General features: G+C 53.9%; 3 protein-coding genes, 1 long non-coding RNA gene and 1 pseudogene across 5 annotated transcripts; 4 read left to right on the top strand and 1 right to left on the bottom strand.

The window, feature by feature from the left end:
- Nucleotides 1-18,748: 18,748 nt before the first annotated feature.
- On the top strand, nucleotides 18,749-23,359 carry LOC135460400 (hydroperoxide isomerase ALOXE3-like). Its single transcript, XM_064737218.1, has 13 exons — nucleotides 18,749-18,905; nucleotides 19,275-19,473; nucleotides 19,546-19,627; nucleotides 19,722-19,844; nucleotides 19,943-20,046; nucleotides 20,144-20,466; nucleotides 20,542-20,745; nucleotides 20,877-20,963; nucleotides 21,509-21,678; nucleotides 21,755-21,876; nucleotides 21,968-22,068; nucleotides 22,493-22,663; nucleotides 22,879-23,359. The coding sequence occupies exons 1-13, from the start codon at nucleotides 18,768-18,770 to the stop codon at nucleotides 23,056-23,058; spliced, it is 2,004 nt and encodes a 667-aa protein (XP_064593288.1). The 5' UTR covers nucleotides 18,749-18,767; the 3' UTR covers nucleotides 23,059-23,359.
- A 16,756-nt stretch (nucleotides 23,360-40,115) lies between these two features.
- Nucleotides 40,116-43,737, top strand: LOC135460390 (zinc finger protein 239-like). Of its 2 annotated transcripts, none has more exons than XM_064737205.1 (3): nucleotides 40,116-40,216; nucleotides 41,375-41,453; nucleotides 41,993-43,737. In XM_064737205.1, the coding sequence occupies exons 2-3, from the start codon at nucleotides 41,402-41,404 to the stop codon at nucleotides 42,901-42,903; spliced, it is 963 nt and encodes a 320-aa protein (XP_064593275.1). In that variant the 5' UTR covers nucleotides 40,116-40,216; nucleotides 41,375-41,401; the 3' UTR covers nucleotides 42,904-43,737. The 2 variants fall into 2 exon arrangements, with proteins under 2 accessions (XP_064593275.1, XP_064593273.1); XM_064737203.1 differs by lacking the exon at nucleotides 40,116-40,216 and adding an exon at nucleotides 40,354-40,607.
- Nucleotides 43,738-48,097: 4,360 nt separating this feature from the next.
- On the bottom strand, nucleotides 48,098-50,524 carry LOC135460404 (zinc finger protein 239-like; annotated as a pseudogene).
- Nucleotides 50,525-50,599: 75 nt separating this feature from the next.
- On the top strand, nucleotides 50,600-53,162 carry LOC135460401 (uncharacterized). Its single transcript, XR_010443225.1, has 2 exons — nucleotides 50,600-50,750; nucleotides 51,985-53,162. It is a non-coding gene; the product is annotated as an uncharacterized LOC135460401 (long non-coding RNA).
- Nucleotides 53,163-55,775: 2,613 nt separating this feature from the next.
- On the top strand, nucleotides 55,776-58,971 carry LOC135460393 (zinc finger protein 239-like). Its single transcript, XM_064737210.1, has 3 exons — nucleotides 55,776-56,007; nucleotides 56,654-56,732; nucleotides 56,919-58,971. The coding sequence occupies exons 2-3, from the start codon at nucleotides 56,681-56,683 to the stop codon at nucleotides 57,749-57,751; spliced, it is 885 nt and encodes a 294-aa protein (XP_064593280.1). The 5' UTR covers nucleotides 55,776-56,007; nucleotides 56,654-56,680; the 3' UTR covers nucleotides 57,752-58,971.
- The last annotated feature ends 5,587 nt before the right edge of the window (nucleotides 58,972-64,558 follow it).

The following is a 64,558-nucleotide window of genomic DNA, read 5'->3' as shown; positions in this document are numbered from 1 at the left end:
CCCGGGTTTGGGTCTTTTCCCCTTATTTGGGATCATTTCCCGACTTTTTTGGGTCCTTTCCCCCTTGTTTGAGGCACATTTGGGTGCTTCTCCCTCCTCCAAGTCCCTCCCTACCCCCTTAACCCCCACGCCCCCCACGCTCTGTCCCCCCAGCTGTGTCCCCAGGGGTGTCCCCGGCGGTGTCCCCAGCAGTATCCCCGGCGGTGTCCCCGACTGTGTCCCCGGCTGTGTCCCCAGCTGTGTCCCCGGCTGTCCCCCCGCGCCACATGGACTCGGTGCTCGACATCCTGGACGCGCTCGAGTCCCCGGCCCGGGGCGGCTCCCCCGGCGCGGCCGCGGCCCTGGGGCGGGCCCTGGGGGTCTGCAGCGCCCCGGGGTGCCGGGCGGTGCTGGGCGAGCCCCCCGGGCCCCCCGAGCGCCCCCCGGCTCTGACCCCGGGCCAGTGGCAGCTCCTGACCGAGCTGCTCCGCCACGACCCGGCGGCACCGGCGCTGGGGGCGGTGCTGGCGCCCGACGGCTCCACGGTGGCGCTCGGGCCCCTCCTGGCCGGCATCGAGGCGGGGCTGAGATCCGCCGGGCTTGGGCGACCCCTCCCCACCCTCGACCCGCCCGCCGACCCCCTCCTGGCTGTCACCATCACCGAGGCTTTGGGGACATCCTTCCTGCTGGCGCACGGGGGTGGCCACAACGCCACCGCGTTAGGACCCGGCGGCTGCTGGGACGACGTGGAGAACCCCCAAAATTACACCTTGAGGGGTCCCCCGTCCCCCGTGCCCGACCCTGTGGCCATCGGGGCCATGGACGGGGCGGTCCTGGGGGCGCGGCTGGCCCGGGGACCCCTCCCCGTGGCCGAGCTGCTTCGGGGCTACTACGGCACCAGGAATGGCTCGGGAGCGGGGAGACCCCCCAGCAGTTACCGGCGCCGGAGTTTTGGGGCACTGGCGGGACAGGGACGTCTGGAGAAGGAGGTGGCAGCGGTTTTGGAGCTGCTGAGGACGCTGCCGCCCACCTCGGAGCTCCTGAGAGACGTGGGGACACCGGAGGTGGCGGCCGTGGCTCAGAGGGCGGCGCGGGAGTTCAGCGAGCGCTACGTGGGTACGAGTGGGGTGGCATCTCATAAATGGGGTTGTCACCTCCCAGACAGCGGTTGTCACCCCCTAAACAGGGATTGCCACCGCACAAACAGGCATTGTGATCTCCCAAATACGGATTGTCACTGCTCAAATGGGCATTGTGCTCCCCAAACAGAGTTGTCACCCCCTAAACAGTAGTTGTCATCTCCCAGACAGGGATTGTTACCCCCTAAACGGTGTCACCCCTCAAACAGGGACTGTCACCCCCTAAATGGGCGTTGTCACCTCCCAGACAAATATTATCACCCCCTGTGTCTCCACACAGCCTCTGCTGTGATCCCAAGCCCCTCATCCCAAAATGGCCTCTTGTCCCCAAATGACATCCCCATGTAGACACCACCATGTCCCAAAGGGCCCATCAAGCCCCTTGTCCTAATGCAGACTGTACTGTGTCCCCATCAAGCCCCATGTCCTCCCCGTGTCCCCTCTGCCATGTCCCCAGGATCTCAGGTGACACCGCGCCGTTGTCCCCGCAGAGTGCCCGGCCATCGTGCCACGCTGCCTGTGGGGTGCCCGTCCCTACCGGGGCACCCCGGCCCTGCTGCAGCCCCCGCTGGGCTCCGTGTTCCTGCACCACACCCTGGAGCCGTCGCAGCCCTGCCTGACCTTCGGCGCCTGCGCCCGCGCCATGAGGGACATGCAGCGCTTCCACCAGGACACCCGCGGCTGGGACGACATCGGCTACAGGTCACTGTCACCTCCCTGGGGCGATGGCACCTGCCAGGGGCCCTGGCACCCCCTGTGGGAGCGGTCATTGTACCCCTGTGGGGACTGTCACCTCCCCTGGTTCCCACCTTCCATGGCCGTGTCATCCCCTGTGGTCCCCATCATCTCCTTCAGTTCCTGTCACCCACCACAGTCCCTGTCACCCCCTCAGGTGTGTCATTGTACCCCTGTGGGCATTGTCACTCCCACAGTCCCTGTCACCTCCTGTGAGCCCTGTCATTGAACCCCTGTGGGCACTGTCACCTCCACTGGTTCCTGCCACCCTCCATGGGGCCAATCCTTGTCTCCCCATGGTCTCTGTCTATACCCCCATGGTCACTGTCCTCTCACAGTCCCCATCACTGTCCCTTCATGGTCCCCACAACTGTCCCCTCCCAGTCCCCATCCCTGTCCGCACACTGTCCTCACAACCCCCACAGTCCCCATCCCTTTCCAGTCCCCATCCCTGTTGACCCACAGTCCCTTGTTCCCATTTCCCTTCTACAAGGGAAGCCCCCACAGCCTGTATCATTGTCCCCGCATTGTCCCCATCACTGTCTCTCCACTATCCCAGTCCCTGTCCCTTTGCAGTCCCCACCACTGTCCCCTCACTGTCATCATGTCCTCACAGCTTTGTGGTGGGCTCGGATGGGTACCTGTACGAGGGCCGGGGCTGGCGCTGGGTGGGTGCCCACACCAAGGGCTACAACACCAAAGGCTTCGGCGTTGGCATCGTTGGGGACTTCACGGCCACCCTGCCGGACCCCGACACGCTGGCCCTCGTGCGGGATGAGCTCCTGCCCTGCGCCGTCCGCTTCGGCCACATCCGGCCGGACTTCACCCTGCGCGGCCACCGCCAGCTCGGCCACACTGACTGCCCTGGCAATGCCCTCTTCCAGGAGATCCAGAGCTGGCCTGGCTTCCAGGGGACGCCGCTGGCACGGGGACTCAGGGTGGGTGGCCCGGTGGGGTTGGTGGGAAGGGGTTTAGGGTCATCTTGTGACTGACCGTGTGTCTTGTCCACCCTGCAGTGAGGAGCGGCCCCGGCCAGGGAGCCTGGGCTGGATGGAGGCAGGAGAGGTTGGACAGCAGTCCAGATGGAGACCAGCCCAGGCTGGATGGGCACTAGTCCAGCAGATGTTGGTCTGATGGATCCCAGCTGGACATTGGTCCAGATGAACACCAGACCCATGGATCCCAGCTGGACTCTGGTCTGCAGCCCCCCAGCCTGGACAGCCCCCAGCCGAGATGACCACCAGCCCAGCCACAGCCTGGCCCATCCCACTGGCCCACCAGCCCATCCCAGTAGCCCCAACCTCAAAACCCCCCAAAATAAATCCAGTTCCAGGACATAAGCTCTGGGTGGTCCCTGCAGAGCAAGGGGGAAACTGAGGCACAGGCTGGGGGTGACTTTGGGGTGATGGGAGGAGACTTCGGGACCCACCCAGGAGACCCCAAACCCCCCCCCCCCCCAAACCAGCACCCAGTCCCCAAACTGGCACCTGCAGCATCCCGCCCCCCCCAGCTGCCATTTCGGGGGGACTCTAGGAGCCACCGTGACCCCGCAGTCTCCGAGAGGTGACCCGCGGTGTCCCCCGGGTGTCGCCGGGTCTTCCCCAGCGGGAACAGCAGCATCACCTCCCGAGGGAGCGGCGGAGGAGGAGGAGGAGGAGGAGGTGACGGGGTGACTGCAATTCCTGCCCTGCCCATGGGGAAGCCGCGACAGGAACGGGGACCGAGCGCGGGAGCAGCAGCGGGGACGGGGCGGGGGGACGTGGGGACAGTCCCCAAAGTCCCCAGGGAACCCTCGGGGGATGCTGCTGCCGGGACAGCGGGGGGGATACGGGGTGGCGCGGCATCCTCGGGGGGATGCGGGGGGCTGGAAGTAACTTGGGACGACCCCAAAAATGCTGTCACGGCCCTTGTAGGATGTGGGCCACTGCCCGCTTTGGGGCGCTGGTGACAAATCGGCGGGTGGTGATGATCAAAAGCGCAGGTGCCACCTCGGGGATGTCACAGAGGGGGTCCTGCGGTGCCACCTCGGCCCCCGCGCTGAGCGGGTGAAAAAGGAGGGATGAGGGGGTCCCAGGGTGCGGGGGAAGCGCGGCCGGGGCGGGACGGAAACGCCTCCGGTCCCGCCTGCCCCGAGCCATGGATGGCGGGGCACCCATCGTCCTGTCCCCGGCAGGGTGGGGGCTGCGAGGCGCTGGCGTGGGCACCCTCTGGGTGGGCAGAATAACCCAAAAATTGGGGCCCCTGGATGGGCAGGGGTATCCCAGGGAGGGGGGACCCCAAAAACTGGAGACCCCTCAAGGTGAGGATGCGAGGTTGGGGTTGCCCATCCCACGACCCCAAGTTCAGCCCCTGGACTCCCCTGGTGACTCTCCCCATCCCAACCCCACCCACCCCTGTCCAGGGACCCCCCAAAATGCCTCCTCCCCTTCCACTAACCCCAAATCCAGCCCATGAACCCCCAAAATGATTCCCCCCATCCCGCCACCCACAATTCCAGCTCACAAAATTACTTGCCCCATCCCACCATTCCAAATTTACCCCCTGGGGCCCCCCAAAGTGACTCCCCCATGCCAGCGCCCCCACATCTACCCCGTGGAACCCCCAAACTCTACTCTCTCCCCAACAGACGGAGGTGGAAGCGCTCCCGGACACCCCGAGCCCCCCGCCCTACTGAAGAACCACGAGTGTCGCGCCTGTCCCCGCCTGTCCCCGGCGGCGACCCCGAACGGGGCGGGCGGTGCCCGGAGCCGCCGCAGGGCTGGAAACGCTCCTGCAGCCACCGGCACCGACGGCAGCAGGGCTGGCGACAGCGGCGTCCCAAGGGCAGCGCGGGCGGGTCCCGGTTCCAAAAGGCGTTTTCGCCCCCTCCAAGGCGCCCAAGGGCACAGGGGGACCGAGGGGGACAGGAGGGGACAAGGCCACCCCGGCAGCAGTGCCTGCATTCCGAGGACAGGAGGAGGCGACAGCGGGGCCAAGGCGACTCTGAGGGCACAGGATGGGGCAGGGGAGGGGGTACAGGGGTGGGAGAGTGGTGGTGAGGGGTGGGGGGAATTTTGAGGCGATGGGTGGGCGTGAGGGCTTTTGGGGTGATTATGATGGGTGGAGGGTGATGGGGATGGTTTGGGTGTCATGGTTTGGGGGGGGGATGACTTTTGGGGTGATGATGATGATGGGTGGGGGTGATGAATTTTGGGGTGTGGGGTGCAAGGTGTTGGCCTGGCACAGCCCCCTGGGATGCTCAGTCTCCCCTATCCCAGGGTTTCTTCCCGCCCCATGTGTCCCTGTGCCAGCGTTGCGCGTGCCAGGGCTGGCACTGGCAGTGGCACCGGGCCAGGCCCTGCGGCACCAGCACTGGGATCCAGCCAAAGCAGCTCGGTGCCAGTGAGGCCACCCACAGGGCACAGAGCCACTCCAGCCTGGCCCCACGCATGGCCTGTCACTGTCACACCCCCTGGCATTGCCACCCCATGGCCACCTGTCCCCTGGTGGCATCTCCATGAGCATCTCGGGACCTGCAGTGGCACCTCCAAGGCCACACATCCCTTGGTGTCACCGTACCCACGGTGGCATCTCCATGGCCATGCGTGCCCTGGTGTCTCAGCACCCATCGTGGTGCTTTCATTGCCACCTATGCCCCATCCTGGCACTCCTGACCAGGTCACCTGTCCCCTGTCACTGTCACATCCCCCATGAGTGATGGGGGCACGGGGGGCACCCACAGCCTGTTCTGTCCCCTCCCATGGCCAGGGCAAGCCATGGCCCCTGTCGAGCTTCTCTGTAAATAGCCCTCCTTATAGAAGGGCATGGAATTGTTACAGTGACATTCAAATGCGATTTCTTTCTTTCTTTAATCCAAAGAAATTAAGGAATATTTTAGGTGCTGTACTTAGGAGGGGTGGAATGTCTGTGTTCACCATGCTGGAACTGCTTTATTCTAGAGTGAAAGCTGAATGCTGGATGCTGAAGTAATTTCAGAGCAACACAGACCATGCTGAGTTGAAAGGGACTCATCAGGATCATTGAGTACAACTCCTGCCCTGCACAGAACACCACAACAATTCCACCGTGGGCCTGAGTGCATTGTCCAAATGCTTCCTGTCCCAAAACAGACTTGGGGCTGGTACCACTTCCCTGGGGACCCTGTTCCAGTGCTCAACCCCCCTCTAGGTGAAAAACTTTCTCCTGATATCCAACCTGTCCTCCCCTGACTGAGCTCCAGCCATTTCCTTGAGTCCCGTCCCTGCTCATGAGAGTGAAGAGCTTGGTGCTGGCCCCTGCACTGCTCCTCAGTGAGGTCTCACCTGAGTCTCCTCTTCTCCAGATGAACAAACCAAGTGTCCTCAGCAGTTCCTCACACAGCCCCTCGAGACCCTTCCCCATCCTTGTGACCTCCTCTGGACACTCTGCAATGGCTTTATGTCTTTTTTATATTGTGTTGTCGTTCAAGGTGAGGCCACCCCAGTGCAGAGCAGAGTGTGACAGTCCCCTCCCCAGCCCAGAGGCTGCTGCCCCCGGGACAGAGTGGCACTTTGGACTGCCAGGGCACTGTTGACTCATGCTCAGCTTGCCCTTGGCCAGGACCCCCAGGTCCCTCCCTGCAGCCCCTCCTTCCCCTGTCCATACCCCAACCAGGGTGTCCATGCCAGGGGCAGAACCTGACCCCTCCCTGGTTAAACTCCACATCGTTGGTGATTGCCCATCTCTGCTTGGGAGGTCTCCTTGCAGAGCCCCTCTGCCCTCCAGACAGGTGACAGTTCCTCCCAGTTTGGTGTCATCAGTAAATTTACTGATTATCCCTTCAAGTCCTGTGTTCACATCTTTAATAAAGACATTGGAGAGCCAGGGCTGCCAATGGAGCCCTGCAGAACCCTCTGGTGACCACTGCCAGCGTGGTGTCACCCCAGTCACTGCCAGCCTCAGGCCCTGACCTGTGGGCCAGTTGCTCACCCATTCCACAATCGTTCATCCAGCTGTGTGATGGGCACTTTGTCTAGAAGCATTCTGGGAGACACAGCATCAAAGGCTTTGCTGAAATCCAGAAAGATTCCATCTACTGCCTTTCCTGGACCAACCAAGTCTGTTCCCCTGTCAGAGAAGGAAACCAGATTTCACAAGCAGGACTTTCCCGTCATGAAGCGGTGCTGACTCTGACTGATACCTGAATTGTCCTCCAGGTGTTTTTCAATACTTCCCAGAAGAAACTTTTCCATGATTCTATCAAGTATCACAGTGAGACTGACAGGCCTGTAGTGTCTGGATTTCTCCTTGCCCTTGGAAATCAGGACAACATTCTCCAGCTTCCAGTCAGCTGGGACTCCTCAAATCGCAGACCTGAACTCTGTGTTTGCTCTGATTTCTTCAGGGAAGCAGCCTGCTCACGTCTGCATGTATGAGCTTCTATTCTTCTCAGGCAAACCCACTTAGAGGGCAGTAATGGTTAAAAGAACAATTAAATATACTTTCTGATTACAGGCACAGAGTCATTGCAGATAAAACAATCTCTTTAAAAGCTTTTTAAAGTGGGACTCACAGTGCACAAGTGAACTGCCATGACTTTTTTTTAAAAAACAAAAGTCAATTATGAATTTGTCATGGTTTACAGAAAGGAAACTGTAAAAGCCTTGCTTAAATGAGGGCTCATCTATGGCACGGTTTGAAGCACTCTCCTTTTCCTCTAAAGGAAATGTCTTTGTGGGTATGGTAAGTGGTACATTTAATGAAATTACCTAATTGTGTAGAATTATCAATAAATGTTCATGTGACAATTGATTATATTTCCTTTCTATAATTCAGAAAATCAATAAATGTCAATTCCCTGCCCAAGTCCCCTGTCATTAACAGCAAGCAATGATAAACATTTAATAGGAAGGTGATGAGGTGATGTTTGACCTGGCAGTTGCAAGTGCGGTGATCTGTGATCCCAGTGCAACTGGGCTGGCCCATCTGTGTCAGATGAGGTTCTGCAGGGATCAGAGTTCCCTGGGACCCACCATGCTCCTTCAACTCTCATTTCACTTTAAAGTGAGTGGTGTAGCTCCTGTCCACACATCAAGACGTTTTCTAAAATCAGAGCCTGCTTGTCAGGGCTCCCTAACCTGTCTGCATTTAGCACAAATTCCCAGCTTCAAGGGAAGTTGAGGAATGTGTTCTTCCAAAAGGAATTGTCTCCAGTGGATGTCTTGGGTTGAAAGATGTACCTGGGGGTATGTATTCTATTGCCATCTGTTAGAGGTGGGGCAGTTATCTTTATCTCTTCCACAACCAATCCTCCCTCCAGGAGACATCTGTTAATGGGCCACTGAGTGTCACTGTATGACTGATGAAACTGCATCATCCCATTGTGAGATGCTCTGCACAGAGGGGAGAGCCAAGCATTCCTACCTGGATATAATCTGAGATTTGTAACACCAGAGACAGCCTTTTCCATTGGATTCCCAAAGGAGCCACTCTCTTTTCCACTGGATTCCCAGGGGAAGACCAGGCCCATCTACGCCACCACTGGACCTTCAGAGGAAAACTCCACCCTTCTACAGGATCACTGCTTCAACAGAACCACACCTGTCACTCCAGGAGCACTGCTGCAGCCACCATTTAATAGACTGGTACCACCACCCTGACCCACAGGGTGTCAGGTCATAATCTGACTCTGTCAGTGGGGTTGTTTGTTTGTCTATACTATTGCATTTGTATTTTTAATTTTCCTTTATTCTTGTTATTTCTTTTCCATATCTTTGCCTGAGAGCCTCTTAATTTCAAAATTATAATAATTCAGAGGGAGGGTGTTAAAGTTCTCAATTTCAAGGGAAGCTCCTGCCTTCCTTAGCACACATCTGTCTTTTCAAGCCAGGACAGTGGACATACTGTACTTGTTGTTCTTTGCAAAGCAAAGATAAGGAGCCTGTCACATTCTGCTGTTTAAATTAAATTGTCTGATTCCATTTAATGGATTCTGGTGGCTTGAAAACAGTTTAGTGACAATTTGTGAGCATTTTCTTTCTTGTGCATTTTAGTTTCATGTTTGAGGAACTATCTCATGTGCTTTTCTGCAGAAAGCAGGTGTTCTTTATTCAGCTGGACGTGTGGGGTGTAACTCCACCAAGTCCACACTGATAATAGAAACTGGTTCTATTTCTATACTCTGTTTTATATACATATTCATTGATTTTCCTGGAGTAAACATACATACAATAATAATTTTCCCTAAAATCATTAAGATATTTTTTCTTCCCTTTATGCACACATTCTTCTGTCCTGGGGGTCTCTTTGGTGGTCTCTGGTGGCTGACAACCCCAAAGTTATACCTGAACTTGTAAAAGTTGCCAGAACTGGGCTGGTTGCTTTCCAGTTCTTTTTCCTACAGAATAAGTATCATGCAATTCCATAGACAAATGGGTTTTTAAAAATTGGCATTGTATTACCCTGATGCCTTTTCCAGGGCTACCTAAAAACAGAGGCCAGACAAAATTAAGGGAATAAAGAGCAGTTGGATTTATTGAAGGGTCTTCTAGTACATTTCAGGCAGATGAAGCCCCCCGAGGGGCTACAGCCAAAAATGGACAGGGGGTCACGGGTTTTAACACTTTTATAAGTTTGGTCCATTTGCATATTGGGGGTTAATCTTCCAATTACAGCTTCAGGTAATTAAGTCATTTACCCCAAGTTTGCTCCCGCCCCAGCTCACTTTTGATTACATCTCTCGGGGCCTGAGACAGTGAGGCGTCCTTGATTCTCAGGCTTAGAGAGGAATTATTGTGTCGGACCAAAATGGGTAAGCAGCAGCTAACACTCTGTGTGGAATTCAGAGTTATACACTAAAGAATTGCAGGTTCACAAATACATGAAAAATATAAAAGCTAAAATCCTAAGGGATCAAATCCACCAGGTGCTAATGATTCTTCATCTGGTAACTAAACCATGACCTGCTGGGCGTTACTGAGAACACCAGTGTCAAGTCCAAGGATTCCAATAAGAACTTTCTCCTCAGCCTGAGCTTGCTGCTGCTCCAGCCCCAGAATGGCATGGGCTGTGATGTTGAACAGAGCAGGAGGTGCTGCCTGGGGGAGGCTGAGTGTCCCCTTGTCCCTGGCACAAATCCTGGGCAGGGAGACTTCAACCTTGCAGCAGGCGCTGGGACTTTGCTCTCTCTGACAGGGTGGGAAAATGAGATTTTGTTGTGAATCCTGGGACAACACAGACCTGTGGGCATGCAGCTGAGTCTATGACCATGACCCCCCACAAGCCACCACAGACAGCGCTGGGCTGCCAGAGTGGGAGCCGGGACCCACCACACACAGTCTGAGCTCACCTGCCATGAGCACAGGGGTGCTGCGTGCTGTCCTAAAGCTCTGCTGACAACAGTGAGGGAATTGCTGGGGACACATCGGAAAGCTCGTGTTGAGCTCCTCCTGCATTGACCTTTCATGTCCTGAAATCAGTGGGTTTGCTCCTTTTTGGAGGCTATCACTGAGGCACAGGAAAGAACTGTGCATGTGAATTGCTAAAGTTTTAAACATCCATCAGGCTGCTGCTCCTGCTCCTGAGGAAATGTGGCTCCTCAAGGATCTCAGGCTGCAGTCCCAAGGCTGCTCTTGGGACAGTGGAAGTCACCACTTCAGCACCACTGGCACAGGTTTGGCTGGGCAATTTGTCCTTCCTTGGGACATTTCTGGGGATTTAGCTGACTCTGGTGACTTGCTTTAGGGCTAAGCCAGCTGAAAATTAAAGCTGAGAACTGTCACAGACATCTTTGCATAAAAATCCTTTCTTTTAGGATTTGTCCGTTCTGGGAAGCTGAGGCCCCAGAAGAAGAATGTAAACAATAACTATCAGCTGGTGTGGAATGCAACAGGTGCAGCGGTGATTGGTCTTCTGTGAGTGTTTGGATTTGCTGACCACTCACAGGAGAGTTTGTCCTTGCTTTCTGCCTGGACACAGAACTTTGTTATTAGATTCCTATTCTATTCTTAGATTAGCAGCTTCTGCAACTTCTCTCTCTATTACTATTAATATAGTCATAATGTATTATATATCATATATCAATAAATCCAGCCTTCTGGTCATGAGACCAAGATTCTCGTCCATCTCTCTCACCCTGAGGAACCCTCACAAGTCGCTGCAATAGAGAACTTCCTGTTAGTTTTGAACCTCATGAAATGGACTGCAGGCACTTCAGTCTATCAGGGTGGGACTGGCAGAGCTGAATTAGAGCAGCCTAAACTGGGCTGGGACTGGGGGCTTCAGGCAGAGGGCAGGAATTGGTCCGGGATTCACTGAGTGGGATGAATGTGGCCTATGGGTGTGCTGTGGAGATCAAGATTTTTACATCTTCAGATGATAAATGTAATTCAGTGTCTAAAAGTGTATCTAAACATCCAGATACCAACAGCCTTTTAGACAAAGTATGGAACACACAGGCTGGAAATACCTGCTGTCTTCAGCACTCCGAACTTTTGCCATGTTGAACTTTCTGGAGGCACTTGGGTGAGACAGGGACGGTGCTGCAGGGAGCAACACTGAGTCCACCAGGAGTGAACTGAGAGTCAGCTGGGAGCACTGGCTGGAACTGGGGGCAGGAAGGGGAGCCAGGGAGTCCTACAGGGGGCTCTGAGGTGAGGCACTGGGAGCACCAGGAGGGTGCACTGGAAGCAGTGACACCCCATCATGCGTCCCAGTTGATCGAGTCCAGCTCCCGCAAGTAAAGACTTGCAAAAAGCTGGTGGCTGCTACTTTCTTGCCTGAATTCACATTACAGGCTTAAGCAAGAATCTTAAGGACAGCTCTTCTTGCTACTATCAATTTTTCTTTCAGCCCTCTGTGGAAACAACTGTGCTTTCATCTAGGCTCCGAGATCCAGACAGCACACTGGTAGTTGCAGCAGAGAAGGAAAGGACCCAGTGCAGGGTGAGTTTGATGTGACTTAGGTGTGGCAAGCAGAAGGTGCAGCCCTGCACTTGTTTTGACTTACTGAGCTTTTTTCTTTTGCAGTATCAGCTGACAGCTGGCAACAGAGCTGCAAGAGTGGAAAATGATAGCATCGCTATCTGAGAAAGAAAGCACAGAGATGCAGGGTGTTGTGCGCAGTTTCAGGGCTGCTTGGAGAAGGGGTGCGTAAAGAATGCCTTCTGTTTTGACATGTGCTTCTAGGTGATCTATGGACTTGGTTATCATAGACTCTGCAACACTGAGAGTGTAAAAAAGAGCTGATCTCCACATTTTGTGATAGTCTAATGGCTTCATGTTACTTTTCAAGCAACAAGAGCATTCTCGGTGGATTCAAATTGAGAATGAGCTGTTGCTGGATTTTTGCGATTCTGTTCACTGTGCAAACAAGCCCAGTGCTCTGCCACTTCATTCTTCACCTTATGTGACCTGGACAGGACTGAAGCCCAGTGGTGGCATTCAGCTTCGCCACTTCTCCCTATGTGTACTGCATGCACCCACAGTGTGCAGCGCACGGTTTCTCCTCAGCTTTAGGTACACTCATATCCTTTTTGTTTCACCAAGTCCAAACTGTCCATGGAGCTTTCGTTCAGTGAAATGTGCTAGGAGGGAAGGACCTGCTGGGTTAGTTGTTCTGTCCAAGACATTTGACACAGCACCATAATCTGAGCAACGAGAGGGGGACAGGAAGAATGGTTTTGTCCCAGCACATTTTTCTGTGTGAGATGTCTCTCTGGAGCTTTAGTCCTTGTGAGGCTGTAATGTATGCGGTAGTACTTCAAGCTAAGAAGGACTGTGCAGAGAGCATGGAGATCTGACAGCACTTTGCACATTGCAAAAGAAAGAGGATTGCCCCTTGAGTGTGGTGCAAATACAGGTTTCCACAAGTTTCAGGAGCAAGCTCCAGGCAAGCACATTGTCCTGGCACGATTCTCTGCACAAGATGAAACAGAGAGGCTTTCTGTTTAAATTCAGACAATCAGAGAGGCTGAATGTGGTGGTACAGAGTGCTTATAAGGAAAGTGCATGGGCCAGGTCAGTTTTGGCAGAGGCAATGCTTAGGAGTGCTTTCCTGCTGGCACAGTGTTCTGCGCAAGAACAGATGAGGACTCGCCTTGGCGAGAATGAAAGCAGGACAGGCTCCAAGAGGCGGAGAACGAGGCCACAGAGCACTGGGATGGTGTGTGCAGCGTACTGGATGCCAGAGGAGCGTGGCTGCCAAATTCTCAATAGCAGTTGTCAAGTGGGAAGTTCAACAAGAGCAGCTTTGTGCTGCTACCTCTTCCTCTTCCAGCCCTATCAGAAAACTGCCCTTATCTTTAGGTCCTGAGATCCAGAGATAACAACAGTAGACACAGCAGAGAATGGATATACAGAGTGCACCAGTGAGTTTGATGTGGCTTAGGTGAGGCTAGGGGAAGGGGCAGCCCAGCAATGGCTTTGTCTTCTACAGTCTATTTGATGGGAGCAGCTGCTGAAAGTTGGCAACAAAACTGCAAGAGTGAAAAACGTCCATATATGTTAAAAGGCAGTACATGGTCCCAAGTGTTTTGTGCACAATTTAAATGCTGCTAGGAAAAATGGCTTCTTTAGTCTGCCCTGACATTTCCTTCCTTCTCTGTGATCTCTAGCTGCTTGCACTCAAGAACACTGAAGGTGCATGAAGGTGACTGCGCTTGAATATCAGGTTTCCCAGGGAAGAGGGAAGTGCAGAAAATGCTTTCTGTCCTGGGACATCTCTCAGTAGTAACTGCAGCTGGAAACGCTTCACTGTAACAATGGGCTCTGCCACTTTGAGAGAATGTGCTGATGCTATACATATAGTTGAAAAGGAAAGTGCGAAATCACTAGTGCATTTTGTGTAGTTTACAGACTGCAAAGGGACTATGAAAGCCAGCACTGGCTTTTCGTTCTGGGACTTTTATTTTGCAAGCAGCTGCTGTACATTTTGAAGGGGTTTCAAATCTGTGACAATGAGAGGTACATAGATGGTACACAGAGCTTAAGGGAAAGTGCATATCTCCAGGGAGGCGGATGCAGTTCAGCGGGTGTGAGTTACATGTTGAGTGGCTGATTGCACAGAAAAGAAAGAGACTGTGCTGCAATTGCCTTTTCTTTTTCAGCCTATAAACTGCATAGCCAATGATACAACGATTCCTCTTCCTTCCCTGCTACATTCGATATCGCCTTCTGTCAGTCTCCAAGAGCCAGGATCCACAGTGGAGCTCTTCCCTGAACTGGTCCCAACACGAATGGAGCCAAGCCAGGAGAGTGCTTGTCTTTGAACAAGCTTTATCTTTGAACTTCCCCCTTACGACTGCCAACATGAATTTGGCAGGCAAGCAAGCGGCAGCCACGCTGCTCTGGCAGCCAGGACGCTGCACACACCAGCCCGGCGCTCTGTGGCCTCGTTGTTCACCTTTTGGAACTGTCGATTGTTCATTCTCACCAAGGCGAATCCTCATCTATTCTCTGACCTGGGCCATGCGCTTTCCCTCTAAGCACCACGCACCACCACGTTCAGCCTCTCTCCTCGTCTGAATCCAAACAGAAAGCTTCTCTGCTACATCTTGCACAGAGATTTGTGCCGGGACAATGTGCTTGCCTGGAGCTTGCCCCTGAAATTTTATTTGCACCTCATTCAAGGGGCAATCCTCTTTGCTTTGTACTGTGCAAAGATCCGCCAGATCCTGCCTTTCCTGGACCTCATTTCCTTCACGCCAGGGACCCCCTGCACTCCCCTTCCCAGTGATTACAGGTCTCTCCACCCTGTGAACCTCAGCCAGGCTTCTCTGCACAGTGCAGGGTGGGCAGTCACTGTGCCTCTGGCCAGAGGTTTTTCCAACACACACCCAAAGCCTTTTCCCCCACCCCCAGCCTATTGACATTCGGAATAAGAGCTCCACGACTAATAAATAGTTGTGAAGCAGGTAAGTATATTACAGCGCAGGACACATTGGGAATATTTTCATGGAATATTTTCACCAAGTGTGCCTATCCAAACAGAGCAGACTCTGTTTATATATACATAAGCTCATACATATTTGCAAAGATTACAACATCGCCTATACACATTCATAGCCTGTTCCCCTCCTCCCTGCCTCCCTGCCTCTTCATATGGTAATCAGCTCCTTATGGCTCCATGCTTGAGTACCATCTGCTGGGGGTCGCCAGATGAAGTCAATGGGGTAACAGCAGTCTTCCTTGGGGTGCTCTTTGGATGAACCTGGTCCTTGCACATGCTCTCTGGGTAGCTGGTTGTTTTCCATGGCTTCTGGCCATAGTCCAAACTACAGATCGAGTTTTTCTCTTGCTTATCAGTTTTAAACGAATATGTAAAGTCTTGTTTATGGTAGCAAAGAAGCAAAATCCTCTTGTGGTGAAGCAAGAACTATCAGTTTTTAACATACTTGACTATACAGCAAATTATAAATTTAATTATAAGTTCTTGTCTTGGTTTGAAAAGACAGGTGTCTGCTAAGGAAGGCAGAAGCCTTCCCTGAAATGGAAAATGTAAACCCCCTCTCTCTGAATTGCTATAAATTTGAAATTAAGGAGGGCTCTCAGGCAAAGATAAGGGGTGAAATGAGATTGGACTCCTTCTCAGGAAGAAGCATTGCAATTACTGATCTTTGAAGCAACAGCTTACCAAGCACTGGACCCTGTCCATCCCACAGATCCCTTTCAGGTGGAATGGGGATTTGCCTCCTCAGGACTGTCAGTACACATTTGGCAGTGGGGTTCTGAGGGTCCAATGAGGCCTGTTGGTTTCTATTCCTGTGGTTTCAAAGATGCTGAGAAAAGATACACCACCTGGGAAAAGGGGTTGTCTGTGGTTAGCTTAGCTCTCATAGAAGTGGAAAAAATTGCATGACAACAGCCAAGTCTTGAGAGGCCCTTTTCAAAGACAGTCACTACTGGGACCCCCCCACCTGACGGGGTGGCCCAGAGGGCCTCAGTTACAAACTGGTATGCACAGATTGAACATGACTCTAACATTTTCTCCATAACAGAAGGTGCTGTAAAAAATTTAGCGATACAAGAAACTGAGAACTTGGGCAGAAGCCATGACAAACCTGCCTCTGTAATTAAAGTAGCCCCTCCTTTGTCCCCCAAACAATCAGCAAATTCTTGTTTCCCTGATGCCTCTGCTAAACGAGAGGGGAAGGTGTGGAGATACAGCAGCAGAGCCCTCCACATTCCCTCTGGTGAACAAATTATTACTGAGGGAGAAGGCAGCGCTCAGGTTGGGGAGCTGATAGTTGTTTGGAGTGTTTTCCATCGTGAGGTACAGAATACCTCTCCTGTCTGCATCTACACTGACTCCTATGCTGTGTACCAAATGATCCTAATAATCCAGCACATCCCTTGACAACCTGTTCTGGTGGACCTCCCTTACTATAGGGCAAGTAACACTTGTGCTAAAAACCTCTCTGAATAAATATGCTTGGGTGGCCCCTGATGCTCTGGGGAAAGAGCACTGGATAAATACATGCTGGATAATTCCATCATTTTAATTTCGTGCCTCCTGGTGGCAGATTCTGTTGCATTTACTTTTTCACAGAAGAACTCTGAGGGACATGAAGACCTGATAAATCATGGTAACACTAGTGTGGGATGACAAAAATAATGTTTTCCCTCCCTTTATGGTAACACAAGGTGATGATGCTGCAATAACATGTAAATTAATTGCTGAACCCCTCATCAAACCTATACACAGTTATGAAATCCCCTCTGTGTTGTTTTTGCACTCTGAGATCAGTTAAGGAACCATCACAACCCCCACTTGTACTAGAGGATCGTGACAATCCCCGGGGTTAAGGAAAGGAGAAAGCCAGGAATGGGGGTGCAGGGGGTCCCAGGACAAAGGAAGAGGAGGGTCTGGAGGTTGGAGAGACGGGGTGGCTGGGAAAGGGGGTTCAGGGTTCTGTTCTGTGCATGGAACAGTGGATCAGGCCATTTTGGGGCTCTTGAATTGCAGTTCAAGGTTCCCAGTGCTAGGAATTGCACTTTGGGGGATTCCCAGGGTTAGGAAAGGCAGGGATAAGGGTGGGGAGAGGCAAGATCTCTGGAAAGAATGGTTCAGGGCATCACCAGTGTTGAGGAAAGCAGGGTTTGGGGACTGGGAAAGGCAGGAATGGGCACAGGGTGCCAGGTTCAAGGGAAAGGAAGAGGCTGGGGGCTGAGAGAGGTGGGATGGCTGGGAAAGAAGAAAGAGAGTGGTGCCAGAGCCAGGCAATGTAGTGCAGGGGGGTCTTGACGCACAGGAATGTGGGGCTCATGGGGGTCACAGTTTCGGGCAATAGCAGTTCCAATTCCCAGGAATGCCGGTTCAGGGATGTTCCGATGCCAGGGGTCCCACTCACCCCTCACCACCTCCCAGGAGTGCCCCCAGACCCAGTGCTGGAACCACTGACGGAGCTGCTCCACTGTGGCCTGGTCCCCAGAGCCACCTCCAGGCCTGCGATCGCCGCCGCTGTTTCCTGCCTGCCAAAGGCAGCTGGGGATGCTCTTGATGGAGGAGACCCTGGGTGGGGGCACACAAAGCTCCTGGCCCGCAGAGAATGCCCCTCCTTTGGCTCAAACCACCCCCTTGTGTCGGGATCTCTGCTGGTCAGAGTGACCCCGAGAAAAGTTCTAAAGTCTCTTTTCCCAGCCCAGTGCTTGAAGAAGGAGTCAGGGCTCTTCATTTCTCAATCTCAAGGTTGTTTATTTTATTTTATCTATAAAAAATTTTCTCCTGCCCTGCCGAGGTCAGCTCAGCAGGACAGTTCCAGGCACTCTGCCTGCCCCCGGGGTGGTGTTATGTCTTTATACTAAAAACTACGTATACAATATTTACAATTACTTTCCAATCCCTATCACCTATGTTAGACAGTGAGCTTCTACTCTAAACCAATCTGTAAGTACCAACATCACAGCAGAAGATGGAGGCCAAGAAGAAGAAGGAGAAAGGCTGGACACACTCAGTTCCCTCCATCTTGCCCCCCTGAATCCCCATTCTAAAACCCCCAAAATCTACTTTTTCACCTTGTGATAAATTCACTATAAATCTACTTAATTTGTCATGGCTTGCACATCTTCATCTAAGGTTGGTAACTTGCTCCACGGGTCATAATCAAAACCACTGGCATCTTGGGCTCTGTGCCAGGGTCTCTGAGACCCCTGGCAGGGGTCTTGGCTGCTCAGGACAGCCAGAGGGATGTCCTGGGTTCTGACACCCTTGGGCCATTGCCATAGCCAGGAACATGGGACAGTTTCTTGAGTAATGTGCCCATGGTCAACCCTGGGGCCATCGCTTGGGTAATGTCCCTGCAGCCATCCTCAGGGCCATCGCTTGGGTAATGTCCCTGCAGCCATCCTCAGGGCCATCGCTTGGGTAATGTCCCTGCAGCCATCCTCAGGGCCATCGCTTGGGTAATGTCCCCAGAGCACCCACAGGGCCATCGCTTGGGCAATGTCCCCACAGCCACCCACAGGGCCATCGCTTGGGTAATGTCCCTGCGGCCATCCTCAGGGCCATCGCTTGGGTAATGTCCCCAGAGCACCCACAGGGCCATCGTTTGGGCAATGTCCCCACAGCCACCCACAGGGCCATCGCTTGGGCAATGTCCCCACAGCCACCCACAGGGCCATCGCTTGGGTAATGTCCCTGCGGCCATCCTCAGGGCCATCGCTTGGGTAATGTCCCTATGGCCATCCTCAGGGCCACTTCTTGGGCAATGTCTCCACAACGACCCACAGGGCCATCACTTGGGCAATGTCCCCATGGCCACATCAGTTGAGATCAGATGTACTTGATGCTGGACAGTAGTAGTGGTCTGATAACCCCTCCCTGAGGAGGAAGGACCCGTCACGTGCTCACACAACGGCTGTGGGGGTTGCGACACCCAAATCATCCAAAACAGCAGGCTTGCACCCCACAGCCCCTCACTTTTCTCTGACGGCATCTCCAGGACATCACTGCAGCTTGTCATGGCCACCTACAAGGTGACAGTGGCAACAGGTGACATGGTGGAAGCTGGGACCAACAACTCCATCTCCATCACCCTGGTGGGCACCTATGGCGAGAGCCGCCAGACCACCGTCTCCTTCTTGTTCCTGCCAGGGAAGGTGGGCATGGGGATAAGGACAAAAGGCACAAGGGGTGATAGAGCTGTCCTGGGGACATGAGGGGCTGCATGGACTTTCCTGGGGATACAAGGGGATGGTGAGAAGGGATATGAGAGAGATGGAGGAAAGGGGTTCCAGGGTCTGGAGGAAAAAAATCTGGGAAGGATGGTGGGTAGTGGTCCTGGGGGGATTGGAGGAATGGTGTTCTGGGAGGGTGGAGGAAAGGGACTTTGAGGGGATGATGGAGGAAAAGGATCCTGAAGGCAATGGAAGCAAGTGGGGATGCTTAGAGCCCCTTCTCTGCTGGTGTCCCTGGTGCCACCACAGGGCATCTGCCCATTCCCCCAGAAGCCATTTCCTCCTCTCCAGGAGAGGAGCCTGTCTGTGCACTGTGGGCAGGACTTAGGCCCCATTGTCCTCATCCGCCTGCACAAGTGGCGGCTCTTCCTGGAGGATGCCTGGTTCTGCAAGGACGTACGGGTGGCAGCCCCCAATGGCACCCTGTATCGCTTCCCCTGCTACCAGTGGCTGGAGGGAGTCACCACGGTGGAGGTGCGAGAGGGCTCAGGTAGGACCCACCCTGTCCCCATCTTCCTCTGATGGCCAGAGGTCCGACTTTTGACACCCCCTTTCTTTCTAGGGAAGAAGCTGGTGGATGACAAGCTGCAGATCCTCAAGGAACATCGTCATCGGGAGCTGGCAGCACGGCAGGAGGCTTACCGGTGACAGCAGGGACAGGGGGGCAAGGCCTGCTTTGGCCAGGTGGGCTGGTCAGCAGTGATGCTGATGTCTGCTCCCATTTTTCCCCCCGCTCAGGTGGAAGAACTTCGCCCAGGGCTGGCCCCGTTGCCTCAATGTGGACTCCATCTTCGAGCTGGACTCCAACATCCAGTTCTCCCGCATCAGGGCCAACAACTTCACTGGTTTCCTCATCTTCCAGTAAGCTGTGCCCTGAGGCCATGGAGGACTTGGGTAATGGCAGGGAAAGGGGCCACAGAAGCCAAGAAGTGTGCTGAGGTCCCCCCTCTGCCCTGTAGAGGGGCCTCCCACTTTCTGTCAGGGTTCCTACTGAGACGCAGCTCCTGGAACAGCCTGGATGAGATGCGCACCATCTTCTCCCGGACACAGGGCAGGGACATTGGTGGGTGCCTTTGTGTTGTCCCTTGCCCTTCCTCCTGTATCACTCAGGGTGCTTGGAGGGTGGGTAAGTGGGTGCTGATGTCTGACCATCGCCTTAGTCCCTGAGTATGTGGCCAAGCACTGGCAAGAAGATGACTTCTTCGGTTCCCAGTTCCTCACTGGCAACAACCCCATCATCATCCATCGCTGCACCACACTGCCACTCAAATTCCCAGTGACACCAGAGATGGTTGCTGGCTCACTGGGAGGTGGCACTGACCTGGGCAAGGAGCTGCAAGAAGGTCGGATTTTCATTGTGGACTACAAGGTGCTGGAGGACATCCCAACCGACACCATTTACGGGCGCCAGCAGTACATAGCGGCCCCGCTCTGCCTGCTTCACCAAGGCACTGATGGGCTCCTGCGCCCCATCGCCATCCAGGTAGGGGTGTCCCACTCTAAATCCTACTGTCAGGAGGGTGGCAATGGTTCTATACCACCGTGTGGTCTCCCACAGCTCAGCCAAACACCAGGACCCCACAGCCCCATCTTCCTGCCGAGTGATGATGAGTGGGACTGGCTGTTGGCCAAGACCTGGGTGCGCAACGCCGACTTCTACAGCCACCAGCTCCTCACCCACCTGCTGAGGACCCACCTGTTTGGGGAGGTCTTTGCCATCGCCACGCTGCGCCACCTGCCCACCTGTCACCCCCTCTTCAAGGTAAGGTCCCCCCTTAGGGCCACCTGCTGCTCCCTGTCCCCAGATCTGAGGGCAGTTATGCCCCACCTGACAGGCCCCCAGCTCCATGAAGGGGTCCATGGTCACCTGCCAGGTGTTTATTCCTCCCTCAGCTCCTCATGCCCCACTTCCACTTCACACTGCACATCAACACCTTGGCCCGCAGTGTCCTCATAAACCAGGGTGGCCTCATTGACAAGGTGAGCCCTGGGAACTGAGCCACTGGGCTCTGCTGGGGCACTGAATGCTCTGGGGTATTGGGAGGCACAGGGGTGTACTGGGGACACTGGGGGTCTACTGAAGTTCACTGGGACACTGGAGGGCACTGGAGTTTTGGCGATGTTGGGGTCTCCTGGAGGTACTGGATTCTACTTGGAGGCACCGGGGTCTCCTGGGAACCCTGGGGTCTACTGGAAACACTGGGCAGTACTGGGGTGCTACTGGAACCAATGTAGAGTACTGGTGCGTACTGGGAACACTGGGTGTACTGAAATTGCTGGGGAACACTGTAGTGTATTGGGGGCACTAGAGGGCACTGGGAAGCATGAGAGACCTGGCAGACATTACAGAACATGGTGTGGAGGACACTGGAGAGCAGTGGGGTAAATGGGAGTACCAGGGGCACTGGGTGTGTACTTGGAGCAATTGTAACCTGGGACCAGTATGGGGTACTGGGGTGTATGGGGAGCACAGGGCAACACTGAAGCTGGGCACCTCCTGCCCTCCCCAACCATGGTTCACCCAGGGTTCCGGGGTGACCTATGAGGGGCTGCTGCTGGTGGTGCAGCGAGGCCTGGAGCAGGTGACCTACACGTCCCTGTGCCTCCCCGACGACATCCGCCACCGTGGCATGTCCCATGTCCCCAACTACTACTACCGAGACGATGGGATGAGCCTCTGGGAAGCCATTGAGAGGTGAGACTGGTTTCAGGGGGTGGAGGGTGGTCCTGGCATGCCTCAAGATCTCACAATCACCTCTTCCCTACGGCAGCTTTGTCACTGGCATCGTCACATTCTACTATGATGGGGATGCAGCGGTGAGCGGGGACACCGAGCTGCAGGCCTGGGTGATGGACATCTTCACCAATGGTTTCTTGGGCAGGACCTCCTCAGGTAGCACACCTGTGGCTGCCAGAGGATGTCCCCAGGGGAGGCAGGGAACACACAGGTCCCTGAGGCTCTTGGCTGTCCCATCCCCACCCAGGTATTCCCTCGTCGCTGCAGACAGTGGTGGAGCTCATCAAGTTCCTCACCATGGTGATGTTCACCTGCTCGGTGCAGCACGCGGCTGTCAACAATGGGCAGGTAGGACATGGGCAGGGACCCAAAGGATATCCTCAGGTGTCCTCAAGCCATGCTGGGGACATGGCCCTCTCCCACTCCTCTGTGTGCAGGAAGGATGTCCCCATCCTGAACCAATGTCTATATCACACCTCTCTACATGCCAGAAGGACGTCCCCATCCATTTTATGTCCATGCTGGAAGGATGTCCTCACCCTGTGTCCCCATCCAATGGGTCCCCATGCCAGAAGGATGTACCCATCCATCCCCTCTTCACACTGGAGATGTCCCCATCCATCTCCCTTGCCATGCTGAGATGTTCCAATCTGCCTCCTCTCTGTGCCAAAGAATGTTCCCACCTGTCCCCTCGCTGTTTTGGGAGGATGTCCCCACCCGTTCCATTGCTGGTTTGGGGGGATGTTCTCTGCAGTAATCTTTCCCCCTGCAGTATGATCTAGGGGCCTTCGTCCCCAACGCCCCGTCCTCCATGCGCCACCCACCACCCAGCGAGAAGGGCCGGGCCTTCCTCCAGCACTTCCTCGACACCATTCCTGAGGTGGCCACCACTGCTAACATCCTGGTTGCCCTCATTCTCCTCAGCTCCCAACTCAAGGACAGGGTGAGTCTGGCCCCACAGTCCCCACGTGCCCCCCCCAAACAGCTCTGTGGGCCGGGGGAACTGCAAGAGGTGCCCACAAGGGTGGATGTCACCACCTTTGGTGTCACCAAGCTTGGGGGACAGCCACCATTCCTCCACACCTACCAGGGTGCTGGGGAACCCCCAAATAGCACCAAAGGCTGAAGCTGAAGGGTCCATGTTGCTGTCCCCTCCAGAGGCTCCTGGGACAGTACCCAGAGGAGTGGTTCACAGAGGCGGAACCCCGGCGGCTCATCCGGGCCTTCCAAGGGCGGCTGGAGGAGATCCGGGACCGGATTGAGGAGAGGAACCAACAGGCTGAGCTGAGATACAACTACCTGAACCCACTGGAGACGGAGAACAGCATCTCCATCTGAGCACAGGAGCTGCACCCGCTCAGCACCAGCAGCACTGCCATCACCCTGCACCTGGGCATCCTCAACAAACAGAACCACCAGCATCTAGACAGCCAGTACACCCAGCACCCCTTACATGGCCATCCCCAACACCCTGTCACCCAGCATCCCGCACCTGGACAACCCCAGCAGCCCCACACCTGCAGATCTCCATCATCCACCCCCACCTCCCTCAGCACCCCCCACTCCATTTTCCTCTCCCCAATAAATGCCAGCTGTCAATCAAACCTTGCTGCTTGTAGGCATACCCTAAAACCACAGGGATCCGCACAGCCCCCACACAAAGCAGGAAGCTGAACTGAGGCAGCTGGGGGGCATGACAGAGTTCCAGGTGCTCCCAGCGCTTCCTCCCAGTGCTCACAGTGTTCATCACTGCTCCCCAGGGACCCAGTGCCCCCCGGCAGCGCTCCCCTCATTGTGGGCAGAGTGGGAGCTTGAAACAAAATTTATTAGAGAAGCTTTTTTTGAGATATAAAGTACAGAAAGGATCCCCAACACCCCCAAAACCTACCCAGGACCCCCTAGCTTTCTAAACTTCTCAGAATGGAATGTAGGTGTTGTAGGTGTGACTGGATCTAATCCAAGTCCAGCTTCCACAGCCTCCTAACAGGCAAGGTGCTCCAGCCCCACCTTGGAGGCCCTTCACTAAACCTGCTCAGGTTTACAGACATCTTTCCTGTGTTGAGGAACCACAACCAAGGCACAATAATCTGGATACTTCCGATCCATATCCTTAATCTCTTGGTCACACAGTCCAGGGTGCTCCTGGCCTTCCTCGCTGCCAGGGCATATGGCTGCCTCCAGCTCCCAGTGCACCAAGTCCTTTCCCACAGGGATACTGCCAGCCACACAGCTCCAGCCAGTGCCACTGCAGGGGCTGATACTGGCATTTGTCCTTCTTTCATGAATTCCATGAGTGTGTGAACTGAATATATCCAGGTAACCAAGACAGCCAAAATCCACAGCTGAAGTGTAAAGAGTAGATTTATTCTATCGCCACGCTAGTAGAAGGGGACATATACAGTCCTAAGCTTATTCCATCTTAACAGGGGCAAAATGAACACATGGCAAGCCTGTTCCTCTGCCATAACATACCACAGGGCCCATCAAAGGCACATTCCTTCACAAGGCTGTGCTTTTGCAATCTCTGAACTCCTTATCTCTCTTCCCTCTCACCAGGAGGCCTAAGGCCTGTGAAAAATGCATTTCAGGACTATTTTACAACATCCTGTTATCTTCTGCAGAAATTGCACTTCTCAAAGCAGACATAAAACAACCCAAAGCAATCACAATATGTGAAATTTTTCCCACCGAATATTAGCATCTTTCAGCTGCAAGGTCATCTTTGAGTGAAAATACTACTTTTTCTTATTTTTTTCTTCCTTGCCACATCGGCTTTTAACCCCTTCCCCCCCTCAGTGAGGTTCCTGACAATACTTGCTTTCCTCCTCTTTGAAGCTCTTCACTGAATGCAGAGATCTGAGAGACCTTTGCAGCAAAGACTCAGGCAAAGAAGCCATTTTATCCCTCAACATCAGTATCAGTGTTTGCTGGTATTAAATCCCCCTCCCTGTTCTGAAGCAGTCCTGCAGAGCACAAACAATGCAGAGAAATTCCCTGTCTGTTGCTGGCCTTGCTGTTATCCAGTGTCTTCACAGCTCCTGTTCGTTAGTTCGTTACCTGTCCAGAGCCATCGCAGCCCTGCTCCCTTCCCATGTCGCAGAGCCCCTGTGCAGGCCCAGCCCAGGCCAGGAGCATTGTGGCTGGAACGGCCCCTGTGCCGTGGTGCCCACAGCAGCCTTGGGGCTCTGTGCCCCATGGCCTCCCTGCTGGGCAGCCTCTGCCAGCTCCTGCAGAGCCCCTGGCACCTGTGGGGCCGCACAGACAGCCCTGCCCCGGGCTCTGCAGGCCTTTGGGCCAGCAGAGAGGCAGCCAGGGCTGGCCATGGCTGGGAACAGGCCCTGAGCCCCGCAGGAGGATGGAGCTGGGCCACAGCCAAACTCAGCCCAGGCCAAAGCTGGGCTCAGCAGCCAGGGCTGCCAAAACATGGGGACAGAAGCTGGTGCTGACAAATGTGCTGGGCCCCCTCCCTGCTCTGTCCATGCCACCAAGGGCACAGAGCAGCCTCCTCTCTGGGCCACTTGCCTGTTTGCAATGCCTTGCACAGGTGCTGGCCCTGCCCCACAAGGCCTGGCCTGAGTCCTGCCCCTGTACGCTCACCTAGGCTGAGATGGACACTGATGGTTTCTGGGCCAGGGTCTCTGAGCCCGGCCCAGCTCCCTGCAAGCTCTGCCAGCTGCCCTGAGCTCTGGGCAGCACCAAGGGCTTCTTCCCAGCCCAGCCCAGCCGGCTCTGGCCCCACAGCTCTGCTCAGGCCAGGCTGCTCTGGGCACTGCCCCATGGCCTCAGCCCCTGGCAAGGGCACAGCAGCAGCTGCAGCTGCCACAGGACTCAGCCCCAGCCATGGGGGAAGGTGCTTGGCCAAGGCCAAAGGAGGCTCCCTGGCTGCCCTGCTCCCCTCTGGCTTAGGTGCTGAGAGCTCTGCAGCCCCTGCTGCCATCCCATCTGTCCAGGGCAGCACAAGAGCCGCGGCCTTGGGGCCCTCAAGAGCTGCTCCTGCTCCAGGCCCAGGGCGCGCTCCAAGGCTGATGCAGCCAGAAAATTGTTCTCACTTCCCATTCATTCCTGCTCTGCTGAGGATGGACCTCAAGACTAAAAAAAAATGCTGCAGGTTAATTTATTTCATTTAAATACAATGTGAGTCTCCCTATTTACACAAAGTCTCTGGGTCACACAAGCTTGGTGGATGCTGAAGGAGGAAAGGATGAGTAATGACATTTCTTTTTAAAGTCAACAACATCACAAGTGGAGAAGAAAAATATGCAACATGTAAATAAGGAAAGGCAGACTTATCTGTCATGACAGGCACTGGGAGTCACTGACAGAGAACAACAGGCAGGCTGTGGCTGCTCAAATGCATCCACTCCTAAGTTTCTTCAGCTCTTGGTTCCTCAGGCTGTAGATGAGGGGGTTCAGTGCTGCAGGCATCATTGAGTACAGAACCGACACCACCAGATGTAACAGTGGGGAGGAGGTGAAGGGGGGCTTCAGGTAAACAAACATGGAAGTGCTGATAACAGGGAGACCAGACAGGCGAGGGAAGCACAGGGCTTTGTGCTGTCCCTGCTCAGACGGGATCCTCAGCATGGCCCTGAAGATCCGCACAGCATAGAAAAAATGAGTACAAAACACTCAAATCCTAAAGAGACACTAAATACAAGAATCCCAACTTTGACCAGTTATTTTCAGAGACACTCCAGTCTCCAGATTCTCAGAGACTTGAACCTTTGTTGTTGTGGACACTAAAAACCCTGTAAGGTCAAAGGTCTGTTGAAGTTGAAGGCTGGAAGAGAGTAATTTCAGCTACCAGGAGGGAAGTTCCTTCTGAAATCCTGACAAGTAGGGCAGGTACCTTCTACAACAAGTAAGAGACCCTGGAACTCGGCGGCCAGACAACTGATAAGGTGGGTGAAGGTGCTTCTGGGACAGAGGAGCCTCCTAAAGCAACACCACCTGTACCTGGCATCAGAATCTCCTGTGTTAAGAGGAAAAGAAGGGAAGTTTAATAAGAGACTATTCTCCCTTCTGAGGAGAATGGAGGGCCTGATTTGCAGATAGGACCCAACTCACAGCGAAGTCTGCAGTCTCCCAGGGGCTTGGGTAAGGGACACTACTGGAAAACTCTCCAGCCTGTTAAGGCCTTCTGGTTACTATCTGCTATTGGTTTTTCAGGCTGGCAGTGACAAAGTAATAAAGAGAAGTCCGAGGGAAATCAAAAGAGATTTCAAAGCCTTGAGACAACTGGACACAGGATCAGGAGCACAGGTAGTGATTTCCTTGGTCCTTCTGGTAACAGGGAATAATACTGACAGGAATAAAAAGATCCGTCACATCAATGCATGTGTCCAAGGCTGATGCAACTGGAAAAAATTGGGTTATTTGACTATGGGATGATCTATTCAACACCTGGCCTACTGACACCTGATGGGATTTACCTTTAAGAGGGAAAGGGACAAAATCAGGCTCACCAGTGAAGAGCAACGGGATGGAGCACCAAAGCTTGAGGAAAGGAGCACTGATAGGATCCCTCAATCCTGCTACAATGTACCACACCTGAAACGTTTCCACGCTAATGCATACACAGCATGAGCAACAAACAAGAAGAGCTGGAAGCTCTGGCCCACTGCCAGAGATTTGACAGCACTGGTATAAGTGAAACCTGGCGGGATGAGACAACTCTGTTATAGGAGTGCCCCACTGGATGATTAAAGGCTCCTTCAGAAGGGTAACCAGGGCAGGAGAGGTGTGGGGTGGCATTGGCTGTAATGGAAGGGCTGGAATGTCTGGAGCTCACAGCTGGCAACGGCACAGTTGAGAGTGGGTGAGAATAAAGGGGCAAACAAATAATGCAGATGCCACTGTGGGAGTCTACTACAGACCACACAGCCAGGGCCAGGACAGTGAAGAGTTATTATGTGAGGAACCAAGGGACACTTCAAAGGAAAGATGCTCTCCGAGATCTGCTGCTTCTCAACAGAGAGATCTCGTGAGCAAAATGGAGACTGGTCATCTAGCCACAGAGACCACAGAGCAATCAAGTTTAAATCTCTGCTGACAGGAGGTAAAGCGCCAGCAAAACTTCAGCTCTGGCCATGAGAGCAGACCTCAGGCTGTTCAGGAACAAATGAGCACCCTGGAAAAATGTGTCTGCAGGTGCTGGAGCCCGTCACTGCATCATCTTCTAAGGCACAGGAGAAGCAATTCCTAAATGCTGGCAGTCAAGCAGGCAGGGTAGAAGACTGGTGTGGCTGAACAGGGATTTCCCCTTGGATATAAGGAAAAAAGGAAGGTGTGTGCCCAGTGGAAAGGTCAGGTAACACAGGAAGAATACAGAGATACTGCTCAACACTGTAGGGAGAAAATCTGTGTGGCCAAAGCTCAGTTGGAATTGAAGCTGCCAGAAATGTGGGGAACAATAAAAAGTTCTTTCAAATATATTAATGGGAAAACAAAGGGTAGAAATAACACTGTCACATTCCAGGATTAGGATGGTCACCTCACAAACAGGGACATGCACAAAGCGGATGTGTCTTAATACACTCTTTGCCACTGTCTTCAACACAGATGACAGACCAAGGGAATCTCAGTGCAGGAGATCAAGAATGATCCCAATCTGAACTTGCACGGGATCTGCTGATCCAGCTGGATCCCTACAAATCTATGGGGTCTGATGGGATTCATACAAGAATACTCAGAGCTGCTGACGTCATTGCAAAGCCTCTCTTGATGATTTTTGAGTATTCCTGGGACACCTGAGAGGTCCCAGCTGACTGCGAGCGGGCAAACGCTGTCCCAGTTTTCAAGAAGGGCAAGGAGGAGGACTCTGGAAACTACAGGCCTGTCAGAGCCACTTCAGTACCCAATGATGCAACAGAAAAGATTACTCTGGAAGGTATTGAAAAATACCTAGCAGACACCACAGTTATTGGTCACAGCCAGCACAGCTTCATGAGGGGAAAGTCCTGCTTGTTGAACCTGATTTTCTTCTCAGACAGGGCAACCCATGTGGTTGACCCAGGAAAGCCAGGAGATGGAATGTTTTTTGGACTTCAGCAAATGTTTTGATACTGTCTCTCCCAGGACCCTTCTGAACAAACTGTGAATAATGTGAAACAGCTGAATAACTGTGTTACATGTTGGGCACAAAGGGTGACAGTGACAGATGAAATCAGGCTGGCACCAGTCACTAGTGGGGTTCCACAGGGATCCATCATCAGCCCAGCTCTCTTCAACATCTTCATAAATGACTAGGAGGCAGGACTTAAATAAATACTAAGAAAATACACTAAATTGGGAGGAGCTATCAACTTCTGCAAGGGCAGAGAGGCCCTGCAAAAAGCCTCGACAAATCGGAGATGTAGACAATCACCAACCATGTCAAGTTTAACAAGGGCCAGTGCAGGATCCTGCACCTGAGATGGGGAGCCCCTGGTTGTGTGCATGGACTGGGGAATGAGATGCTGGAGAGCAGCTGTGAGAAGGGACCTGGAGGTCCTGATCAATGTCCAGTTGGATCCAAATCAGCAGTGCCTGGCAGCCAGGAGGGCCATCCGTGTGCTGGGCTCATCAGGCCCAGTATGGCCAGCCTGGCCAGGGAGGGGACTGTCCTCTGCTTTGCATTGGGGCAGCCTCACCTTGAGTCCTGGGGGCAGTTTTGGGCACGAAAACACAAAAAAGACATTTAGCCACTGGAGAGCATCCAAAGGAGGCCACAAGGATGGGAAAGGTCTGGAGAGGAAGCTTTATGAGGAGCAACTGAGGTCACCTTATCTGTTCAGCTGGAGAAGAGGAGACTGAGGGGAGACCTCATTGAGCTCTTCAACATCGTCCCAAGGGGCAGCACAGGAGCAGGTACCAGCCTCTCCACTCTTGTGATCAGTGGCAGATCTCAAGGAAACAGATGGAGCTGAGTCAGGAAGGTTTAGCTGAGGTATCAGGAAAAGGTTTTTACCTCAGTTGGTCAGGCACTGGAAGAAGCTGCCCGGGGAAGTGGTCACAGCTCCAAACCTGTCTCAGCTCAAGGAGCATTTGGACAATGCTGTCAGCCCATGGTGGGATTGTTGGAGTGCTCTGTGCAAGTCGTGGAGTTAGACTTGGTGATCCTGATGGGTACCTTCCAACTCAGCCCACTCTGTGATTCTAGGAACTTCCTGCTCTGCCCCAAGACTTGTGCTCAGCCTCCTGTCTCACCCACTGGAGAAGACCACCTGTGCCCACAGGAACAACACCCACCAAAAGTCTGGTTTACACAAGAGGCTGCACCAGGTGAACTGGAAAAGGGAGCAGATCAGGCCTCCTCACTCTTTTTTCTTTGTTTTCCCTGCCTCTCTTTATTCTCCTCTCTCACCTTTCTTTCTGTTTTTTCTCTGCCCAGTTCCGCCCATCCACACGGCAGCAGCAACACAGGACTGAAGCACTGGAAATATTCTTTGCTTCCTTCCCTGACTGTGCCTGGGCAAAGCACACCTCTCCCATTCTCCACATGAACTGTGGTGGAACTGGGGACATTGTGGAGCTGTGCTGCTCCACACACTTGTAAGCCAGTGCCTTGGACGAGTTTGTGGTGGGAGCAGAGAATTCATGGAAGTGTTGGGAACAACAAAACATAAGGTGTGTCCGGGTCTTTCTTGAGCTTGATGGGAATTTATAACAAACACCACTCCCCTACCAGTGGATGAGGACAGGGGTCCCGGGGCTCCCCTCTTTCCAGGCTCCCCCTGCCTCTCAGGCTGCCGGGGGTCCCCCCTCTAAAGGCTCACCATTTCAGAACCCCAGGGCTCCCTGCTCTCTGGGCTGCTAGGGTCCCAGGGGTTCCTCCTCTCTGAGTGGTTCTGAAGGTCTCACCATGAGAGACTGGAATGTTCTGGGTTAATGACTCGAACAATAGGCCATTTGTAAAAGCAGGGGGGCTTTGCTGATTATGGGCAAGGGAACAGCCCAGGTGTAGAGGGTGAGAGCCCCAGAGCATGACCACAACAAATCAACCTTGGTTTAGCAAGAAGCTGGGCTTTGAGCCAAATAAGGGAAAAATCCTATAGGCAGCTGATCCAGCGAGGTGGGACAGTGCTTTTGAGCAGGGCAATTTCATCCTTAACACAACTGGCTCAGTTGTAAAAACTCCCTCCTCCCTGAGGGATATACTGGGACATTCAGACATACTGGGACATTCACACATACCGGGACATTCAGACAGAGGGCTGAAGGTTTTCATCCCCTCTGATGGGCCATAATTAGCTCAACTACAATGACTGAGAGACAGCTGTCATATCTTAACAGATGTCATAAACCATCAAAGATCTCTGAAGTGCCCCGGACTCATTTCTGGAGCCTTCCACCAGAGGACTGCATATGATCCAGTGTTGCAATAAACCCACAATGCTGTAAAGACCGTGCAAACTCCCCCTTCCTGGGAAGGACATGGACCTTCCTGCATAACCCCGAGTGTATATTAACCCAGTTAAGTCTGTGTTTCATGGGCATCACCCAGCCCCAAGACAAATCAAGACAGTGACCATCATTTCAACCAACTGACATCAAAATTGCAACAATCAAGTCCCATGTCTGGATCCACAGATGGTTACACCTTTCTACTTATCCTTTTTTTTCTCTTTCTTTCTTTTCCTTATATGTTTTCTTACATGTTATTTTAATGCTTTTATATTGTTGCATTTCTGTAGATAATAATAACCAAAATGGTTGCCCACCTCCTTTCCATTGCATCCAAATTGAGGAGTTCTCAAAAAAATGTGCATAAAAGATAGATAGATAGATAGATAGATAGATAGATAGATAGATAGATAGATAGATAAACACCACTATAAATCTTCAGAGGCTGGTCATAACCACCCTTCTCCAGGGTCCCCTACCTCCAGGGTTCCTTTTTCAGCATTCCCGGGGATCCAAGGGTTCCCTATCTCTCCAGGCTCCTCCCTTCTCTCTCAGGGCTACAAGGCGATCCCCCTCTCCATGCTTTCCCTTTCAGGCTCCTCTCTCCCCTCTAGGCTTCCAGGGGTTTCCTCTCTCCAGGTTCCCTACTTCAGGGTCCCGGCGGGTCCCGAGGCTCCCCCCTTTCCAAGATCCCTCCTCACCGGGCCCCCTCCTCTCCATTCTTCCTCCACCTCCAGGTTGCCACGGGTCCTCAAGGGTCGGTGTGGCCCCTCTGCACTGTCCCCGTTCTGGGGGTCCCAGTTTATCCCGGGAGAGTCCCCAGCCCCAGGCACAGCTCCCCGCCGCCGCCATGGGCAGCGCCGCGCAGGCCGGGGCCGGCCGCGGAGGCGGCGGGGCCGGGGCCGGGAAGGCGCAGCCCCAGCAGGCGGGGTGATCGCTCCCCTCCCTCCGCCGGACCGTCCTCCCGAAATATCACCGCCTGGAGACTCTGCAGAATGCCCCCGGGGGCGGCTCCTGCGGTTCAGCTTTGGAATCCTGCAAGGACGAAATATTCCCCCATCCCCCGAAAAAAACAAGAGACCCACTCCAAGATATTTGGGGTGAACTTGAAATATCTCCCCTTCCTCCAAAAACAAATGGTCCCAGGAACACACACCCCCTCCTCCCAAGATATCTGGGGCGGGCTCCCCGTCCCCAGTCACCTGCGGGATGTAGGTGAGCAGGCAATGCTCCCGAGGGGAGCGGCCGCGCACACACCGAGCGCTCCCCCCGGACACTTCATTCTTTTCCGCTTCCTGCTCCTCCTACCTCCGCTTCTTCTCGTCCTCAGTACTCCCGCGTCCTTTTCCTCTTACCTCCCATCCTTATCCTGCTCCTTCTTCATCCTTCCTCCTCCGTTCCTTCTCCTCCTCCTCCCACAACCAGCGCTACCCTTCCCCCCAAAGCCCCTTCTGTTCCGCGGGAGGAGCAGGGATGGAGCTGGGGCAGGTCTGGATCGGTAGCGCTGGGCTCTCGGCTGCTCCCACCCGCTGTGACAGGACACGGAAATGGGAAAAGCAGAGGAAAACAGAAAACTGGTGAATAGAGATAAAATTTTGGGGTTTATGGCGTCCTTGGTCGGAGACTTCCACTCCTTTGTGCTCATCTCAGGAGTCGAGATCTTGGAGGGGGGATGCAGAGATGGCTGGGGAATCCCAGGGGATTTTGGCGGCAGGATAAGAGGCTGTGTAAGCCCCTTCCTGGGGCTCAGCAGAGTCTAGCTGGAAAGCCTCAGGTGCTCCTGGGGCCCTGGCCTCAAGGCTTGTCACCACCTTCTACTTCAGATGGTAGTTCTGGCAGGACCTTAACTCCTCATGCCTCTTCCTGGAGCCAGAGGACTTGTAGAGACCTCCTCCAGATGGTTCCTAGAGGTGTTCCAGGAACTTTGGGCTCACAGTGAAGCTATTCCCACAGTTTTGGCATCCAGAGGGTCTCCCCAGTATGGATCAACTGGTGCTTGATGAGTTTGAAGCTTCTTCCAAAGCTTTTCCTGCAGTCCTGGACCATGTAGGATTTGGTGGTGGGTTGACCCTGGCTGGATGCTGGGTGCCACCAAAACTACTCTGTCCTTGCTCTCCACATCTGGACACAGGAGAGAAAACAAAGGCCCAAGAGTTGAGATAATGACCAGAAGAGATCCCTCACCGACCACAGTTATGGTCAAAACAGACAGCCTGGAACTAGGAACTGAATTTATTACAAACCAAATCAGAGCAGGATAATGAGAAATAAAATAAATCCTAAAAACACCACCTCCCTATCCCACCCTCCTTCCTGGGCTCTCCCTCCTTCCTGCAGCAGTGCAGGGAGATGGGAATGGGGGTCATGGTCAGTTCATCACACCTTGTTCCTACTGCTGTTCAGGGAAAGAAGTCTGAGTCCTTCCTCTGCCCCAGCATGGGTCCCCCCTAGAGCCGCAAGTCCTTCCAGCAAAGCTGTCCCACTGTGGGCTCTTCTGCTCTCTGCTTGCTGTCCTTGCAGGGTGTCTGCTCCAGCACGGGCTTCCCAAGTCATCACATCCTTTTTAAAGCATCCACCTGCTCCAGTATGGACCTCCCACAGGTTCGCAGCCTTCTTTTGGGCATCCAATCCCTGTTCTAGCACCTGGAGCAGCTCCTGACCCTCCTTTTCCACTGACCTTGGTGTCTGTAGAGCTGTTCCTCTCACATACTCCCATTCTGCTCTTCGCTGCACCCAATTCCATTTGTACAAGAAGGTTTTTGGTTTTTTTCCTTCTTAAATATATTATCATTACCATCTCTGATGGTGTCATCCTTGGCCAGCAGCAGATCCATCCTGGAGCTGGCTGGCATTGTCTCTACTAGATGTGGGAGAAGATTCTGGCAGCTTTTCACATTAGCCACTCCTGTAGCCCCCTGCCCCCACTACCAATGAAAACCCAGCACAGTTCCCTTGTTTCCGTGATGCCCTGCAGTGTCACAGTGTCCCCTGGGCACCAGGAAACCCTGCAGGGTTGTGAGCACACCTGGTGCAGGTGCCTCAGGGGCAGGAGCAGTGGAGCTGCAGGTTGAACTCTGGGCGGAGTCCAGAGAGACAAGAGGCCATGAACTGTTGACTTGGCACAATAAAGGGCTCAGGGCCTGTGGTGCAGGGAGGGACACTGAGAGACACTGCAGGAGCAAGAGCTGAGACTGGCGCACACTTGGACTGTGAAAGGATAAAGCCAAGGTGTTCTCTGATGGGAGTCCCTGCTGGCAGGCACCAGCTGAGGCTGTTTCTGGGTTAGTGCACTGTGAACCAACTGCTTTGTGGAATGAAACATCTGAGGCTGCCATGGAAACCTGGGGCAGAACCAGTGAGGAAAGCTGGTGTGACTGAGAAAGCGGGGGCTATGGGAGGCTCCTGCAGGTTCTGTCAGGGCACTGCAGACACCACTGTGAAGGTGAAGAAGCTCTGATCCTGGCAGTGAAAGTCTCTGGAAGTGGGCATATGATGGCCACAGAGTCTCAGAATGAGGAAGACCCATTTCCCAGACCTTGAAGTTTCCTTAGTAGATGGACAATGCAGAGGAAGTTGTAGTTTTCCAGTGTTAAGCCCTACACTGCTTGACACCAACAGTGTCCTTTCTCATGTATCTTTTGTGAAGACAAAAGGGTTTGTTTGCAAAATTACTAACACTTCAAATGACTTGTTTATTCATTGATACCAAAATCACATAAAAGCAATTTCCAGTTGATGTCGTACTACAGAAACCTGAGCCCCATCCTTACATTCAAGCTGGCTGATGAATGGCCCAACTAGAGAATGGGCAAGGCAGTTTAATACAAGTTTTAAAAAGGAAAAAGAAAAGCCCTCTAAATACAGAACTAAAGCTGAGTAGTGAGTAAGCTTCCCACCCATTAAGACATAATGACATCTCCTCCTGTCAGTTGTTGTAACTGGGTTCTCTCTTACAAGACAGTCACTTCTAGTGAAACTTAATCTTTGGCATGTGTTGGAAATGTGCCTTCATTAGATGTCACACTGTACAAATCTCGCCCCTTGTTTTTTCCAACTGGAAAGGATGGAGCTGTTTATTGAGAAGGGTTTTTTTGATCCTGATCATGGCACAGTGGGAGGTTTAAACTCCCTTGGGCTACTCAAATTCTTCTCAGATGATCATAAAAATACTGGTTATCACCTGAGCATTGCTGGAGCACTTAACTTCTGAGTACTTACCTTTTCTCCACCCTGACATGCTGGCTGCATTATCAGTTTATCTGATCCATTGTATACAATAATAAATATCTTATAAATTCTCCAGTCTGGATTAAATCCCTATTTAACAGTTCTATATCCCAATTAGTCCATAGGATGGAGGTAAACGAAGGAATACAGGATCACTGTTTCTACTGATTAGTGATTCAGGAACAGGAGAAATTCATAAATTTCACAGGCCACTGTGCTTCAGCCATCCATGTCACCCTGTTATTTTAAAATATTTTCTGATTACAAACTTCCAGCTATATCATGGTGCTCACCCGTGGGACACAAATGAGTGAGATGCAGATTATGAAGGAAAATTCCTTCTCATCTCCATCTATAGGAGTTTGATCTCAGGAAGAAGAAATGATACATTTCTGCAAATGCACTAAAGCATTGTTACTGCTTAGAGTCCTGCAAATCATGGGCCTTTGTAAGGGTGTTACTTGCCAAAATATGTAGACTGGGTCCTCCACATGCCTGGAAGGTGATGGCTGACACTGCTCTTCATTTGTCATTTCTTTCTTATTCAGAAGGAATGATCTCTGAAGTCCATCCCAAACAGATATTTGCCATCTATTGCTTAACACTTGTAGTATTTCTCAGTAAAAAAACACCTTGGACAGTGTTGTCATTTAACCCCATCCAGCTTCCAAACTCCTCACAGTTGCTTGCTTATGCTTCCACCAGCAGGACTGGGGAGAGAATTGGAAGGGTAAAAGCTGGAAAACTTGTCAGTTGAGATTAACACAGTTTAATACAGAAAGCAAAAACCATCACACAAGCAAATCAAAACAAATAATTCATTTACTGCTCCCCAAGGGCAGGCTCAGCACTTCCAGGATAGCACAGCCCCATCCCATGGAAATGGTGACTTGGGAAGACAAATGCCACCACTGCAAACATCCACCTCTTTCTCCCCTTTCCCCCAACTTTCTATCCTGAGCATGATGCCATAAGGTCTGGAATATCCCTTGGGTGAGATGGGGTCACCTGTCTTGGCTGTGACCTCTCCCAGCTTCCCATGCACCCCCACTCTGTCTCCACTGTGGCCATACAAGGGCAGAAAAGGCCTTGGCTCTGGCCAAGCTCAGCAAGGACAAACCCATGTGTGTGTTCTCAGCCCTGTGCTCAGCACAACCCCAAACACAGCTCCACCACCACCCATGCTAAGGAAACTGAGGCACCCCAGACAGAACCAGCACAGGCACTCTGAGGTCTCCACACGACCTCACCTTCTCTGGGCTGAACAGCCCCAGCTCTCTCACCCTGTCTCCATAGAGAAGATGCTCCATCCTCTTACCAACTTCATGACATCCTCTTCACTTTCCCCGACAGTTCCAAGTCCTTCTCATGTTGGGGACACCAGGCCTGTGCTCAGGATTCCAGGTGGGGTCTCACAAGGGCAGAGCAGAGGGACAAAGTCACTCTCTCGATCTGCTGGCCACAGTCCTTTGGATGCAGCCCAAGACTCCGTTGGTTTCTGGGCTGCGAGTGCTCACTGCCAGCACCTGCTGACTTTTGCATCTACCACCATCACAAAGCCTTTCTCCACAGGGCCACTCTTGATCATTTCTCCATGCAGCCTGTTGGTGTGCTTGGGATTGCCGTGACTCTGGTGTAGGGCCTTGCACTTCGCTTTGTTGAACTTCATGAGGTTTTCATCGGCCCCACCTCTCGAGTCTGCCAAGGGCCCTCTGGATGGCCCATCCCTTCCCTCCAGTGTGTGCTGCATCACACAGCTCAGTGTCATCAGCAAACATGCTGCAGGTGTCTCAGTCTCTCTGTCCACATCACCAACATAGATGCTGAATAGTATTGGCCCCAGTATGGACCCCACTCGTTACTACTCTTCACGTGGACAATGAGCCATTGACCACAACACTTTGCCTGCAGCCATCCAGACAGTTCTTTATCACGCTAGTGCTCCATTCATCAAATCCATGTCTCTCCACTTTGGGGACAATGATGTTGTGAGGGACAGAGTCAAATGCTTTGCATAAGTTTAGACAGAAAACATCAGCTGCTCTGCCCCACCCACCAATGCTGTAGACTGGCCATAGAAGGTCACCAAATTTGTCAGGCATGATTTCTCCTTTGCAAAGCCATGTTGATTGTCACCAGTCATCTCTTTGCTTTCCATTTCCTGGGAGCTGGGGCTGTACATGGTACTGGTGGTACTGGGAGCACATCCAGGTGTGGGTAAGGAGCTCTTAGGGGAGTTCAGATCCATGGTGTGGGGAATGGGAGGGGGCTGGGACCTCAAACGGAGTTCAGGGGGCTTGGAGGTACTATGGAAAAGGCATAGGAGAAGGGTGGAAAAGAGGAAATGAGATGGTGTGAAGGGGGATCTCATGACACCCTCCCTCACCTCTACCAACAGTTCCCTGGGGTGCTCAAGGTGCAGCTGCAGTCAGATGGCAACAGGGGTGGGGGGATTAATGCTTGGGATCATCATCCTTCCTCTACCTGCACAAGGTGAGCAGGAGGCGGGAGGGCAATGAGGGGCATTCCTGGAGCGTCTCCTGTGCATGAGAACTGCCCCAGCTCTGAGCTGACGACGGAGCTGGGCTCCTAATTTTGATGGCTGGTTATTGAGATCACTCCTCCTCCTGAGCCCACCTACCACAACAGAGCAAGCCCAGGAATTGCTCCCACACAAAAGGTGCCAGGACAGAAAGCTGCTGCTGGTCTTTCCCTCCCCTGGCAGCTGTCATCTGCACAGCAACAATGGGCCCAGGTGCTGTACTTCCCAACGAAAGGCACTGACATTCACTTCAGGAGCCCACCAGCAGAACTTGGTGCCACCCATCTGTGCAAAAAGCAGAGCCTGCAGTAACCACAGATACCCCTCCATGTCTCTGTCTCTCTTGCCATCCTGGTGCATCTCCCTATCCCTCTTTTGCTCCCAGGATCCCATTTTCTGGCATTTTCTCTACCTCCTTCTCTCCTACCTCCTGCTTTTCTCTTCTCTCTTTTCTTTCTGTCCTGTTGGACAAATGGGGCAGGCCAGGTGGGACCTGTGACTTGAGGGGTGACCTGACCAATAGTTCCCAAAGAGATAGCAAGGGCCTTCCAGGGTTCTTTCATTAGTGCCTGTATTGGGTTTGTGTGGCCAAGTTTTGGTGGCAGGGGGGCTACAGGGGTGGCTTTTGTGAGAAGCTGCCAGAAGCTTCCCTGTGTCCAGGAGAGCCAACACCAGCTCCAGGACAGACACACCGCTGCCAAGGCTGGGTCAAACAGCGGTGGCAGCGACACCCCAGGGATAATGGATTCAGGAAGGAAAAACTTCTTGTGCAGATGGAATCAGGTGCAGAGCAGAGTGGGAGCATGTGAAAGGAACAGCTCTGCAGACTCCCAGGGCAGCGCAGAAGGAGGGGCAGGAGCTGCTCCAGGTGCCAAAGCTGCCTGCAGCCCCTGGAGGAGCCTGCACTGGAACAGGGGGATGCCCGGAAAGAAGGATGTGAGCCTGTGGGAAGCCCATGCTGGAGCAGCCTCCATGCAGGGCCCTGTGGATCCCTGGGCAGAGGAGCTCACGCTGGAACAGCTTGGCTGGAAGGACCTGTGGAGACCCATGCTGGGACAGGGGAAGGACTCCCAGCCTCTGTCCCAGAGCAGCAGAGGAGGAACAAGGTGCGATGAACTGACCGTGACACCCATTGCCATCTCCCAGTGCTGCTGGAGGGAGGAGGGAGAGCCCGGCAAGGAGGGAGGGGTCAGGGAAGGTGTTTATAGGATCCATTTTACTTTTCATTATCCTGCTGTTATTTTGACTGGTAATTAATCCAGTTCCTATCCCCACCAGTACGTTTTGTCTGTGAGTGCAGTCCCTGGTGCGGCCGGCGATGCTGGGCCTGATGCACCCAGCACACGGACTGCCCTCCTGGCTGCCAGGGCACGGCTGACTCGGATCCGCACGGGCATCGACCAGGATGGCCAGGCCCTTGCCACAGCTGCTCTCCAGCCTCTGCTTTCCCAGTCTATAGACACAGGTAGGGTGCCTGGAAGAGGAGGAAGAAGAGGAGAAGAAGGGATTGTGAAAAATGCATGTATTTTATGATTGGCTTTTTCGCAAATATTAAAATTAATATTGTATGTGTTGTGGTAGGAAGTAATGCTGTATTAATTTTCTTAAGTACTGTGTTAAATATAGTTTTAGGTTATAAAAATTGTTAAAATAGAAATGATGCTATGTAAGATGCTTTGTTTAAAGGAAAGGACTTGCAGTGAGAGAGCAGCCACAGGACCCCTAAATCTTTCAGAGAAAAAGAATTTATTGCCTTCTTATCAGAAGAAACGAACTTCTTCCCGCCTCGAAGGCGCTGTTAGGATTAGAGGGGAGAAGTTGATGAAGACCAGACGGAATCCTGTGTTTGAATGGAATTTATGCATCGTGTATGAGGTGTATGAATATGCAACAGCCTATTGTTCTTAAGGGTTAATTCTTTGTTAACGGGGGTCCTTTTTCGGCTCCTGATGCCCAGAAAAAGGTACCCGAACATCCGTAACTCTTTGCTTTTATTGTCTCATATTGTCCTAATTCAATTTGTCCAAATTGTTATTACTCTAATTGTGTCTAATTGTCTAATTTAACCATTTTATTACTATTAAAGTTTTAAAAATTTTAAAAACAAGTGATTGGCGTTTTTCACAGGATGAACGAGCAGAATCAGGGGGAGAACGCAAGGAGGACGACAAGGAACAGCAAGGATTCAGCAGAAAAAGAAGCAGCCGGAGGAGGAGGCGGGAAAGAGGAAGGGAAGAGGGGCAGGAAGAGGGGCAGGAAAAGGAGGAGCCACAAGCCCGCAGTTCGCTGTAACTGCAGCTCCGGCGCCCTGGGAGCATCGGTCCTGCCCTCCGCGTCCCGCAGGTGACGGGAGAGGGCGGCTCGTGGGGCTCCTGGTAGAGTTTTTCTGGGAGGGGGATTTGGGATCTGCCGGAAATCCAGAGCTGAGCCGGAAATGCCCCTTGGGAGGACGCTGAGGGTGTCGGGAGGGGGGATTTGTTTGGAGCGGTCCCGGCGGCGGGGCCGGGGCATGCCGCGTTCCCGGAGCCGCGGTGCGGGTTTGTGCTCGGGCCCGCCGCCTCCATGGCCAGCCCGCGGTGCGGGTTTGTGCTCGGGCCCGCCGCCTGCATTGCCTGCCCGCGGTGCGGGTTTGTGCTCGGGCCCGCCGCCTGCATTGCCTGCCCGCCCTCATGGCCGTGGCCCGGTGCTGGCGGGGATGGCACTCCGGTTCTGGGGGCCCTTCCGAAGAGCCGAGGTGCGGGGAGGAGCCCTGGAGAGACGCCGCACTGGAGCTGCGGGATCCCCGGCTGCCTGGAGAGGGGTCGGGCACGGAGAGGGAGAAGCGTGGAGAGGGAAAACCCTCGGGAGCCAGAAACGGAGGACCCGGAGAGGGGGGATAGATTGGAGACGGCTCCCCAAGGAACGCCAAAGTGGGAAACCCAGGGTGGGGGGAATTCGAGAACGCCCAGCATCTTGAAGGAGATAGTGAGAGGAGAAAACACGCACAGGACTTCCAAAATCCTTGGTGTCCCTAAGCAGGGGGACACGACACAAGGGCCCCCCAGCAACCCAGAGAAGAGCGAGCACCAAAACCTCAAAGTGGGGAAACCTCTGGGATTCTTAGGACCCTTGGCATCCTAGAATAAGGATCCCCAATACATGGAGGAACCCCAGCAGCCTGGAGAACGGGGACCATTGCGACACCAAAGTGGAGAGACCAGAGAGGGGGACCTCCTGGGAGATTTTTGTCTGGCAGAATCTTGATATTTTGAAGTTTTTGGGGGGTAGATCTTTTTTTTTTTAATCGGATTTTGGGCTAAATCTTGGCTGTTTGTAGTTTTTTGGGCTGAATTTTCTATTTTAGAGTAGGTTTCAGCTGAATCTTGGTGTTTGGAGGCCTGTGTCTTAGTGTTTTAGGGACTTTTATAGAGACAAGATGCACAGGGACTTCTAGAGATGGACTTGGGCAGGAGGAATCTCCCATCCAGCACACTCACATCTTGTTTTTTCTGCCAAAACCAGGACTTATCATTCCCTGACTTTGGCCAGATGGAGGAGGAGACTGCGAGGAAGAGGAAGATGCTCTGGGACACCCAGGCAGGTGAGGAGGAAATCATTGCCCCTTTCCCTCTCTCTTTTGCCTCGTCTCCCAGCCTAGCATTACCCTTGGCTCCAGGACAACCCCAGCTGTCCTGCTGGGTATGGATTTGGGGGGATGTCCTTCCCCTTCCCTCTGGCACAGAGGCAGATCTCCTTCCTCTCCGTCTTCCTTCTCCCTTCTCCTTGTTTCTCCCTCCCTTTTCTTCTGGTTTTTCCTTCCTCTCCTTGTTCCTTCTTCTTTCTTCTTTTCTTTGTTCCTTCTCTTTCCTGTCTTTCCTTCCTCCTTTTTCTTCGTGCTCCTTCCTCTTACTTCCTTTTCCTCATTTCTTCCTCTCCTTTCTCCTTCTTCCCCTTCTTTGTTCCCTCTTCTCCTTCGTCCTCCTTTTTCATTCCTCCCCTCCTTCCTTCTGCCTTCCTCACTTCCTTCCTCTCCCTGTTCTGCTCTTTCTTCCTTCCTATCTCTCCTCGATCCCTCCTCTCCTTGTTCCTTTGACTCACTCATTCCTTCTTCCTTCCTCTCCTTCTTCTCTCCTCCCCCAGGGAATGACCTGCACACAGAGGCCAGGGAAGACAAATCCCCATGTCAGAACCTCGTGGAAGAGGCTGTTTTAAGCAGCTCCACAGCACAGGAATTCAGCAAGGAGGAAAAGCCCCGGAGATCCCCCACAAGATGCAGCTTTAAACCCAGCCCAGGGAGCTCTGAGGAGGAAAGACCCACCCAGTGCCAGGAACGCAGCCAGAGCTCAGAGCTGGTGATCCATGAGCAGCTTCCTGACAGGGAGAAGCCCTACAAGTGCTTGGAGTGTGGGAAGAGCTTCAGCTGGAGCTCCCACCTCATCCGGCACCAGAGGATTCACACTGGGGAACGGCCCTACACGTGTGGGGAGTGTGGGAAGAGCTTCAGCCAGAGCTCTGACCTGGTGGTCCACCAGCGCCTTCACACAGGGGAACGCCCCTACAAGTGCTTGGAATGTGGAAAGAACTTCAGCAAGAGGTCCAGCCTCACATACCACCAGCGCTTCCACACTGGGGAACGGCCACATGTTTGCTTGGAATGTGGGAAGGGCTTTATCCAGAGCTCCCACCTCATCAGCCACCGCCGGCTGCACACCGGGGAACGGCCCTATAACTGCTTGGAGTGTGGGAAGAGCTTCAACCGCAGCTTCAGCCTCGTCATCCACCAACGTGTCCACACTGGGGAGCGGCCCCACGAGTGCCACGAGTGTGGGAAGAGGTTTCAGAGCAGCTCCGATCTCGTCCTGCACCAGCGGATGCACGCGGGGGAGAGGCCCTTCCGCTGCTCTGACTGCAGGAAGGCTTTCATCCGTAGCTCTGACCTGGTCAAGCACTGGCGCGTCCACACTGGGGAACGGCCCTACACGTGTGGGGAATGTGGGAAGAGCTTCACCCAGAGCTCTGCTTTGACCTCACACCAGCGGACCCACTGGTAAGAGAAGCCCTACGAGCGCTCCAGCTGTGGGAAGAGCATTGGAGGATCCGTGCTGGGCAGAGCATGAGGTGACCCATGTTCCTCGTGATCCACTTTGGAAGGCATCTGGCTTGTGGTCTCCACATCCTTCGGGTTCTCCATAGGCACCTGGATGAGCAGAGGGGCAAGAACATCCACTGGGACACAGACTGATGGTGGAAATTCATTGGGAAGAGTGGACTTGTTGACTTTAGACCCCAAAAAATCTCATCTGCTCCATCCAATAATTTCTTCCTCTGGTATCAAGCAACACTGGATGATCTTTAGGGTCATTTCCAACCTAAATAATTCCACAATTCTAATTCTCTGTGGCCCATGGGTGTCTTGCACAGCCAAATGGTGATGGACTGGGGCAAAGACCAAAATTTTGAACAGAGTGGGGTAGAGATCCCTCTTAAAAAGGCTCTTCCACCCACCCAAGCCAACTCCATGGACACTCACACAATGCTGACATCTAAATCTTTTTATTTTGGCCTTGATTTTCTTTTGATTCATGTTTATCCCTTAAAAACACCCAAGGTTGGGGTAAAAAAATTGAATAGAACCTCTGAACTGCCAACATTTATTGAAATTTTGGGGTTCTAGGGGATATTTGGAGAAATGTGGGAGAGTTTTCTCCATTGTTTTGCAGTCCAAATCCAAGAGGGATCAATCAGTTACATCAAAATTACTCAATCCTGCTGAAAATGGCTAAATCCCAACCTAAAATAGCTCTGTCCCACCCCTTAAGGGCATGATTCCAAATGTCTCAAAATGTCTCAATTCCACCCCAAAAATCATGTGATCCCACAGCACCCTCAATACCTCCAGGAGGGGTGTGATGGGATTGGGAGAGGTGGGATGTGAATTGGGAGGGTGGGAATGGGGTTTGGGGTGGAGTGGGATGTAGACTGGGAGAAGTGAGATGGAGTTTGGAAGAGTGGGATGGGGTTTGGGAAGGGTGGGATGGGATGGAGGAAATAGGGTTTGGAAAGGGGATCTTCATATCTGGGATGGGTGGGATTGGGATTGGGATTGGGATTGGTGGGATGCAGGTTAGGGGCTAGAATGAATTTTGGGAGGGCTAGGAAGGGATCTGGAATAAATTAGCAAAAGATAGAGGGTGTTAAGGATGGGGGGACCATGTCCCCAAGGGTGTTTCAGGGTATCCCCCAAATCTGTGGATGTTTTGGGGTATCTGCCATTCCTGAAGAGATTTTGAGATATTCCCCATTCCTGAGAGGATTTTTTGGGCACCCCCCTTCCTGAGCGAGTTTTTGGGGTACCCAGAATCCTGGGGGTGGTAGGAGAAGGGGGAGACGTGGCTCTGGCACTTGGAAAAGGGGCTCCACAGCTCCTCCGCTTGGAACAGGGAGCCCATTTTGGGGAGGACCATGTTGCTTTCTGCTGGTTTTGAAGTATTATGAACGGCTTTTGGGAATATACTGCTTATTTTCGGGTGTTGAGGTGACTCCCCGCTATTCTTGGGGGCTGCAGTGATGCCCCCTTGTTATGGGAGGATGAGGTGATCCTATTTTGGACAGGATCTTGCTGTTTTCTGCCAATTTTCAGGGTTATAAATGGCTTGTGAAGGCCCCTTGCCCTCATTTTGGGAGGTTGGGGTGACCCCGTGGTTCCTCCGGTGGCCGAGGGGTTATAACCAGCTTGTGGGGTCCCCCTATTGCAGGTCTCCCCCTGGAGCAGAGCGTGTCCCCTTGCTGCAGCCTCGGCCCTGCGGCCGCGCTCAGCCCACAATGATCCCCCGTGCCAGGCGGCCCCGCTCGCCCCGCTGCCCCGCGCCCTGCAGGCTCCCCCCAGCCCCCTTGGCCCCAGCGCTGCCCGCCCGCAGCCCCAGCGCTGCCTACCCCAGCCCCAGCACTGCCCACCCGCAGCCCCCTCAGCCCCCTCAGCCCCAGCGCTGCCCACCCGCAGCCCCAGCGCTGCCCACCCACAGCCCCCTTGGCCCCAGCGCTGCCCACCCACAGCCCCCTCAGCCCCAGCACTGCCCGCCCGCAGCCCCAGCACTGCCCACCCGCAGCCCCCCTCGGCCCCAGCCCCCTCAGCCCCAGCGCTGCCCGCCCGCAGCCCCCTCAGCCCCGCTCGGCCCCAGCGCTGCCCACCCACAGCCCCCTGGCCCCCAGCATCCCCCGCCTGGGGAATTTGGGGCGGGGGGAGGTGGGGGCGCCCAGGCCGGGCCCGTCCGCGCCGTCCCCGCAGGGCCCGGGCATGGCCGATGCTCCGCGCGGGTCCGGGCCTGGTGCTCCCGGGGCCGCTTTGGGAGCCCCCCCCCGCTGCACAGACGGCTGCGCTTGAGGCTGTCGGCACCACCCGGCACTGGGGATCGGACAGCTGGGGACAGCCGGGGCCCTGCTGGGGACAGCCGGGGCCCTACTGGGGACAGCTGGGGCCTTGCTGGGGACACCTGAAGACACCTGGGGACAGCCGGGGCCCTACTGGGGGGACACTGGTGGCACTGGGAGCACCCCCGGCTGTGGGCCCGGAGCGCTCAGGGAAAGGGGATGGGGGTGGAAGGGTGTGACGGTGTTCACAGAGGTCTTGGGATGAGGGAAGAGACAAGGATCTAATTCCATGTTTCAGAAGGTTTGATTTATTATTTTATGATATATATTACATTAAAACTATATTAAAAGAATAGGAGAAAAGATTTCATCAGAAGGCTAGCTAAGAATAGAAAAAGAAAGAATGATAACAAAGGCCTGTGGCTTGGACTCTCTGTCCAATCCAGCTGACTGTGATTGGCCATCAATTAGAAACAACCAACATGGGCTATTAACAGATCCACCTGTTAATTCCACAGCAGCAGATAACCATTGTTAACATTTTGTTCCTGAGACCCCTCAGCTTCTCAGGAGGAAAAATCCTAAGGAAAGGATTTTTCATAAAAGATGTCTGTGACAGAAGGGTGGGAAGCAGGGAGGGGGACGATGGGAAAAGGGTGGGGTAGGACCTCCCCACACCCAGAGCGGGGTATGGTGGGCTGGGGATCTGAGGGCGATGGGGAAGAGGTGGAAAGTTTGGTCTGGGACCCGTAAATGGAGTGGGAGGGATATGGAATCCACGGAAGTCAGTGAAAGGGGCACATCAAACCCCCAAGTTTAGTGGAGGAGGTGGCAGCCCCAAACCAAGAGGGGACAGGGTGGGGGGTGGGAACACCCTGAGGCTAAGCTGCCGGGGGAGCTGGGGATTGAAGGGACGATGGGAAATGAATGAGGAAAATTGGGGTGGGACAGTGGGCAGGGACATGCCATGGGAGGCCTGTACCCGGATGCTCTGCCTGAATGGGGTCAAACAACTTGAACAGTGCTCTGTTTGCAAACATGCCAGCGGTAAATGAAGAAGGAGGTTTCCACTGTTTTTGGCATTAAATGACAGTGAGATAAGATACAGGAGATCTGTTAAAATACCAGGATAAAGGAACAACCAAGTGATAACTTTTCCAAAGCTGCTGAGCTGGCACAGACTGACAGTGCAGGCCTTCAGATTGTAACAGCCCCATCCCACATTTTAACTGCAGAGTCTCCTGATGTCTCCTGAGTCTCCAGTTTGCAGGGGGAGAGGGATGTGGAGATTCTTCCATGGAATAAGGATACCCCTCAAGGACTGGAGCTCCCAGTGCTGTGTGGGGCAGGGAGTGCCAGTGCCTGTTTGGAGCTGGGGATTGTACACGGGGTGGGGCTGGATGACAAGAAAATGTCACGGAAACAGGAACTAAAGTCTTTAACTCTGTAATTTCACTATTAGAAAGCAGATTTATTTCAGTGCTAGGTGTGTGCAGGTATGACTCCCGTATCATACACACTCAGCTACCTCTCACATTTGTTTGTATTGATATAACTAATATATATTAATACATTTTCCAAACTCATACATATATGCTAAACATTCCCCTCAAATTCTTTTACATATTTAAATCAGTTCTTGGAACTCATTTACGTTAGAGTTGGGGGTCATTTAAGGGTCTCTGGTGGTCACTTGGGGAACATCCCAGTCCTCAAATTATGCCTGTTCATCACAGGCCTCAAAAAAACAGCTGCTTCTGAATGCATCCCAGCTCTGCATGTGGATGGCTCATCAGGTCTCTGCACAATGTGGGTCACTGTGGATCATCCAGTGTGTGTCCTCCAGTGAGGGAAGAAGTTGGACCAATAACCAAAGCTCTTCCACCCTCCTCCCCCTGGGGCACTCACAAGGGCTTCCTTTGTTGATGGGCGCAGTGTGAGGTCAAGGCAGAGCTGCAGAAGCTCCTCACATACTCCCAGCACTCACAGGGTTTTGCCCAGCTGTGAATGTCTTGGTGGCTGATGAGATTGGAGCTACAGTTGAAGCTCTTCCTACAGCTGGTACAGGGGAAGGGCCTCTGCTCTGTGTGCATCCCCTGTGCATGCATCATGCCTGATGAGATTTGAACCATTCTGAAACCTCTTCCCACACTAGGGACAATTGTAAGGCTGTTCCCCAGCATGGATCTTCTGGTGGCAGATCAGGTAGTGGGTGATGCTACGGCTCTTCCTGTAAGAGCCTAAATGAGAGATGTGGGACTCCAGGCAGTCTCCAAAATGCAGTTTATTGTATACAAAATGCAGTTTATTCCATCCAAGAGGTTACAGCAGCCCAGGGTCATGGGTGACAGCTGTGCCTACAGCTGTCAGCTCCAGCTGCAGGCAGGCCTGGAGACTCTTTGGTTTTGGTTACATTGCATTAGATACTTTTCTTTGCTGAGCATCTTCATACAGTACAACCAATCTATACCTTAACTATTACCTCTAGCCTATCATAACTACTATAATTACCATATTCATGTTACTATTCTCCAATCACTAAAAGTCAGTACATTACAGTTTAAGCTAGAAGTTGTTTTTCAGTTTTCTTGCAGTGGAAAATTCTGAGACCTTTTTTCTACTTGCAACTTTGCTGTCTTGCTTGCCTGTGCTATCTTTCTGCTCGGTAAAAACATCTTGTTTGAGGTGGGTTTATCCTTTGCTCTAAGCCATAAAAACTAACTTCTAACTAACACACCCTTTGCCTTCTTGGTTATCCAGTAAGACTGACTCAGCAATTTTCTTTTATATCAAAACTTGCTTCCATCTCTATTCCTTCATCTGACTCTATATTTAAAAATCTTTCTGCCAAGCATACATATCTGTGAGACTTTCGTGTCAAACTTTCGTCCTTCCCAACATCTTCCCACATTCCTGACACTTGTAGGGCCGTTCCCCAGTGTGCAGGCACTGCTGGGTGGTAAGGCTGGAGACATCAGTGAAACTCTTCCCACATCCCTCACACTGGGTGGTTCTCCTGTGTGGATCCTCTGGTAGCAAATCAGGCAACAGCTCCAGCTGAAGCCCTTCCTGCATTCCCCTCAGCTGTAGGGCTGCTCCCAAGTGCTCAGATGTTGGTGGGTGATAAGGCTGGAACTCCAGCTGAAGCTCTTCCCACATTCCAAGCACTTGCATGGTTTCTCCCCCGTGTGCAGGTGCTGGTGGGTGATGAGCTTAGAGTTTCAACTCAAGCTCTTCCTGTAGTCATGGCATTTGATTTGTAGGGCTTCCCTTACTGGTGGGTCTGTTGGTGTCTCATCAAGGCAAAGCTCCATCTGAACCTTTTCCTACATTCGGGACACTCGTAGGGCCTCTCCCTGGTGTGTGCCTCCTGATGCCTGATGAGATGTGAGCTATTCCAAAACCTCTTGCCATAGTCAGGATGCTCATAAGGTCTCTCCTCCGTGTGTGTCTGTTGATGTCTAAAGAGAATTGAGCTCTTCCCACACTCAGAACGCTCATAAGGCTTCTCCCCGCTGTGGAAGTGCCAGTGGATGACCATGTGGGACTGTGGACAAAGCTCTTTCCGCAGTCAGGGCAGTTAAAGGGCCATTCCACCGTGTGCAGGCTCTGGTGGGTGAGGAGCTTGAAGCTCTGGTTGAAAGTCTCCCCACATTATCCATTATTGTAGGGACGTTCCCCAATGTGCAGCTGCTGGTGGGAGGCCAAGAAGGAGACGTCACTGAAGCTCTTCCCACATTCCCCACATGTGTAGGGCCGTTCGCAGCATGGATGGGTGGATGAGGTGGGAGCTCCAGCTGAAGCTCTTCCCACAGTCCAAGCACTTGTAGGGCTTCTCTCTATCATGAAGCCGCTGCTGGAGCCCCAGGTCACAGCTCTGGCCAAAGCTCTGGCACCTTCCCAGCACAGGGAGGGTCTTTCCTCAGAGCTCCTGGGCTGGGTTTGCATGCCGCCCCTTCTCATGTGGGATCTCCAGGGTTTTCCTCCCTGTTGGATTCCTGAGCCATGAAGCTGCTCAAAACGGCCTCTTCCACAAGGTTCTGCTGTGGGAATTTGTCCCCTTCCGTCAAGATCCGCAGCTAATTGTCTGGGGAGGAAGGAAGGAGGGAAGGAAGGAGGGAAGGAAGGAAAGGAAGGGAAGGAAGGAAAGAAGGGAAGGAAGGAAGGGAAGGAAGGAAGGGAAGGGAGGAAGGGAGGAAGGGAGGAAGGGAGGAAGGGAGGAAGGGAGAGGAGGGAGGGAGGGAGGGAGGGAGGGAGGGGAGGGAGGGAAGGGAGGGGAAAGGGAAGGAAGGAGGAAGGAGGAAGAGGAAGGAAGGAGGAAGGGAAGGAAGGAAGGGAGGAAGGAAAGAAGGGAGGAAGGAAGGAAGGGAGGGAGGGAGGAAGGAAGGAAGGAAGGCAGGAAGGAAGGAAGGAAGGAAGGAAGGAAGGAAGGAAGGAAGGAAGGAAGGAAGGAAGGAAAAGCAGGAGGATCTTGTTCCTGAGAGCTTTCAGAATAAGCCTCCAAGTAGCAGGTTGTTTTGTGGTATCCCCCAGTCTTGAGTGGATTCTTAGGTATAGCCGGTTCCAGAAGTGAACACATGGTTCTGCGCCTTGGAGTGGAGCCCCTTGGAGAGCCCGTTTTGGGGAGGGCTGTGCTGCTTCCCACGAATTTTGGAGATAATGAACAGGTTTTGGGGGCTTCCCCTCGGAGGGGCGTTTGCGGAGGGGGCAGGTGGAGGCGCTCTGCCCTGGGCCGGACCGATCCGGACCGGGTTTGGGGCTGCGGCACCGCCCGGCGCTGGGGATGGGGCGTGCGGGGAGCTGGGGCCGTACTGGGAATGCTGGGGCCGTACTGGGAGTGCTGGGGCCGCACTGGGAGTGCTGGGGTCGTACTGGGAATGCTGCGGCCGTACTGGGAGTGCTGGGGCCGTACTGGGAATGCTGCGGCCGTACTGGGAGTGCTGGTGGCACGGGGAGCCTCTGTGGCTGCGGGCGAGAAGGGGTAACGGTGGAAAAGCGGGAGAAACGTTGGAATAACGGGGCGTGGAACCCCATTCTGAGGTAGATGTGAGGTCGGTCACCCCTAAACCGTGGTGAGAGGTAGCTGGAGTTTGGAGGGACGTCAGGAAAGGGTGGGAGATGGGGGATAAGGGGAGGTGGGCAGCGGGAAAGAGGTTCCTATGGGGATCCCCGGCTGTCCTCCATCACTTGCGCCTCGGAGCTGCTCCTTCGGGCTCGGCAGGAGGGAGGCGGATCCACACTGGCGAGGGGAGTCCCCAGGCTCCCTGTCAATCCCTGTGGAGATGATTGGAGGGGTAACCCCATTCCGTAGCCGGTGCTTTAGTGGGGTTTGGGTTAGCTTAGGGCGGCCGTGCCGCAGAGCGGGAGAAAGGACGACCACGGAGGAGGAAGAGGAGGAGCAGGAGCAAGACCAGGAGGAGCAAGAAGTAAGAGGGGGGATGAAAACGGAGGAGAAGGAGGAAGCTCGGGGGCCCACCGCTCACTGTACCGCCCCCGGGAGCATCGTCTCCTTCCCCGCAGCGTTCTGCAGGTGAGCTCGCCCTGAACATCCCGGGGCAGCCCCTGCAGGTGGGATTTTCTGGGGGTGTCCCGGGGGAGTGCGGGGTCCCGCAATCGCACAGAGCCGGCCGTGAGGGACACCGCGCTTTGGGAGAGCCGAGGGGGGAACCCCGACACCCTGAAATGGGGCACGGAGGAGGCAGTGCCGCCGGCAGCCTGGGGCGGAGAGGGGAGAACCGAGCGGGCAGACCGGAGACGGGTGTGAGGGAAAATCACACACCCTGTGAAGAGCCAGCGCTCACAGAGACAGAGGAGCCCTGCAATCCGAGCAAAGGGAGAGACTCCGCTCGGGCACACACACCCCTGTGGGCACTCTCCTCATAAAAGGAGGATGTAACCTCCTTTTATCCTAAACTTTTGGCCGCGTGCTGCCGTCTTTGTTTCCCCATTGCCTGAGGTACAGCCTTCCCGAACCACCTACTGCAGATTCCCCTAAAGCTCAGAAGTTCAAACTGTCTGGGCTCTGCAACAAAGTCATACAGCTGGATGTTCCTGAGGGCCTCCGCATACATTCTTTCAGAACCTGATTGGTTATTTCAGACCTAGTCTTTTGTGAAAACATTGAGATCCATTTCTCTTATCAGGGGGTCCCTGGGATCCCCAGAGATGCCTAGGAAGAGAGTTAGGGGAGAAAGGACCCCTGGGACACCTCAAGCATCTCTTAACAGCACCCAAGCAGAGGGGAAGCCCAGAACCCATGGGAGGCCCAGCAGCCCAGTGAAGGGGCACCTCCAGAGCCCCAGAAAGAGACAACTAGGAAGGGAGAACTGCTGTGAGGGTTTTTGACACTGAGTCTTCATGTTTCTGAGGCATTTAGATATACAAGATGACCATATAGATATATATGAGATGGACTGGGGTAGGGGAAACCCCAATCCAACAAGCTCATACCTTGATTTCTTTCAGCCAAAACAGAATTTGTCATTCCCAAGCCTTGGCTGGATGGGGAAGACTGTGGGGAAGATACTCCAGGATACCCAGCAGGGGAGGAGGAATCACTGCCCCTTTCCCCTCTCTGCTGCTCCATCTCCCAGCCCAGCATCGCTGCAGGACAGCCTCACTGCCAATGCCATCCTGCCAGGGATGGACTGGGGGGATCTCCTTCCCCTTCCCTCTGGCATGGAGGCAAATCTCCTTTCTCACCTTCTTCCTTCTTCTCTCTCCTTGTCCTTTTCCTTCCTACTGCTTGTTCCTTCCTCCCCCAGGCATGGGGCTGTGGACGGAGACCAGAGAGAGCAGATCCCTGTGGCAGTACCTTAAGAAAAAGGCCATTTGTAGTGGCTCCACAGCACACTTAGTCAACAGGGAGGAAAAGCCATGGAGATCCCCCACAAGGAGGGCCTGCAAACCCAGCCTGTGGTGTTCTGAGGAGGAAAGACCCACCCTGAGTTGGGAAGGCAGCTGACCTGGTGGTTGACCAGATGCTTCATGATGGGGACAAATCCTACAAGGGCTTCTTGGAATGTGGGAAGAGCTTCAGCAACAGCTCCAACTTCTTCATCCACTATTGGGTGCACGTGGCCCTATGAGTGTGAGGAATTGAGTGGGAAGAGCTTCACTCAGAGCTCCAGCCTGGGCTGCCCCAAGAAGATCCACACAGGGAACAGCCCTGGAAGTGTTTGGAATGTGGGAAGAGCTTTATCCAGAGCTTCAGCCTGATGTGTCAACAGAAGATCCACACTGAGGAATGGCCCTACTCCCCCCGTACTTGCAATGCAGAAAGAGATTCAGCCTCCTCTTCATCTGATCTACCAGCAGTGTCCATGCCAGGGAACGGCCCTACATATGCTTGGAATGCAGGGAGAGCTTCAGGTGAGGCACCTGCCTGGTCTGCCACCAGAGCAGCCACACTGGGGAGCAGCCCTACATGTGCAGGGAGTGTGTAAAGAGCTTTAGTGACTGCTCCAACCTGACCTGCCACCCGAACATCCACACCAGGAGGAGGCTCTGTGAGTGTCCCCAGGGTGGGAGGAGCTGCTGCAGCTCTGCCTTGACCCAACACCAAGAGTCCCCCAGGTAAGGGAAGCCCTGTGAGCGCCCTGCCTGCAGGGAGAGCTTTGTTCACTGCTCCAAGTTCACCCATTAGAGAACCCACATTGTGTTATCTACGGTGACCATGGTGGGACTTGAATCAACCTGGTGAGTCAAGCTGGTCACAGACATGGTAATCGAGCACTGGCAGAGACCAAGATTTTGGAGACAATTTTGTGGGAACCCCTCCAAAAAAAGCTCTTTCACCCACCCAACCCAATCTGACCCAACCCAAACCCACGGATACTCAAACAATGCTGACATGTAAATTCTTTAATTTTGGCCTTGATTTTCTTGTGATCTATCCTTTAAAAACACCCAAAATTGGGTAAAAATAAAGAACCTTGTCAGAGATGCGTAAAACCCCACCATTTTACAGGGACTGGGGGAGGAATTTCTAGTCTGGGGGATATTCAGGAGGGTTTGGGATTTTTGAGGAAATTTGGAGGAGTTTCCTCCATTACTTTGCACCCCAAAAGGTGAGGGGTTCTATCCATCACCTCAAAACCACTCAATGCCACTGAAAGTGTCTCCATCCCAGCCAAAAATGGCTTGATCCCACCTCAAAATGACTCGATACCACCCCAAAAGTATTCAATCCCACAGCGCTCCAAACCCTGGAGGGGAAGGAAGGGGATGGGGAGGGGTGGGATGTGAACCCAGAGGGGTGGGATATGGACTGGGGCAGATGGGATAGGGATTGGGAGGGGTGAGAGGGGATTTGGGAGAACTGGCACGTGAATTGGGAGGGGTGGGATGGGGATTAGGAGGGGTCGGATGGGGTCTGAAATGAGACAGCTGAAGGTTGGCAATGATGAGGCCCACTGAGGGACCCCGTTCCTGAAGGGGTTGCAGGGTATCCCCCAGTTCTGCAGGGGTTTGGCCGATGCCTCACCAGTTGCCAGGCAGACCCACATTGCCCAACATTCCCCACGTGAACCCCACCTGAACCCCCACTCACCTTCAGTGCCCCCCAGGAGAGGAATTTGAGGAGGGGGAAGATGGAGGGCATCCAGCCTGGCCCCCCACACTGCCCTGGCAGTGGCAGCTGAGCGGCCGAGAGCCCAGCGCTGCCCCCAGCTCCATCCCTGCCCCAGCTCCATCCCTGCCCCTGCCGTGGGATGCTGTGGGTTTGGGGGGCAGAGGGAGCCGGCAGCGGGAGCTGGGCCTGGGGCAGGAGGAGAAGGGATGGAGAAGGAGGGATAGAGGAGGAGAAGATTGCCTGGCTAAAGCACACCAAGAAAAAGGGAACAAAAATCCAAAATCAAACAATCCAAAGTGAAATAAACCCAAAACAATTTATGTAGCTCAGGAGGTTCCGGGGGAGGAAGGGGTGAGGGGAAAAAAACCCAGAAGAGGGTAAGGATGAAAAGAAATATGGAAGACCCCGCTGCTGAGTCACAAGGGTCAGAGTTGACCTGTGCAGAACTGAGCCTGGATTTCAACAGTTTAGGCTTAAAGGCCCAATAGCACTTAACTGAAACTTAATCAGTAACTTCACATAGAATTTATTACACCACAACAGGAACATACCCACAGGCCCGAATCTTCCCACCAGGAGCAGGGCAGAGCCTCAAGGAGGGACGGGGGGCTCAGCCCAGCACCATTCGGGGCTGCCCCAGGGGCAGCAAACAGGAGAGCTCCCAGCTCACACAGGCCCCAGCACACGGAGGTCGCTGTCACAGCTGCTGCAGCCCAGCAGAGCTCCAAGGGGGTAACGTGGAGCCGGTGCTCAGAGACAGAGACACACTCCAGAGTTGCAAGTGGCAACAACAGAGAGAGCTTTATTGTTTGATCCCAGCTTCATACAGGGGGTTTGAAAGTGCCCCAGTCTAAACCACTCATTGGTCTGATCTTAACACCTCTCAGTTCTCTGAGCAGTGAGATGTCTGCAGCTTAGAGTGCAGGTGTGATTGGGTGAAATTGCCCAATAAAGCCAGCTTGTACTGTAACTCACTCACTCAGGGCTGCTGTTTATAGGGCCCAAGGGATGTGCTTTATTCACCGACATTGTCCATCCTGGCTCAAGCTCAGGCTGGTGACTTTCTGGGAAAGGCTGAGAACTAAAATGTGATCCCATTTGGGATGTTATTCAAGCGAAAAAAAAGATTTCCAAGGCTGTTGGAGTTCGTTGGACAGCACCAGTGGAACAGACAATGTTCAGAGGAGCTGAGCCCAGGGGCTGTTTGTCAAGGCCAAGGCCTAAACAAGTGTTTCTCAGATCACAGTGTTGCCTGATAGGAGGGGGGGCTGGGGAGAGATTTTCCCACGTGTGTCCACTGATGTTTCATGAGATCTGAGATGCTCGGAACCCTTTTCCCACATTCCTTATACTTGTAAGGCTATTCCCCGTGTGCCGGTGCTGGTGGGTGATGAATGCAGATGGAAGAAGAGAATTTCCAGAGCTCAGATCTGGGTGAGACGTAGACAAGAATCAGCATGGGATGATGCAGAGCTGTGTGTGCAGCTCGGAGTGCCCGAGCTGTTCCTGTCCAGCTCCGCTCTGGAATGCCGTTCTGGAAGTGGCACTTGGCCTGTCCCATCCGCCGGCACCCCGCTCTGTGGGCAGGGACACAGATCATGGTGTGCCCCCGCCACAGCCGGCTGGGGGCTCAGGAGGCCGTGCCGGAGCCCCCTTTCCCATTCCCCTCTGCCCCCCGGCTGCTGGGTGCGGGGAATCCCCCAGAGCCCCCCAGAGAGGATCCGCTTCCCCCAGAGCCGCAGGGAGCCCCTCCCGATTACGGAAGGGAGCTGTGAAGGGACCCCCTTTGGGAACCCCTTTCCGCTGTGCCACCTCCCTTCATCTTCCCTGTGCGCTCCGTCCCCATGGTCCCCCCGAATCCCAGCTCTCCCCATCTCGGCTCGGGGCTGACCCACCTCCTGTACCACCTTCTCCCTTCTTACCGCGTCCCGACCCCGCCCCGCAGCCGACGGCGGCGCAAGGGAAGAGGAGGAGCAGGAGCCGGAAAAGGAGGAGAAGCTGAAAGACGAGGAGGAGGGGTTGTTCGTTTTTGTTCTTGCCTCGAGTTGATGTAGCAGGGCCGGGAGGCCAGCTTCTGTAGCTGTCTGATCTGCAAAGGAGAAGAAGAACAAGCAGCAGAAAGCGGGAGAGGAAGAGGAGGAAATTCGCGTGCCCACCGCGCCGTGTGTCCGCAGCCCTCCGGGCCCCGGAGCGTCTGCCCCGCCGCGTCCTGCCGGTGACCGGGGAGGGAGGCAGGGGGAGCGGGCCCGCATATCTGGGGCGCCCCCGTTTTGTTCGGGGGGATCCCGGCCGTGCCTATCGGCAGAGCCCAGGGCAGGATGCGGGGTCTCCCAGCTGGAGATCGCCCGGCCGGGGCAGGGGACGCCGGTTCTGGCTGTCCCTGCCGTGGGACACCGGAGAGGCCGATGCGTGTTTGGAATAGCCCCGGGAGAGCAGAAAAGTGGAAGCACAGAGTTAACGGGGAGGGCAGGATTCCGTCGACCCTGAAACGGGTGACTGGGAGGGGGGACTTCTCCGGCATCCGGGAGTGGGGCGAGCCTGAAGAGTGGGAGCCCTGGGACCCCCAGCAGCCGAAACAGAGACTCGGAGGAGAAGGGACCCTAGGGCCGCTAAAACTTCCAGCAACCCTAAGCAGGACCCAGGAGAGGGAAGACCTCCAGGACCCCGAAATGGAGAGACCAGAGACGGGGGAATCTTGGAGGACTCCTGTGCTGAATCTTAATATTTTGGAGGGGGTTTTTCTTCTGCATCATGGTATTTCAGAGGTTTTCATGGACACAAGACACTTGGTCATTTCTAGAGATGGACTTGGGCAGGAGGAACCTCCAGCACACTCACACATTGTTTTCCCCCAAAACCAGGATTCGTCATTCCTAAGGATTGGCTGAATGGAGGAGGAGGCTGCAAGGAAGAGGAAGATGCTCCAGGACAGCCAGGCAGGTGAGGAGGAAGTCACTTCCCGTTTCACCCTCATTTCTGTTCCATCTCCCAGCCCAGCATGGCCCCCAGCTGCAGGACAACCCCACTGCCAACACCATCCTGCCAGGGATGAATGGGGGGGATCTCCTTCCCCTTCCCTCTGGCATGGAGGCAAATCCCATCCTCTCCTTGTCCTTCCTCCCCCAGGCACTGAGCTGAAGGTAGAGATCAAGGAGGAGAAATCCCCCTGGCAGAGCATTGCGGAAGAGGCTGTTTTGAGCACCTCCACAGCACAGGAAGCCAATGGGGAAGAGAAGCCCCAGAGACCCCACACAAGGAGGGGCTGCAAGCCCAGCCCAGGGTGCTCCAAGGAGGAAAGAGACCCCCTGTGCCAGGAAGGTGGCCAGAGCTTCAGCCAGAGCTCAGAGCTGGTGAAGAAGCCTGACATGGGGGAGAAGCTGCACAAATGCTTGGAGTGTGGGAAGAGCTTCGGCCGGAGCTTCCACCTCCTCCGGCACCAGATGATCCACACAGGGGAACGCCCCTATGAATGCTTGGAATGTGGGAAGAGCTTCGGCCGGAGCTCCTGTCTGATCCGCCATCGGGTAATTCACACAGGGGAACGGCCCTACAACTGCAGGGAATGTGGGAAAAGCTTCAGTGACCGCTCCAACCTCCTCACCCACCAGCGCCTGCACTCCAAGGTACGGCCCTTTGAGTGTTGGGAGTGTGGGAAGAGCTTCAGCACCAGGTCTGACCTGATCCAGCACGAGAAGATCCACAGTGGACAACGGCTCTATGAGTGTCCTGAGTGTGCAAAGAGATTTCGGACCAGCTCCCATCTCCTCCTGCATCAGCGCATTCACACAGACGAGAGGCCCTTCCGCTGCCCCGACTGTGGGAAGGGCTTCAAACGCAACTCCCACCTCACCCTGCACCGGCGCACCCACACTGGGGAGAGGCCCTACGAGTGTGGGGAGTGTGGGAAGAGCTTCACCAGCAGCTCTGGCTTGACTCAACACCAACGGACACACCAGTAAGGGAAGTCCTGCTGTGGAGGCCCAGGGGCCCACCATTGCCCTGGAAGGGCAAAGGTGACGAGGGTCAAAGAGAGACTCCCTCTGAATACAGTGGTCTCACCCATAGGCATTTCCAGGCTCATGTTAATGCAACAGGCTTTATTGGTATCACCCAGTTCAACTGCCCTCTTTTCTTTATAGGTACTGCCCCTAGAATGTTCTCCCCTCTCTTGTCCTCTCTTGTGGTGCTCTGCCCCTGGTTACCTCATTGGTTCCCAGTTTGCTGCCCCTCCTCTGTGCCACTTGTACTTCAATTCCCATTGGCCCTTGACCCTCGGATCTGCCTCTTTCCCCCCCCCATATAAAACCCTCTCCTCAGCCGTCTGTCCTTGGACCCTCTTCATAGCAATAAACCAGATTTGGACCTCCTCACAAAGACTGTTCGTTAGCAGTTTAAGCAAGCCTGCTCTGGGCTCTGGGAGTGCCGGTCGTTCACAGAGACTCATTGTGGACGCCCCACAACACCCTGAGAATGCCCTGACTGTGAGAAGGTCTTCATCTACTGCTCCAACTTCATCACCCATCAGAGGACCCACACTGGATGATTCTCAGTTACCCTCACTGGGCCAAGACCTGCTTATCCATGTTCCAGGTGTACTGGGTTTGTGTGGCCAGGTTTGGAAGGAGGGGGCCACAGGGGTAGCTTTTATGAGAAGCTGTCAGGAATTTCCCCATGTCCAGCAAAGCCAGCACCAGCTTCTGTACAGATCCACAACTCACCAACGCTAAGCCCACAGGAGATGGCAGTGACACCCCAGGGATAATGGATTCAAGAAGGAAAAAGTTCTTGTGCAGATGGAATCAGGTGCAGAGCAGAGTGGGAGCATGTGAAAGGAACAGCTCTGCAGACTCCCAGGGCAGCGCAGAAGGAGGGGCAGGAGCTGCTCCAGGTGCCAAAGCTGCCTGCAGCCCCTGGAGGAGCCTGCACTGGAACAGGGGGATGCCCGGAAAGAAGGATGTGAGCCCGTGGGAAGCCCGTGCTGGAGCAGCCTCCATGCAGGGCCCTGTGGATCCCTGGGCAGAGGAGCCCACGCTGGAACAGCTTTGCTGGAAGGACCTGTGGAGACCCATGCTGGGACAGGGGAAGGACTCCCAGCTTCTGTCCCAGAGCAGCAGTAGGAGGAACAAGGTGCATTATCCTGCTCTGATTTGGTTGGTAATAAATTGAGGTCCTTTCCCCAGGGTGAGTCTGTTTTGCTTGTGACAGTGTTTGGGGAGCAATCCCTCCTGGTGCTTATCTCAATTCCTGGGCCTTTCCTTTTATTTTTCTCTCCCGTGTCCATGTGCAGAGGGCAGGGACAAAGCAGTTTTGGTGGCACCTGGCACCCAGTCGGGGTCAGCCCGCCGGAGGGGGTTGGTAGTGTCCTGTGAGGGTCCCTGGACATCCCCGCTGGAGCAGGGTGTGCCCCCTTGCTGCAGCCCAGTCCCTCAGGCAGCGCCCAGCCCAGCAGAGCTCGGTGCTGGCAGTGTCCCGGCAGACCCGCAGCGCTCAGCCGGGGCTCCAGCTGTGGCCCCCACCCCCAGCGCTCCCTGCCAGGGAATTTGGGAAGGGAACACGTGGAGGGCTCCCGGGGGCCCCCGAGCTGTCCCCACATGGAGGGGGCAGCTGAGGCGGGGTCCGGCCCTGCCCGGGCACGGCTGATGCCCCCACAGTCCAAACCGCTCCGGACTGGTGCTGCCAGCGCAGCACGGCTGCTTTGGGGCTGCTGCTCCCTGCCCGGCCCTGGCCATGGGGCGAGGGGCGGCAGCTGGGGCCCTACTGGTGGCACTGGTGGTGCTGGGAGGCCCCCTGGCTCTGGGTTGAGCAGGGAGGCAGGGGTGGGGGGGAACTGAAAGATGTTTGAGAGGACACGTAAGGGAAGGTGGGACAGTGGGAAAAGGGTTCCCAGTGCGGGACCCTTCGCGTCCTCCGTCATTGATCTCTGCAGTGATTCCCTGGCGCTCTGAGGGGGAGTGAGATCCACACCCAGTCCCCCGTCCATCCCTCAGGAGCAAATGGGGACTTCCCTCACACAGCAGCTGGTGCTGCAGCAGCAATGGGGCAGACTGGGGGCTGGAAAGGGAAGTCCAGAATGGCCCCCTGAGCTTCCAACCTGATGTGGGGTGGTGGGGGTAGGGGGGTGCCTCCCCTTGCCCACGCAGTGGTGTTCCTATGGATGGGAAAAGGCCAGAGTCACTTCCTGAACGACCCTGAGTGGGTGAGGTTCATGGACAAGAGCATCTATAACCTAAAGCAGCTCCAGCACTTCAACAGTGCTTTGGGCACTTTGAGGGGATACCCCATATGGGAACAGCCAGGCCCAGTACTGGAACACCCAACTGGAATTACTGGAGAAGAGATGGGCTCAGGTATTACAGTACAGGGACACAATACTGTTGGCACACCCCAATCACCTGGCATGAGCAGCCCTATTTTTGAGGAAAACAACCCCAAATCTCCATAAAAATCCCCAAATCCTCCGGATTATCCCCCTAAATCCCAAATTCTCCTTTAAATCAAATTGAAATAGTTGGGGTTTGAAGATCTTTGTTTAATTACTTCATTTTAGCCCCAATTTAATCTGTTTGTAAGAGATTAAAATGTTTCAAAAGAAAACGAAGCCCCAAACAGAAGGATTTACATGTTGGTGTCCTGTGAGTATCTCTGTAGCTGGGCTGTTTGGGTGGGAAGAGCCCTTTTTGCAACCTTTGATTTGAATAGTTTGGTGTTTGCACCAATCCATCACCACTTGTCTGTTAAGATGCCGGTGGGCCATAGGGAATTAGAACAATTGAATTAAAAAGGCTTCTTGATTGCAAAAGACCTCAAAGATCATCCAGTTTTGCTTGATGCCTCCTGAAGAAATGAGTGGTGGCTGCTGGTGAGATTTTTTGGGGTCTAAAGTCAACAAGACTGCTTTGCCCAATGAATTTCCAATGTTGGTCTGCATTCTAATGGATGTTCCTTCCCCTGCATTCATCAGGGTGCCTGTGGGGAACAAGGAGGATGTGGACATCACTAGCCAGTTGTCTTCCCAATGTGGATCACTTGGAATGTGGGTAAACAGGTCTCTGCCCAATGTGGTTCAGCAGGAAAATTGGTCAACATATCTTTTTCCAGTGTAGACCACTGGGTCTCTGCCCAATGAGGGTCACCATGGATCATCCAGTGTTTGTCCTCTGATGGGTGATAAAGTTGGACAAAGCTCTTCCCACAGTCAGGGCACTTGCAGGGCTTCTCTTACATGTGGGACCAGTGGTGTGAGGTCAAGGCATCGCTCTGGGTGATGAGGTGGGAGCTCCAATTGAAGCTCTTCCCACTTGGGACACTCACAGGGCCCATTCCCCAGTAGGAACCTTCTGGTGGCTGAGGCAGTGAGAGCGGTCACTGAAGCTCTTCCCACATTCCAAACACCTATAGAGCCATTTCCCTGCGTGGATCTTCTGGTGGAGGATCAGGGTGGAGCTCTGAGTGAAGCTCTTCCCACATTCCTCACGCTCAGGGCCATTTCCCCGTGTGCACCCACTGGTGGATGAGGGTTTCTCTTTGATGTGAATATGCTGCTGGACCCCAGGTCAGAGCTCTGGCTGAAGTTCTGGCTGCCTTCCAAGCACAGGGAGGGTCTTTCCTCCTCACAGCTCCCCAGGCTGGGTTTGCAGCCCCTCCTCGTGTGGGATCTCTGGGGCTTTTCCTCCCTGTTGGATTCCTGCGCCATGAAGCTGCTCAAAACAACCTCTTCCACGAGGTTCTGTGGCAGGGATTTGTTCTCCCTGGTCTCTGTCCACAGCTCAGTGCCCGGGGGAGGAAGGACAAGGAGAGGATGGGGTTTTCCTCCATGGCAGAGGGAAGGGGAAGAGATCCCTCAATCCATCCCCAACAGGACAGCATCAGCAGCGGGGTTGTCCTGCAGCCCAGGGCAATTTTCAGCTAAAAGAGAGAGCCGGGGAAAGGGGCAGTGACTTCCTCCTGACTTGCCTGGGTGTCCTGGGCCATCTTCCTCTATCGCAGTCAGGCTCACTGCAGCCCCGAGTCCAGTCCAGCTGGGGACAATGTGGCAAAATAGAGGGACGGGAACAATGGATTTGCCTGAAAAATAGAGAACTTTAAGAGCAAAATAACAAACACAGAAACCACAGGATTCTGGTTACAATCCAGTGATGGGGCGGGGGGGTGGGGGGTGTAACAATAACAATATATAGGGGTACTCTGAGGGCAGGGGTCCAATCAGCAGCACAAACTTGGAACATGACCTTACATGTGACAGGTCCTAAACCAACTGAGAACAAGAACAAGAACATGACTTAATGCAGAATAGTTCCATTAACATACCATCAACATACTAACTCCCATGACAACACTCTTCTCACCATGACCTGATCGGATAGCTCTCAGTATCCTGTTTCCCATGGTCTAGGGTTGATGCCTCCTGTATATGCCACTGAGGCTAAACCACTATTCATCCTAGCTGGTTGCATTCCTACATTCCTCTTCCTTGCAGCCTCCTCCTCCATCTGGCCAAGTTTTGGAATAAGAAATCCTTTCCTGGGAGGATAAACAAGCTGTGAGCATGTTGGGTTGGTGGTTCCTCCTGCCCAAGTCTATCTCTAGAAGTCACTGGGCATCTCGTGCCCATAGAGATTTTCAAAACACCAAGATTCAGCCCAAAACCCATCTCTGATCTCTCCACTTTGAGGTTCTTGGGGCTCCCCCTGCCTGAGCTGCTGAAGGTCCAACATGTATTAGGGGTTCCCTGTCTCAAGCCTGCTGGCAGTCCCAGGAATTGTCCCTCTTCAGACTCTCCCTTTTTCCAGCCTACACTTCAGGGAGCTCTGTGCCCCCCTGAGCTGTTGGGCTCCCTCCTCTCCCGGCCCCCCATTCCGAGTTCCGGGGTACCCGGGGCTCTCCCCGATCCGTATTACCCCCACCTCCAGTCTGCCCGAGGTCCCACAGTTCCAGTACTGCCCATTTCCATTTTCGCCACTCCAGGGGTCCCAGGCTTTCCCACATTCGGCTCTCCCGGGGAGTCCCCAAACCAGCGTTCCACACCCCTGGCCAGCACCGGGCAATTGCCGGCAGCAGCCCCAAAAACAACGCTCCTGGGGACTGCCCAAGATACCTGAGAAGCTCCCTGTCCCTGGTCACCTGAGGGATGTGAGGGGCCAATCCTCCTGGGGCAGAGGGGCTGCAGTTGCAGTGAACGGTGAATGCATGAGATACCTCCTCTCCCCTCTCCTCTTCCTCCTCCCACTTTCTCCTCCTGTATCCCTTTGGCTGTGGGCCAGGAGATCTCAGGTCAGCGGGGGAGCTGGACATGATGGGAAAATGGGGGAAGAGGGGGGAAATATGGGAGGGATCCCCAAAAGGAGCAAGAGAGAGGGTAGGCCACCCCCAAACTAATCGGAGGGGAACTGGGGCTGTGGAGGAGGATGTGACAGGGGTGGGAGAGGGATATAAGAGGTGGTGGGTCAGTGCAAACATTTTCTTATGGGGGATCCTTCGTGTTCCTCATCACTTAATCCCCAGAGTGGTTCCGGGGGGCTCTGAGGGGGTAGATCCGCTCTGGAGGTTTCCCAACCCTCCATCCATTGGGGGGTTCCCCCCACCCAGCAGCCAGTGCTGTGGTGGGCACGTGGCAGAGTGGGGTGTGAAAAAGGGGCAGGGGTGGCCTCTTGAGCCCCCAACCTGCTGTGGGGTGCAGGGGGTTGCTGGGGGTTGAGGTGCCACTGACCTGCCTCTCTGCCCACAGGGGTGTTGGGTGGGTGGGAAAGGCCGAGTGCCACTCCCTGAAGGACCCTGAGCAGGTGAGGTTCATGGACAGGAGCACCTGCACCAAGGAGCAGCTCAGGCACTGTGGCAGGGACACCTCCCTCCGCCTTCGCTGCCTACCAGCACATGGGGAATGGCCTTACAAGTGTGGGAAACGAGGAAAGAGGTTTTGGAGCAGCTCAGACTTCATGAAGCATCAGTGGACACATTCGGGGAAGAGTCCGTCCACCCTTCCCCAAGCCAAAGCATGATCTGAGAAATGCTATTTAGGCCTTGGCCTTGATGATCAAACCCTGCGCTCAGCTCCTTTGGCGCTTGCCACAAGCACTATCTGCTCCAGGGACTGGTGCTGTCCAAAAACCTCCTGCTTATTAACTAACAGCCTTGGAAACTTCTTCTTTTCACTTGAATAACATCCCAAATGGGATCATATTTTAGTTGTCAACCTTTGCTTGAGCCAGGATGGACAAGGTCTGTGAATAAAGCCCATCCCTTGGGCCCTATAAACAGCAGCCCTGAGTGAGTGAGACCCTTGAGTTACAGTACAAGCTGGCTTTATTGGGCAATTTCACCCAATCACACCTGCACTCTAAGCTGCAGACATCTCACTGCTCAGAGAACTGAGAGGTGTTAAGATCAGACCAATGAGTGGTTTAGACTGGGGCATTTTCAAACCCCCTGTATGAAGCTGGGATCAAACAATAAAGCTCTCTCTATTGTTGCCACTTGCAGCTCTGGAGTGTGTCTCTGTCTCTGAGCACCGGCTCCACGTTACCCCCTTGGAGCTCTGCTGGGCTGCAGCAGCTGTGACAGCGACCTCCGTGTGCTGGGGCCTGTGTGAGCTGGGAACTCTCCTGTTTGCTGCCCCTGGGGCAGCCCCGAATGGTGCTGGGCTGAGCCCCCCGCTCCTCCTCGAGGCTCTGCCCTGCTCCCGGTGGGAAGATGCAAAGGCAACTGAAGGGAGAGTTCCACTGGATTCCAGGGGAATTTCCTGCAGGGACCTTGTACAGACTCCTTCTGTC

Source organism: Zonotrichia leucophrys, unplaced genomic scaffold (genome assembly GCF_028769735.1).
Source record: "Zonotrichia leucophrys gambelii isolate GWCS_2022_RI unplaced genomic scaffold, RI_Zleu_2.0 Scaffold_38_522144, whole genome shotgun sequence".
NCBI lineage: Eukaryota > Metazoa > Chordata > Aves > Passeriformes > Passerellidae > Zonotrichia > Zonotrichia leucophrys.
This window is presented reverse-complemented; position numbering and strand designations above follow the sequence as displayed.

Excerpts from the sequence above, each read along its gene's own strand:
- LOC135460400 (XM_064737218.1), top strand. The coding sequence starts at position 18,768 with ATGGCCACCTACAAGGTGACAGTGGCAACAGGTGACATGGTGGAAGCT. Across the intron at positions 21,679-21,754 it reads CTCTGGGAAGCCATTGAGAG|CTTTGTCACTGGCATCGTCA; the intron begins GTGAGACTGGTT and ends TCCCTACGGCAG. Across the intron at positions 22,069-22,492 it reads CGGCTGTCAACAATGGGCAG|TATGATCTAGGGGCCTTCGT; the intron begins GTAGGACATGGG and ends TTCCCCCTGCAG.
- LOC135460390 (XM_064737203.1), top strand. The coding sequence starts at position 40,383 with ATGCCGCGTTCCCGGAGCCGCGGTGCGGGTTTGTGCTCGGGCCCGCCG. Across the intron at positions 40,608-41,374 it reads GGCCCTTCCGAAGAGCCGAG|GACTTATCATTCCCTGACTT; the intron begins GTGCGGGGAGGA and ends TGCCAAAACCAG. Across the intron at positions 41,454-41,992 it reads GCTCTGGGACACCCAGGCAG|GGAATGACCTGCACACAGAG; the intron begins GTGAGGAGGAAA and ends CTCCTCCCCCAG.
- LOC135460393 (XM_064737210.1), top strand. The coding sequence starts at position 56,681 with ATGGAGGAGGAGGCTGCAAGGAAGAGGAAGATGCTCCAGGACAGCCAG. Across the intron at positions 56,733-56,918 it reads GCTCCAGGACAGCCAGGCAG|GCACTGAGCTGAAGGTAGAG; the intron begins GTGAGGAGGAAG and ends TTCCTCCCCCAG.